The sequence below is a fragment of the Oncorhynchus masou genome, chromosome 18, assembly GCF_036934945.1.
Source record: "Oncorhynchus masou masou isolate Uvic2021 chromosome 18, UVic_Omas_1.1, whole genome shotgun sequence".
Taxonomy (NCBI): domain Eukaryota; kingdom Metazoa; phylum Chordata; class Actinopteri; order Salmoniformes; family Salmonidae; genus Oncorhynchus; species Oncorhynchus masou.
In genome coordinates this window covers 53618527-53690615 of record NC_088229.1, presented here as the reverse complement: position 1 = coordinate 53690615, position 72089 = coordinate 53618527, and the positions used below count along the sequence as shown (strand labels likewise).

General features: G+C 42.0%; 2 protein-coding genes across 4 annotated transcripts; one reads left to right on the top strand and one right to left on the bottom strand.

Moving 5' to 3' along the window:
• Window positions 1-44720: 44720 nt before the first annotated feature.
• On the top strand, window positions 44721-61371 carry ifnphi4 (interferon phi 4). Of its 3 annotated transcripts, none has more exons than XM_064923677.1 (6): window positions 44721-45173; window positions 59177-59240; window positions 59406-59480; window positions 59669-59815; window positions 60236-60313; window positions 61158-61371. In XM_064923677.1, the coding sequence occupies exons 2-6, from the start codon at window positions 59181-59183 to the stop codon at window positions 61254-61256; spliced, it is 459 nt and encodes a 152-aa protein (XP_064779749.1). In that variant the 5' UTR covers window positions 44721-45173; window positions 59177-59180; the 3' UTR covers window positions 61257-61371. The 3 variants fall into 3 exon arrangements, with proteins under 3 accessions (XP_064779749.1, XP_064779750.1, XP_064779747.1); XM_064923678.1 differs by lacking the exon at window positions 44721-45173 and adding an exon at window positions 58811-58986; XM_064923675.1 differs by lacking the exon at window positions 44721-45173 and having other exon boundaries at window positions 58811-59240.
• Window positions 61372-61951: 580 nt separating this feature from the next.
• cd79b (CD79b molecule, immunoglobulin-associated beta) lies at window positions 61952-66722 on the bottom strand. Its single transcript, XM_064923679.1, has 5 exons — window positions 66558-66722; window positions 65488-65796; window positions 64958-65076; window positions 64586-64639; window positions 61952-62560 (listed from the first exon to the last, which is right to left on the bottom strand). The coding sequence occupies exons 1-5, from the start codon at window positions 66619-66621 to the stop codon at window positions 62462-62464; spliced, it is 645 nt and encodes a 214-aa protein (XP_064779751.1). The 5' UTR covers window positions 66622-66722; the 3' UTR covers window positions 61952-62461.
• Window positions 66723-72089: the final 5367 nt, after the last annotated feature.

Here is a 72089-nt window from a genome sequence, read left to right as displayed (position 1 = left end):
CTAATACTAAAAATACTAAATATAGTATGCATGTATGTACTACAATTTTACAACATAAGGTTGTAAATTATTATTATTAATGCCAATTTAATATTCAATGGTTGATGGAACATGTCTGAAATAAGTACTATGTGAAGATATGTTCAAACAAGTGCAATATAGACAGATATGTAATGTATCTGTACGTCTGTCCTCATATATTATAGAATCATGTAGTTATGGTGTCTTTAAGGCCATCTGTTTAAACAAAATGTGTAGCATGGCATTGTTAAATACTGGTTTCTGATTGGCTTCAAGGGCATTCTATTTCGCTATAACACAGCACGGTAGAATTCAATGGCTATAGTTGATTCTTCTTTTGAAAGCTGCTTTTGAAAGCAAAATTAGAGTTCAAAACATTATTGGCATTTTTAAATTAAATTTTCATAACAGCAATCTCGGACTGATTGGTTTTGTTTGATGAACCAGCAAGTCTGTTTGTTTAGTTACCAAGGCAACTACTGTAAACGTGCTAGCTGCTTCATTATGGAACACCGTTTAGGTCTTTGCGTGTCCAAAAATATACACGTCAAATAACATTATTTGACCCGTAAAATAACACTATTTGACACTTTAAATACGTTTTTAATTTTACATGTCAAATAACACAGTTTAATTGTAGAATGTTGTGATGGACCGCAACTTCTGAGGTAGCTAGCTAGCACCAATATAACCTGCCTGTCATCATCTAAAATAACCCTAATTTATAAAACAGTTCTTATTTGATTAATGTTCGGACCCATCGATGTGAAGATAGCCACAATAAGGATTAGCCACAATAGTGGACTTTGCCTTCAAAATAAAAGTATGTAATTGACAGCGATGCAAATGAATACAAATAGTAGAATTATGCCATAATTGAATAGATCATGCTAAACGAGGATGGAATGTTATATAAAATCAACAAAAGACAATAATTTGTTAATTCAACAAAAAATCTGTTGAAATCACACTGTATGTATTAGACTTTAGAATTGCATTGGAGGCCTGCTGCGCTCTATCTGCCAGGTCGCAGTTGCAAATGAGCTAGCCTACCTGGTTAAATAAAGGTGAAATAAAAAATCAAATAAATAAATGCTTATTTCACTGTACAGCCTTACCTATGGATTGTGGATCAATGACATGGGTTATTAGACTACTCAGTGACACCCAGAGAACATTAGCGTCATAACTCTTATTGTGGGACTCTGAAACAACTGTGAATTGAGCCAAATGTATTGTCAACGTATGTGTATTGAACACTATTCCAGAGGAAAAACAATACAACCTGGATGTTTTGGAGTCTGATACTCCATGTCATTGAGCCCGAATCCTTAGGTAAAGCATGTACAGTGCAATATGAATGTCAATGCACACAATAGGCTGACTGGGAAGGTGATTTCACACAGTCACTGTCCGGCGATGAGCTACAACGCTAATGTTTGCGTAAACTCTTCACAGTTGTGTTTTGTGGGTTTCACCTAGTAGACTGATACCCCATTTCATTGCTTCACATTATCTAGTCAAAATATGGCATGATTCAACCTTCTGCATTACTTTCAAAGAGGTGCTTTTATTTGGAAGGCAAACTGCAAATTCCAAAAAACATTGTGCCTAATCCTTATTGTGGCTAGCTTCACAACACATAAGCTTTGTCCGGTCTAGCCTCATGAAGGTAGCTGACTGCTTATAACGTTAGCTTTGGGTAACACGGTTTAGTAGCTGGCTAGCTATTTATTTTCATGAACTGAAGTTCAGTTTCAATAGGTGAACAACAAGTGGCTACCTAGCTAATACTTACTGACAAGGATTCCTAAAACACTGCTAAGATTTATGAACATGACTGCAGCTTCTACAGGTCATTGTTTTCAGGCTGGTTGTATTGGTGCTGGCTAGCTACCCCAGATGTTTCGGTCCAACACAACATTCTACAATTAAACTGTTATTTGACATGTCAAATTAAAAGCTTATTTGACAAAGTATTAGTATGGAAGTCCAAGAGTTTCAAATAATTTTACCCGGAACAAGTCTTAACACTTGCAATTATTTTTCACTTGCTTGTTTCAAGTGTCACTTGATTTTGTACACGTGATTTATTAACCTGTCCAGTGTGTGTTGACAGGTGATTTGTTATGGGCATTTTTACACGCGTTCATTACACCTGTTCAGCCTATTGGGAAAGGAATGGCGTTTTTGTAGTTGTTTTTGGATAATTTGCCAAAAACAACTTATTTGGTAGCTAACGTCACATTTTGAGATTTTTCAAGCATTTATGTATTGAAAAAAAGCCCATAAAGGCTTCATAGTTCAGAAAGGTATTTTTTCTTTTCAATTAGCTATCCATAATTTTTCTTTGAAGTATCAAGCTAAGTATCAAGTATATATATATATATATATATATATATATATATATATACATAAAAATGACTCTTTCCATCCACCAAATCTAATTTTATTAGTCACACGCGCCGAATACAACAGGTAGACCTTACAGAGCAATGCTTACTTACGAGCCCCTAACCAACAATGCAGTTAAAAAAAATACAGATAAGAATAAGAGAAAAGTAACAAGAAATTAAAGAACAGCAGTAAAATAACAATAGCGAGACTATATACAGGGGGGTACCAATACAGAGTCAATGTGTGGGGGCACCGGTTAGTTGAGGTAGTATGTACATGTAGGTTGCATAGATGACAACAGAGAGTAGCAGTGGTGTAAAGAGGGGATGAGAGGAGCACTGCAAATAGTCTGGGTAGCCATTTGACTAGATGTTCAGGAGTGTTATGGCTTGGGGGTAGAAGCATACAAAGACGAGCGAGGAGGAGAAATGCCTGCTTTGGATAAGCAAGGAAGAACAATAACAACTAGCTTTATCAGATAAACATGTTCAGGAAAAGCAGGGAGAGAGGAAGCTGGTAGTAGTAACATTATTATTTGAATCCTCACATGCGCATCTATCGGTGTTATAATTAAGCAATAAGGCACCTCAGGGGTTTGTGGTATATGGACAATATACCACGGCTTAGGGCTGTTCTTCTGCACGACGCAACATAGAATAGCCGTGGTATATTGACAATATACCACAAACCCCCGAGGTGCCTTCTTGCTATTAAAAACGGGTTGCCAATGTAATTACAACAGCAAACCAATAATATTGACTGTCTTGGACCTAGACTTGGCGCTCCGGTACCGCTTGCCGTGTGGTAGCAGAGAGAACAGTCTATGACTACGGTGGCTGGAGTCTTTGACAATTTTTAGGGCTTTCCTCTGACACCGCCTGGTATAGAGGTCCTAGATGGCAGGAAGCTTGGCCCCAGTGATGTACTGGGCTGTTCGCACTGCCCTCTGTAGTACCTTGCGGTCAGAGGCCGAGCAGTTGCCATACCAGGCAGTGATGCAACCAGTCAGCATGCTCTCGATGGTGCAGCTGTATAACTTTTTGAGGATCCATACCAAATCTTTTCAGTCTCATGAGGGGGAATAGATTTTGTCATGCCCTCTTTACGACTGTCTTGGTGTGCTTGGACCATGTTAGTTTGTTGGTGATGTGGACACCAAGGAACTTGAAGCTCTCAACCTGCTCCACTGCAGCCCCTTCGATGAGAATGGGGGCTTGCTCGGTTCTCTTTTTCCTGTAGTCCACAATCATCTCCTTTGTCTTGAAGAAAATACCATTTGTTTGATGAATAAATTAAAGCAATAGTAGTCACTATACTTACCAAACCACAAAGGCGGAATTAAAATGTTGTCTAAAGAGGAATATATAAACTGTTACAGAGGCAGCGGGGGAAGGACCAGGGTGCACAACATTTTAGATAAATAAGCTTGTGCGTATGGAAAATGTCTGGGATCTTTTATTTCAGCTCACGAAACATGAGACCAACACTTTACATGTTGCATTTTTTTGTTTGTTCAGTGTATATACGTCCATCTGAAAATGTGCAAACTGAGAAATCACCGCTTAAGTTGGTAATCCAATGTTTTGAAAATAGCTGGCTAGCAGTCTGTCTAGTACATAACATGCACATACCTAGTGTTATCTTAAGGTTACCTCTGCACTGTTTCTTTTGTCATTGATAGGTTGTACATTTACCTACTTATTCCCTGACATTGTCCATAGTTCTGATTTCTCATTAATTCGCCATTCCTCCACCTATGTATTCCACATTGCCCACTTCCTCAACAGACAGTAGCAAGAAACTACTAAAAACGGTGCTAATTTCATTCATCAACAACATTTACCCTATCATATTCTAGCTCAAAACTAATGAGACTGTTTCAGCATGTAAAAAGTAACAGTACAAAATAAGTGAGTTTTGACTGAATGGATATTTAATAAACATTTCAAAACAATACATTATACTATAAACCTGCTAAATTACTCACATCCAGCATAAAAAACATTAGAAACAGAATAAACTAAAAATAATTCTGTATTTATTTCAGATGTAACAATTGTCCATGAAGCAAACAATGTATGACTTTGTGAAGGTGTGGTAGAAAGAAGCTGTCTGTTTTCCTCTCCCATCCGTGATGCTCATTCAACATATGTGAACATCAACAGTCATAAACATGTCATTCTGAACAGCAACATCTTCCTAACAAGAATATAGACCCGTTGACAATTCAACAAAATTCAGTATTGTTCATATTGATGATCGGTACAACAGCCAGATTGCAAGCCATGGTATATATCAGACCATATATCACGGGTATGAGTCAATATTACTGGTTTACTGTTGTAATTACATTGGCAACCCGTTTTTAATAGCAAGAAGGCACCTCGGGGGTTTGTGGTATATTGTCAATATACCACGGCTATTCTACGTTGCGTCGTGCAGAAGAACAGCCCTAAGCCGTGGTATATTGTCCATATATAACAAACCCCTGAGGTGCCTTATTGCTTAATTATAACACCAATAGATGCGCATGTGAGGATTCAAATAATAATGTTACTACTACCAGCTTCCTCTCTCCCTGCTTTTCCTGAACATGGTTATCTGATAAAGCTAGTTGTTATTGTTCTTCCTTGCTTATCCAAAGCAGGCATTTCTCCTCCTCGCTCGTCTTCGTATGATTGACAACATGATCATCATGTTGTGGCTGTAACATGGACATTGCATTAGAACAACTAGATACACTCTTAGAAAAAAGGGTTCTTCAGCTGTCCCTGTAATATAACCCTTTTTGGTTCCATGTAGAACCCCCTTTCCACAAAGTCAGGAATATCGATGAAGCGTTAGTCAAGGTGGTTCCTATGGCTCTGTCCCGGAGGGCTGTATGGGCAATCAAATGATTGAAAGGGGATGATTCTTTTCTGTTGCTTCTTCCGAGACCCAGCCAAGGGAACAGACTTGACTGAATCAGCAGGGAAAGAAGACCCTGTTGAGCTTGACTCTAGTCTGGCACTGTGAAGAGACATGAGAGATGTCGTGGGAGGCCTTGACCGCTGGTGAAATACCACTACTCTTATCGTTTTTTTCACTTACCCGGGGAGGCGAGCCCAGGTGCTCGCTCGCTGGGTGCGACTCGCTCAGTCGATAGTGGCAGGTAAAGAGTTTGACTGGGGCGGTACACCTGTCAAACGGTAACGCAGGTGTCCTAAGGCGAATTTAGGGAGGACAGAAACTTCCCGTGGAGCAGAAGGGCAAAAGCTTGCTTGATCTTGATTTTCAGTATGAATACAGACCGTGAAAGCGGGGCATCACGATCCTTCTGAATTTTGAGCTTTTAAGCAGGTGTCAGAAAAGTTACCACAGGGATAACTGGCTTGTGGCGGCCAAGCGTTCATAGCGACGTCGCTTTTTGATCCTTCGATATCGGCTCTTCTTATCATTGTGAAGCAGAAAACCAGCCCAGTCACGAACCAGGATGTCTTACTCCCAGGCAGACTAAATAACTTTTTTGCCCGCTTTGAGGACAATACAGTGCCACTGACACGGCCCGCAACCAAAACATGCGGACTCTCCTTCACTGCAGCCGAGGTGAGTAAAACATTTACACATGTTAACCCTCGCAAGGCTGCAGGCCCAAACGGCATCCCCAGCCGTGCCCTCAGAGCATGCACAGACCAGCTGGCCGGTGTGTTTACGGACATATTCAATCAATCCTTATCCCAGTCTGCTGTTCCCACATGCTTCAAGAGGGCCACCATTGTTCCTGTTCCCAAGAAAGCTAAGGTAACTGAGCTAAACGACTACCGCCCCGTAGCACTCACTTCCATCATCATGAATTGCTTTGAGAGACTAGTCAAGGACCATATCACCTCCACCCTACCTGACACCCTAGACCCACTCCAATTTGCTTACTGCCCAAATAGGTCCACAGACGATGCAATCTCAACCACACTGCACACTGCCCTAACCCATCTGGACAAGAGGAATACCTATGTGAGGATGCTGTTCATCGACTACAGCTCAGCATTTAACACCATAGTACCCTCCAAACTCGTCATCAAGTTCGAGACCCTGGGTCTCGACCCCGCCCTGTGCAACTGGGTACTGGACTTCCTGCAACTGGGTACTGGGCCGCCCCCAGGTGGTGAGGGTAGGTAACAACATCTCCACCCCGCTGATCCTCAACACTGGGGCCCCACAAGGCTGCGTTCTGAGCCCTCTCCTGTACTCCCTGTTCACCCACGACTGCGTGGCCACGCACGCCTCCAACTCAATCATCAAGTTTGCGGACGACACAACAGTGGTAGGCTTGATTACCAACAACGACAAGACGGCCTACAGGGAGGAGGTGAGGGCCCTCGGAGTGTGGTGTCAGGAAAATAACCTCACACTCAACGTCAACAAAACTAAGGAGATGATTGTGGACTTCAGGAAACAGCAGAGGGAACACCCCCCTATCCACATCGATGGGACAGTAGTGGAGAGGCCAGTAAGTTTTAAGTTCCTCGGCGTACACATCACAGACAAACTGAATTGGTCCACCCACACAGACAGCATCGTGAAGAAGGCGCAGCAAACTACCTGCCCTCCAGGACACCTACACCACCTGATGTCACAGGAAGGCCATAAAGATCATCAAGGACAACAACAACATTTACTGTTTTCTTAGTCAGGCAGGAGACCGCCTCCTTATGCAGATAAGCAACCCAGAACTGTGTGAGTGTTTGCTTCAAAAAGCATCTTGCGTCAATCAGTTTATTCCAGTTCAGAATAAAAATTATTACTTGTAACAGCAACAGTTCCAACCTAAAAATTTTGTATTGTATGAAAGAGGCTAAGGTCATCACTGTATATGCGTTTCATGACGACTGAGCTCAATCAGAACTTGTGGCTAGAATGAGTCCATTTCATGACAGCGGTGAGTGATGGCGAGTGGTGATAACAAGTCAGTAGCTTGAACCACAGTGTTATGGGTGTAAGATGGCACAGTGATGCTATCTGTTGGTAATTGTTCATTACTGCAACTCTTGTGGTTTACTGGGGTGCTTGAGATACCCGGATGGGTTGTGATGTACTGAACAAGACTGGTTACTCGCATCAATGCCTCTGTCTCGTCATTTAACATTCAAACATGGTGTCAAAGTTGGACAACTAACCATGCTTTCCGTAAAATAGAGTCACCTGCTCTGGTTTACCAAACAAATGCTTATTTGTGTAAAATTTCACCCGGAATTGGCCTTAGCTAGAGTGAGTTTGCTAGTTCACTTCAGTGTTGTTTGCACCGATTAGACATGGCAGCGAACATTCCCCCTCTCGCAGTTATGAAGCTCAGCGGGGATTGGAGCACGGACTGGGATACGTTTTGAGGTGAATGGGAGGACAATGCGCTAGCAACGGGACTTCTGGAAAAGGAAGATGAGGTAGTGGCTGCCACTTTGAGGACTATAATGGGAACTGAATGCCGACACGCGTTACCTTGCTGAGCTGCTGTTAGGTTCAGGTTGTGTTTGTATAAACACAACCTGAACCAACAGCAGCTCAGCAAGGTAACGCTATAGCTATTCTTGATGCTCTTGAACATTACTTTACACCAGCAAAGAACATCATCTACAAGCGTTATGTTTTTGGTCGTTGCAAACAGGAGGATGGAGAGTCCATTGACAGCTTTGTCACTAGGTTAAGGGAAAAGGCAGCTACATGTGACTATGGTGCTTTAAGAGATGAACTGATCAGAGATAAGATTGTGCTTGGCATAACTGATGAGGGCACCCGCAGACGTTTGCTGAGAGAACGTGTCCTGATGCTGATCTTGGCAGTGGAGACATGCCGTGCAGCAGAGCTTACTGATATACGGATAAGGTCCATGGAGATAGAAAGGCAACATACGGACAATGTCAATGCTACATTCAGGCAGCCAGTAAAGAAATTCCCCTTTGCCACAGCTAATGCTAATACTACAGTCAACTCTGCAGTAGACAACCCCAATACATTCCGATATTGTGGCATTTCTCATGGGCGAGGAAAAGAACACTGCCCAGCCTATGGAAAAATATGCAAATCCTGTGGTACAGCTAATCACTTCGCAAGGGTCTGCATGAAAAGCAAGAGAAAGGAGGGTAAAGTGCACTCCTTGGAAACAAACACAGATGAAGGGAATGGCAGCACAGAGGATGTACATGCTAGCTAGTGCATAGGGGCAGTGAGGGCAAAAGGACAAAAGTGGTTTGTCACTCTGCTACTTAATGATAAACCACAGCAATGCCAGCTAGATTCAGGTGCCACATGCAACGTTATGAGCCTTAAAGACAAAAGGAGGCTCGCGCCCAGAGACAAACTCACACAGAGTAGCACCAAGCTGAAACTGTATTCAGGCCAGTTCATGACCTCTTTAGGCCTGTTTGTGACAGAGTGTGTTTTACGTGGCCAGAAATACACCCTTGAGTTTGAAATAGTTGAGGCCAGTCAACAGCCATTAATGTCAGGTTCTACATGCGAGCGCCTTGGGCTCATTAACTTCACCATCCCAGCTGATCTTAACATTATAGACAAAGTCCAGGCTGGGCCCCTGAGCAAGGAGACACTCCTAAGCAAGTACCATGATGTCTTCAACGCACCGGTCGGGTTAGTTCCCGGGGAAGTCACTGAGTTGGACACAGCCATCCAGCCTGTCCAGTGTACACCCCGCAATGTACCAGTGGCCATGAAAGCAGCTACGAAGGCTCATCTTGACAAATACGAAGCAGATGGCCACATTATATCCGTCACCGAGCCTACAGACTGGATAAGTAATATGAAAGGAAGATGAAGAGGTGGTTGAAGCTCCCGTTTGGTGTCTCCGTGGCTCCAGAGGTGTATCAGCGGAAACAGCATGAGCTGTTGATGGGACTCATAGCAGATGACATCCTCATAGTGGGCTGTGGGGACAGTGATGAGGAGGCAGAATGTGACCATGACGCCAAGCTGCTGGCCCTGATGGTCAGATGCAGACAGGTCGAGCTAAGGCTAAGCATAAAAAAAGCTTCAGTTTAAAGTGCCAGAGGTCCGCTTTCATGGGCACATCTTGTCCTCCACCGGATTGAAGGCGGATCCTGAAAAAGTGAAGGCTGTCTTGGAAATTCCCCACCCATCTGACGTGAAGGGAGTGTAGTGCTTCGTCGGATTCATCACCTACCTGGCCAAATTCCTACCGCGGCTCTCTGAAGTGTGTGAGCCACTGAGGAGGCTCATGGACAAGGACACCATATGGCATTGGCTCCCAAAACATGACGCAGCGGTGAGGGAAATAAAACAATTGGTCACCCAGACACCTGTACTGCGATACTACAATGTGTCAAAACCTGTCACGATTCAGAGTGACTCAAGCCAGTATGAACTTGGCTGTTGCCTCATGCAGGAGGGCAGGCCTGTGGCATTCGCCTCTAGGGCACTCACCCCAACAGAGCAGAACTATGCCCAGATAGAGAAGGAGTGCCTCTGCATTGTGTTTGCATGCCAACACTTCCACCACTACCTGTACGGGCGTGACAATATTACCGCAGAGGCAGATCACAAGCCCCTTATTGCTATATTCAGCAAGCCTCTCCTGAATGCCCCAAAACGACTGCAGAGCATGCTACTGGCCCTACAAAATTACAACCTCAAGGTGGTGTATAAGCCAGGGCCAGAGATGTATGTGAGTGACACGCTCAGCAGGGCTACTGCATCAGGCACTCACACACGCTCCATGCATGAACAACACACAGTGTGCAGCTTACAAACAGAGCAAGTGGATGTTGAACATATCAACCAGGCTGACTACCTCAATGTTACTGACCAGCGCCTTATACAAATCAGACAGCACACAGACAGGGACGGGCAACTCAAGGCATTGAGGTCTGTGATTCTGATGGGCTGGCCCGACTGCAGGGAAGAAACTGCTTTAGCCGTCAGAGAATATTGGCCAGTCAAAGAGGAGCTCAGTGTTCAAAACGGAGTAATATTCAAGAGTCAGAGAGTCGTTATTCCCCGGTCTCTGCGCCCTGAGATGTTGGCACGCGTGCACTCAAGTCACATAGGAGGTGAGGCCTGTTACAGACAAGCACGTGACACACTGTATTGGCCAGGAATGCAGAGTGAAATCAAAGACTATGTCAGTAAATTCACAATCTGCAATGAATATGCCATTGAGCAACAGAGAGAGACGATGATGTCCCACGAGCTACCGATGTGCCCCTGGCAGATAGTAAGTCTAGATCTCTTCCAGCACAGTGCCAAAGACTTTTCAAAGACTTTCTGCTGTAGTCGATCATTACTCAGACTTTTGGGAGATCGACCTCCTCCCTGACCTCTCAGCAGAGACAACGATCAAACGCTGCAAGGCTCAGTTTGCCCGCTATGGCCAGCCAATTCTCCGGAGTGGAGTTCCGAAAATTTGCAGCAGGATGGGAATTCGAGCATGTCACTTCATCACCACGACACCCAAAAGCTAATGGGAAGGCGGAGTCCGCAGTAAAAATCGCAAAGAACCTCTGCAAAAAGGCTCTGCGAGAGGGCAAAGATGCCTGGAACGCAATCCTGCAGTGGCACAATACCCCGACAGAAGGCATGGATAGCAGCCCGGCACGGTGCCTCATGGCACGGTGCTTAAAAGCAGCTCTGCCAGTAGCCAGCACTCTGACAGACGTGCTGGTGGAGCTACGTCACAGAAGACAGGTCTCCAAGTTCATCTACGACAAATCAGCAAAAGACTTACCTGAGCTCAGGGTGGGTGAAACGGTGCGAATGAAGCCACTACCAGGGGACCGGACAGGCCTCTGGAGACTCGGATCCTGTGTACAGAAAGTGGCACCACGCTCTTACTTGGTCGAAGTGAATGGATCACTGTACCGTCGTAACAGGGTTGACCTTCGGATTGCTGAGCCAGCACCTACTCAGAACCCTGATGGCCAAAGGGGTCGCATGACATAAGACAGAACCCCAGCAAGTCACATGGGGCCTGAGGCACTGGGTGAAGAGCCAGGGATCACAGGTTGGCCGCTCCCTCGCCCATCAATTCTCCCCTTAGACATTCAGGTGACACGCCTGTGCGGGAACCCGCAGTCCTCGCAGATAAGCCCCCTGTCTTTTCACGCTGCGGGCATCTGTCCCAGCCACCAAAAATACTTAATCTGTAGGTTTCCCATCAGAGATAAAAGACAGAGATAAAGGTGAAGAGAATATCAAAATGTGTTGTTGTTACCTGAGAAAAAAATGAAAAAAAAAACTAAACTGTTCATGTTGGAAATTGTTGCTAGGTTTGTTTTGTTAGTGAATTGACACCTCCTGTCCTATTTTATTAAATGGAAGATGTTATGGGTGTAAGATGGCACAGTGACGCCATCTGTTAGTAAATGTTCATTACTGCATCTCGTGTTTTACCGGGGTGATTGAGATACCCGGATGGGTTGTGATGTACTGAACAAGACTGGTTACTCGCATCAATGCCTCTGTCTCGTCATTTAACATTCAAACACACAGCGTGTGGGTCCCGGAATGATCTTCAAGAAAACTGCAGGAATAAAATGCAGAAAACCGCGAAGCACACGGCATCTCCCTCAGCTGCCAAACTGAGCAGAGAGCGCTGCTAAGCAGAGAGCGCACTTGCACAAATCAATTCCAGTAATGAATGATTTACATCGAGACCCATACCTATACTTTAAGAAACGCTGCTCTATTGTCTAGATTCTGCCGGGATCTAGCCCGTTCTCCTAAAACATTAGCTAATGGCCAACTTGAGCAAATACATCTCAGCTTGCTAACTAGCATAGTCAACCAATTACACAACAAATATACACAAAGTAAACAATTATTTTCTAAACTAATGTTAGTCTCAACCAAATGACAAGGCACAGTGACGCCATCTGTTGGTAAATGTTCATTACTGCACCTCTTGTGTTTTACCGGGGTGCTTGAGACACCCGGATGGGTTGTGATGTACTGAACAAGACTGGTTACTCGCATCAATGCCTCTGTCTCGTAATTTAACATTCAAACACACAGCGTGTGGGTCCCGGAATGATCTTCAAGAAAACAGCAGGAATAAAATGCAGAAAACCGCGAAGCACACGGCATCTCCCTCAGCTGCCAAACTGAGCAGAGAGCGCTGAGCACTGCTAAGCAGAGAGCGCTGCTAAGCAGAGATCGCACTTGCACAAATCAATTCCAGTAATGAATGATTTTCGTCGAGACCCATACCTATACTTTAAGAAACACTGCTCTATTGTCTAGATTCTGCCGGGATCTAGCCCGTTCTCCGAAAACATTAGCTAATGGCCAACTTGAGCAAATACATCTCAGCTTGCTAACTAGCATAGTCAACCAATTACACAACAAATATACACAAAGTAAACAATTATTTTCTAAACTAAATGTTAGTCTCAACCAAATGACAAGTACAAATAACTATTGCTCTGTTCCACAACGTAACAGCCATTAGTTACAGGCTAGACAGAAGACTATTGCTAGCTATCTAACTAGCCATGTTATTTCAATGAAAATAAGATAGCTAGCCAGCGTCAGCTTTGTAGTTGTAACGCTATGTGGGAAAAGTCATTTTTAATTTCTTCCTCACCAACGCCTGGCTGTGGCGTTTACATTCTGTAAATGTAACTGACTAATCTTAACAATTCTATCCATTTTTAGAAACATCTCCCTTCCTGAGTAAGCGATTAATCGCAACAGGTGGACATTGAGATGGGAGGAGCTACAATGTGGTACTTTCAGACGCATGAAAAGTACCTGTTTCTGTGTAGTGGCACCAATTCATGCGCCTGAAAGTACAATATTCAAACGTTCTAATCACCTGTAAATGTAAACAACGCGTGTAAAAATGCCCATACAAGCGTTCAAACCAAGACGACTTGAAACTCGTGGACTTCTGCTAGCGCGTCATGGAACACACCATATACCCTTGTTGATTATCCCTTACGTAATATGAAGCAAAATATGGAGATTGCTGTGCATATAACAAACAATTTATGTGGCTGTTGTAACAGTAGGCTATTGCAAACATAAGCACGACAAAAACAGCTTATTTTGCAATTTCATGTTCTTTTTTCACGAGGGGAGTTACAGTATAGTGCTTCCAGAAAGTAGTCACACCCCTTGACTTTTTCCACATTTTGTTGCGTTGTAGCCTGAATTTCAAATGTATTAAATATATTTTTTAATGGTATTGGCCTACACACAATACCCCCATAATGTCAAAGTGGAATTATGTTCTTTGTAATTTTTACAATTTAAATAAAAAGGAAAAGCTGAAATGTCTTGAGTTAATAAGTATTCAACCACTTTGTTATGGCAAGCCTAAATAAGTTCAAGAGTAAAAATTTGTATGGCACTCACTCTTTGTGCAATAATAGTGTACAGCATGAATTTTTAATGACTACCTTATCTCTCTGTACCCCACATATACAATTATCTGTAAGGTCCCTCAGTTGAGCAGGGAATTTCAAACCCACAAAAACCAGGGACATTTTCCAAGCCTCAAAAAGAAGAGCACCTATTGGTAGATGGGTAAAAAAAACTATGACTATCCCTTTAAGCATGGTGAAATTATTAATTCAATTTTGGATGGTGTATCAATACACCTTGTCATAGGGTTGACAAAACGAGTACGGTAAACCAGCCAACATGTGAGCCCCACCTGGGTTTGTCCCTGAATATTTTTTTTATGGGCTGTAAGTGTGAAATCTGGTGTTATTAGTCACACACAAGGTTAGTCACACACAAGCGAACCCATGTTGGCGACAATGGGCCCTGAATACATGTGTTGTAAGTGGGCTATCTGGTGTGAATCTGGTCAGGGACTGTCTATGTGAACCAGTACTATACTGAAATTGATTACGGCATTGTTGGGAAAAGAGCTGGCAAGAAAGGTATTTCGCTGTACGTTACATAAAAATGTGAAACTTGAAACTTGAGTTGGTCATACCAACTGGGTAACAAACGGGAAAAGCCATGTGTGCTATAACATGGATCCCAAATAGGCCCTGACATGTTTTTTCATGGGCTGTAAGTGGGCAATGTGTATTTTTTCAGTGATTCGACCGGTAAGAGGAACTGCCTAAATGTAATGTTTTTCATGATGTTAGCTAGTTAGCTAATCCCTTTTGGTATTTTCTGCTGTAGCCTGGCTGCGGACTCGTTATAGCTAACGTTAGCTAGCTAGCTAATGTTTGGCATCATTGCTAGTAAGCAAGGATATGCATATTTAGTTATTATTCTTAATTTTTTAAACCTTTATTGAATGAAGAACTTCAACAACCCGGTCAACATTCCGCTTCGCTCCACAGGTAGTATCACATTTTCATTTCACTTTATTACAGTACAACGGTTTGATTTGTTTGATCGTAGCTAGCTAGCTACATAGCCGTCTTTGTATCTAAGACAATTGTGTAGTCTAGAGCGATTTTCTAGGTTAGCTAGCCAGCTATTGTCGTTCTTTTAACGTAACGTAACGTAATCAACACTGCTAGCTAGCCAGCTAGCCTCCGATTAGCAGCACTGTAGAAACTATTACACTCGACGGAACGACTTGATTAGTGTAGTGTCAACAACGCAGCCACTGCCAGCTAGCCTACAAAGTCAACAACGCAGCCACTGCCAGCTAGCCTACTCCAGCAGTACTGTATCGTTTCAACCATTTTAGTCAATAAGATTCTTGCTACGTAAGCTTAACTTTCTGAACATTCGAGACGTGTAGTCCACTTGTCATTCCAATCTCCTTTGCATTAGCGTAGCCTCTTCTGTACCCTGTCAACTATGTGTCTATCTATCCCTGTTCTCTCCTCTCTGCACAGACCATACAAACGCTCCACACCGCGTGGCCGCGGCCACCCTAATCTGGTGGTCCCAGCGCGCACGACCCACGTGGAGTTCCAGGTCTCCGGTAGCCTCTGGAACTGCCGATCTGCGGCCAACAAGGCAGAGTTCATCTCAGCCTATGCCTCCCTCCAGTCCCTCGACTTCTTGGCACTGACGGAAACATGGATCACCACAGATAACACTGCTACTCCTACTGCTCTCTCTTCGTCCGCCCACGTGTTCTCGCACACCCCGAGAGCTTCTGGTCAGCGGGGTGGTGGCACCGGGATCCTCATCTCTCCCAAGTGGTCATTCTCTCTTTCTCCCCTTACCCATCTGTCTATCGCCTCCTTTGAATTCCATGCTGTCACAGTTACCAGCCCTTTCAAGCTTAACATCCTTATCATTTATCGCCCTCCAGGTTCCCTCGGAGAGTTCATCAATGAGCTTGATGCCTTGATAAGCTCCTTTCCTGAGGACGGCTCACCTCTCACAGTCCTGGGCGACTTTAACCTCCCCACGTCTACCTTTGACTCATTCCTCTCTGCCTCCTTCTTTCCACTCCTCTCCTCTTTTGACCTCACCCTCTCACCTTCCCCCTACTCACAAGGCAGGCAATACGCTCGACCTCATCTTTACTAGATGCTGTTCTTCCACTAACCTCATTGCAACTCCCCTCCAAGTCTCCGACCACTACCTTGTATCCTTTTCCCTCTCGCTCTCATCCAACACTTCCCACACTGCCCCTACTCGGATGGTATCGCGCCGTCCCAACCTTCGCTCTCTCTCCCCCGCTACTCTCTCCTCTTCCATCCTATCATCTCTTCCCTCTGCTCATACCTTCTCCAACCTATCTCCTGATTCTGCCTCCTCAACCCTCCTCTCTTCCCTTTCTGCATCCTTTGACTCTCTATGTCCCCTATCCTCCAGGCCGGCTCGGTCCTCCCCTCCCGCTCCGTGGCTCGACGACTCATTGCGAGCTCACAGAACAGGGCTCCGGGCAGCCGAGCGGAAATGGAGGAAAACTCGCCTCCCTGCGGACCTGGCATCCTTTCACTCCCTCCTCTCTACATTTTCCTCCTCTGTCTCTGCTGCTAAAGCCACTTTCTACCACTCTAAATTCCAAGCATCTGCCTCTAACCCTAGGAAGCTCTTTGCCACCTTCTCCTCCCTCCTGAATCCTCCTCCCCCCCCTCCTCCCTCTCTGCAGATGACTTCGTCAACCATTTTGAAAAGAAGGTCGACGACATCCGATCCTCGTTTGCTAAGTCAAACGACACCGCTGGTTCTGCTCACACTGCCCTACCCTGTGCTCTGACCTCTTTCTCCCTCTCTCTCCAGATGAAATCTCACTTCTTGTGACGGCCGGCCACCCAACAACCTGCCCGCTTGACCCTATCCCCTCCTCTCTTCTCCAGACCATTTCCGGAGACCTTCTCCCTTACCTCACCTCGCTCATCAACTCATCCCTGACCGCTGGCTACGTCCCTTCCGTCTTCAAGAGAGCGAGAGTTGCACCCCTTCTGAAAAAACCTACACTCGATCCCTCCGATGTCAACAACTACAGACCAGTATCCCTTCTTTCTTTTCTCTCCAAAACTCTTGAACGTGCTGTCCTTGGCCAGCTCTCCCGCTATCTCTCTCAGAATGACCTTCTTGATCCTAATCAGTCAGGTTTCAAGACTAGTCATTCAACTGAGACTGCTCTTCTCTGTATCACGGAGGCGCTCCGCACTGCTAAAGCTAACTCTCTCTCCTCTGCTCTCATCCTTCTAGACCTATCGGCTGCCTTCGATACTGTGAACCATCAGATCCTCCTCTCCACCCTCTCCGAGTTGGGCATCTCTGGCGCGGCCCACGCTTGGATTGCGTCCTACCTGACAGGTCGCTCCTACCAGGTGGCGTGGCGAGAATCTGTCTCCTCGCCACGCGCTCTCACCACTGGCGTCCCCCAGGGCTCTGTTCTAGGCCCTCTCCTATTCTCGCTATACACCAAGTCACTTGGCTCTGTCATAACCTCACATGGTCTCTCCTATCATTGCTATGCAGACGACACACAATTAATCTTCTCCTTTCCCCCTTCTGATGACCAGGTGGCGAATCGCATCTCTGCATGTCTGGCAGACATATCAGTGTGGATGACGGATCACCACCTCAAGCTGAACCTCGGCAAGACGGAGCTGCTCTTCCTCCCGGGGAAGGACTGCCCGTTCCATGATCTCGCCATCACGGTTGACAACTCCATTGTGTCCTCCTCCCAGAGCGCTAAGAACCTTGGCGTGATCCTGGACAACACCCTGTCGTTCTCAACTAACATCAAGGCGGTGGCCCGTTCCTGTAGGTTCATGCTCTACAACATCCGCAGAGTACGACCCTGCCTCACACAGGAAGCGGCGCAGGTCCTAATCCAGGCACTTGTCATCTCCCGTCTGGATTACTGCAACTCGCTGTTGGCTGGGCTCCCTGCCTGTGCCATTAAACCCCTACAACTCATCCAGAACGCCGCAGCCCGTCTGGTGTTCAACCTTCCCAAGTTCTCTCACGTCACCCCGCTCCTCCGCTCTCTCCACTGGCTTCCAGTTGAAGCTCGCATCCGCTACAAGACCATGGTGCTTGCCTACGGAGCTGTGAGGGGAACGGGACCGCAGTACCTCCAGGCTCTGATCAGGCCCTACACCCAAACAAGGGCACTGCGTTCATCCACCTCTGGCCTGCTCGCCTCCCTACCACTGAGGAAGTACAGTTCCCGCTCAGCCTAGTCAAAACTGTTCGCTGCTCTGGCCCCCAATGGTGGAACAAACTCCCTCACGACGCCAGGACAGCGGAGTCAATCACCACCTTCCGGAGACACCTGAAACCCCACCTCTTCAAGGAATACCTAGGATAGGATAAAGTAATCCTTCTCACCCCCCTTAAATGATTTAGATGCACTATTGTAAAGTGGCTCTACCACTGGTTGTCAGAAGGTGAATTCACCAATTTGTAAGTCGCTCTGGATAAGAGCATCTGCTAAATGACTTAAATGTAATGTAAATGAATGAGGCAAGTCAGTTAACACCTCTCTAGGGTACGTGGGATGGTACCGTACCACCTGACCAACATCCAGTGAAAGTGCAGGGCGCCAAATTCAAACAACAGAAATCTCATAATTAAAATTCCTCAAACATACAAGTATTATACACCATTTTAATGATAAACTTCTTGGTAATCCAGCCACAGTGTCTGATTTCAAAAAGGCTTTACGGCAAAAGCACACCATGCGATTATGTTAGGTCAGCGCCTAGCCACAGAAAACCATACAGCCATTTTCCAAAGAAGGAGAGGTGTCACAAAAGACAGAAATAGCGTTAAAATTAATCACTAACCTTTGATTATCTTCACCGGATGGCACTCCCAGGTCTCCATGTTAGACAATAAATGTTTGTTTTGTTCGATAACGTTCATCTTTATGTCCAAATACCTACTTTTTGTTCACGCGTTTAGTCCGGTAATCCAAATGCACAAGGCGCGGGCACTAAGTCCAGACGAAAAGTCAAAAAAGTTCCATTACAGTTTGTAGAAACATGTCAAGCGATGTATAGAATCAATCTTTAGCATGTTTTTACCATAAATCTTCAATAATATTCCAACCGGACAATTCCTTTGTCATTAGAAATGAAAGGGAACGGAGCTCGCGCTCCTGGCCGCGCGCGATGAACAACTCAAGGCTTTCAGCCAGACCCTAGTTCAAACAGCTCTTATTCGCTCCCCTTTCACAATAGAAGCCTGAAGCAACATTCTAAAGACAGTTGACATCTAGTGGAAGCCCTAGGAAGTGCAATCGGACCCCATTTACACTGTATATTGGATAGGCAATCACTTGAAAAACTACAAACCTCAGATTTCCCACTTCCTGGTTGGATTTTTCTCAGGTTTTCGCCTGCCATATGAGTTCTGTTATACTCACAGACATCATTCAAGCAGTTTTAGGAACTTCAGACTGTTTTCTATCCAAAATGCATATCCTAGACTCTGGGCCTGAGTAGCAGGCAGTTTACTCTGGGCACGCTTTTCATCCAGACAAATTCTTATTTTCAATGACTGCCTAGGAACAGTGGGTTAACTGCCTTGTTCTTGGTACCATTTCAAAGGAAACACTTTGAAGTTTGTGGAAATGTGCAATATAGGACAATATAACACATTAGAAAATTCAAAAGATAATTCAAAGAAAAAATCAACCAATTTTTTTGTACCATCATCTTTGAAATGCAAGAGAAAGGCCACAATGTGTTATTCCAGCCCAGGTGCAGTTTAGATTTTGGCCACTAGATGGCAGCAGTGTATGTGCAAAGTTTTAGACTGATCCAATGAACCATTGTATTTCTGTTCAAAATGTTGTATCAAAACTGCCAAAATGTGCCTAATTTGTTTATTAATAACTTTTCATGTTCAAAACTGTGCACTCTCCTCAAACAATAGCATGGCATTCTTTCACTGTAATAGCTACTGTAAATTGGACAATGCAGTTAGATTAACAAGAATTTAATCTTTCCGACAATATTAGATATGTCTATGTCCTGGGAAATATTCGTGTTACTTACAACCTCATGCTAATCGCAGTAGCCTACATTAGCTCAACTGTCCCGCAGGGGACCCACCAATTCTGAAGAAGCAAGCTACTTTGCTCAAAAAGGCTCTTTGTTGTCAAGTTAGCTGCATCACTAACAAACTAGGCCATGCAGATAGCAGACAATTCCGTGCCACTTGCGGAAACTATTTGGCACTGCTGGCTTTGCCTCGACAGTGGCCAGTCCTATGTGGGCCAAATCAAAATCAAATCAAATTTTATTGGTCACACAGACATGGGTAGCAGATGTTAATACAAGTGTAGTGAAATGTTTGCGCTTCTTGTTCCAACAGTGCAGTAATATCTAACAAGTAATCTAGCAATTCTCCAATAACTACCTAACACAACTCTAAAGGGCCGGTAGCATATCCTAGTGGTTAGAGTGTTGGACTAGTAACCAAAAGGTTGCAAGATCAAATCCATGAGCTCACAAGGTACAAATCTGTTGTTCTGCCCCTGAACAAGGCAGTTAACCCACTGTTCCTAGGCTGTCATTGAAAATAAGAATTTGTTCTTAACTGACTTGCCTAGATAAATAAAGGTAAAAACAAAATAGAAAGTGGTGAATGAGAATATGTACGTATATGGTTGAGTGATGGCTGAGTGGCATAGGCAAGGTGCAGAAGGTGATATGTTTAATGTAATATATGAAAACATTATTAAAGTGACTAGTGATCCATTTATTAAAGTGTCAAGTGATTGGGTCTCAATGTAGGCAGCAGCCTCTCTGAGTTAGTAGTGATGGCTGTTTAGCAGTCTGATGGCCTTGAGATAGAAGCTGCTTTTCCATCTCTCGGTCCCAGCTTTGATGCACCTGCACTGACCTCGCCTTCTGGATGATAGCAATGTGAACAGGCAGTGGCTCGGGTGGTTGTTGCCCTCGATGATCTTTTTGGCCTTCCTGTGACATCTGGTGCTGTAGGTGTCATGGAGGACAGGTAGTTTTCCGCCGGTGATGTGTTGTGCAGACCTCACTACCCTCTGGAGAGCCTTGCGGATGAGGGCGGTTCAGTTGCCGTACCAGGTGGTGATACAGCCCGACAGGATGACACATTTCTTCAGCCTCCTGAGGTTGAAGAGGCGCTGTTGCACCTTCTTCACCACACTGTCTGTGTGGGTGGACCATTTAAGTTTGTCTGTGATGTGTACGCCCAAGAACTTAAAACTTTCCACCTTCTCCACTGTTGTCCCTTCAATGTGGATAGGGGGGTGTTCCCTCTGCTGTTTCCTGAAGTCCACGATCATCTCCTTTGTTTTGTTGACATTGAGTGAGAGGTTGATCCACAGATGATGCAATCTCTATTGCACTCCACACTGCTCTTTCCCACCTGGACTAAAGGAACACCTACAGTTGAAGTCGGAAGTTTACATGCACCTTTGCCAAATTAATTTAAAATTAGTTTTTCACAATTCCTGACATTTAATCTTAGTAACAATTCCCTGTTTTAGGTCACCACTTTATTTTAAGGATGTGAAATGTCAGAATAATAGATGAGAGAATTAGTTATTTCAGCTTTTATTTCTTTCATCACATTCCCAGTGGGTCAGAAGTTTACATGCACTCAATTTGTATTTGGTAGCATTGCCTTTAAATTGTTTAACTTGGGTCAAACTTTTCGGGTATCCTTCCACAAGCTTCACACAATAAGTTGGGTGAATTTTGGCCCATTCCTCCTGACAGAGCTGGTGTAACTGAGTCAGGTTTGTAGGCCTCATTGCTCGCACACGCTTTTTCAGTTCTGCCCACAAATTTTCTATGAGATTGAGATCAGGGCTTTGTGATGGCCACTCCAATACCTTGACTTTGTTGTCCTTAAAACTTCTTATGGCTGCAGGGGCAGTATTGAGTAGCTTGGATGAAAGGTGGCCAGAGTAAACGGCCTGCTCTTCAGTCCCAGTTGCTAATATATGCATATTATTATTATTATTATTGGACAGAAAACACTCTGAAGTTTCTAAAACTGTTTGAATGATGTCTGTGAGTATAACAGAACTCATATGGCAGGCAAAAACCTGAGAGGAAATCCAGACAGGAAGTGGGAAATCTGAGGTTGGTCGATTTTCAACCCAGCCCCTATCGAATACACAGTAGGATATTGGTTATGTTGCACTTCCTAAGGCTTTCACTAGATATGAACCGTCTTTAGAAACTTGTTTGAGGATTGTACTGTGAAGTGGGGGCTCATAAGGCCTGTTTGAGCCAGGTGTCTGGCAGATTGCCACAGGCTCTGAGGCGCGGTCACGAGAGAGTTAGCTTTTGTTCCATTGCTTTTCTACAGACATAGGAATTCTCCGGTTGGAATATTATTGAAGTTATATGTTAAAAACATCCTAAAGATTGATTACATACATCGTTTGACATGTTACTACGGACAGTAATGGAACATTTTTACATTTCGTCTGCAACTAGGGAACGCGCTTCATGACTTTGGATTTGTTCACCAAACGTGCTAACAAAGGTAGCTCTTTGGACATAAATGATGGACATTATCAAACTAAATCAAACATTTAATGTGGAACTGGGATTCCTGGGAGTGCATTCTGATGAAGATCATCAAAGGTAAGTGAATATTTATGTTATTTATGACTAATGTTGACTACCCAATATGGCGGATATCTTTTTGGCTGCTTTGTTGTCTGAAAGCTGCACTCAGATTATCGCAGGGTATGCTTTTTCCGTAAAGCTTTTTTGAAATCTGACACAGCGGTTGCATTAAGGGGAAGTGTATATATATTTCCATGTCTAACAATTGTATTTTCATCGACATTTATAATGAGTATTTCTGTAAAATTATGTGTCTTTCTGCAATATCACCAGATGTTTTTGGAACTAAGTGAACATAACGCGCCAATGTATACTGAGATTTTTTTATATAAATATGCACTTTATCGAACAAAACATATATGTATTGTGTAACATGTAGTCCTGTGAGTGTCATCTGATGAAGATCATCAAAGGTTAGTGATTATTTTATCTCTATTTGTGCTCTTTGACTGGAAAAATGGCAGAATGTTTCTGTGACTTGGAGGTGACCGAACATATAATTGTTTGTGGTGCTTTCGCTGTAAGGCCTATTTGAAATCAGACACATTGGTGGGATTAACAACAATATTACTTTTAAAATGGTATAAAATACATTTATGCTTGAGTAATTTTAATTATGAAATTTCTGCTGTTTGAATTTGGCGCTCTGCACTTTCACTGGCTGTTGTCATATCAATCCTGTTAACGGGATTGCAGCCCAAAGAAGATTTTATCCTTTTTGGGATAGGGGGCAGCATTTTCACTTTTGGATGAATAGCTTGCCCAGAGTGAACTGCCTCCTACTCTGTCCCAGATGCTAATATATGCATATTATTAGTATTATATAGAAAACAATCTGAAGTTTCTAAACACTTCCGGCGCCGACAGAGATGGCCGCCTCACATCGCGTTCCTAGGAAACTATGCAGTTTTTTGTTTTTTTTTACGTGTTATTTCTTACATTAGTACCCCAGGTCATCTTAGGTTCGAGAAGAACTACTGTATATAAGATCAGCGTCAACTCACCATCAGTACGACCAAGAATATGTTTTTCGCGACGCGGATCCTGTGTTCTGCCTTACAAACAGGACAACGGAATGGATCGCATGCAGCGACTCAAAAAAACGACTCCGAAAAGAGGGAAACGAGGCGGTCTTCTGGTCAGACTACGGAGACGGGCACATCGTGCCCCACTTCCTAGCATTCTTCTTGCCAATGTCCAGTCTCTTGACAACAAGGTTGATGAAATCCGAGCAAGGGTAGCATTCCAGAGGGACATCAGAGACTGTAACGTTCTGTGCTTCACGGAAACATGGCTCACTGGAGAGACGCTATACGAAGCGGTGCAGCCAACGGGTTTCTCCACGCATCGCGCCGACAGAAACAAACACGTTTCTGGTAAGAAGAGGGGTGGGGGTGTATGCCTTATGGCTAACGAGGCATGGTGCGATGAAAGAAACATACAGGAACTCAAATCCTTCTGTTCACCTGATTTAGAATTCCTCACAATCAAATGTCGACCGCATTATCTTCCAAGAGAATTCTCTTCGATTATAATCACAGCCGTATATATCCCCCCCCAAGCAGACACATCGATGGCTCTGAACAAACTTTATTTAACTCTTTGCAAACTGGAAACCATTTATCCGGAGGCTGCATTCATCGTTGTTGGGGATTTTAACAAGGCTAATCTGAAAACAAGACTCCCTAAATTTTATCAGCATATTGATTGCGCAACCAGGGGTGGAAAAACCTTGGATCACTGTTACTCTAAATTCCGCGACGCATATAAGGCCCTGCCCCGCCCCCCTTTCGGAAAAGCTGACCACGACTCCATTTTGCTGATGCCTGCCTACAGACAAAAACTAAAAAAAGAAGCTCCCACGCTGAGGTCTGTCCAACGCTGGTCCGACCAAGCTGACTCCACACTCCAAGACTGCTTCCATCACGTGGACTGGGACATGTTTCGTATTGCGTCAGATAACAACATTGACGAATACGCTGATTCGGTGTGCGAGTTCATTAGAACGTGCGTTGAAGATGTCGTTCCCATAGCAACGATTAAAACATTCCCTAACCAGAAACCGTGGATTGATGGCAGCATTCGCGTGAAACTGAAAACGCGAACCACTGCTTTCAATTCAGGGCAAGGTGTCTGGTAACATGACTGAATACAAACAGTGCAGCTATTCCCTCCGTAAGGCTATCAAACAAGCTAAGCGTCAGTACAGAGACAAAGTAGAATCTCAATTCAACGGCTCAGACACAAGAGGCATGTGGCAGGGTCTACAGTCAATCACGGACTACAGGAAGAAATCCAGCCCAGTCACGGACCAGGATGTCTTGCTCCCAGGCAGACTAAATAACTTTTTTGCCCGCTTTGAGGACAATACAGTGCCACTGACACGGCCTGCAACGGAAACATGCGGTCTCTCCTTCACTGCAGCCGAGGTGAGTAAAACATTTAAATGTGTTAACCCTCGCAAGGCTGCAGGCCCAGACGGCATCCCCAGCCGCGCCCTCAGAGCATGCGAAGACCAGCTGGCTGGTGTGTTTACGGACATATTCAATCAATCCCTATACCAGTCTGCTGTTCCCACATGCTTCAAGAGGGCCACCATTGTTCCTGTTCCCAAGAAAGCTAAGGTAACTGAGCTAAACGACTACCGCCCCGTAGCACTCACTTCCGTCATCATGAAGTGCTTTGAGAGACTAGTAAAGGACCATATCACCTCCACCCTACCTGACACCCTAGACCCACTCCAATTTGCTTACCACCCAAATAGGTCCACAGACGATGCAATCTCAACCACACTGCACACTGCCCTAACCCATCTGGACAAGAGGAATACCTATGTGAGAATGCTGTTCATCGACTACAGCTCGGCATTCAACACCATAGTACCCTCCAAGCTCGTCATCAAGCTCGAGACCCTGGGTCTCGACCCCGTCCTGTGCAACTGGGTACTGGACTTCCTGACGGGCCGCCCCCAGGTGGTGAGGGTAGGTAACAACATCTCCTCCCCTCTGATGCTCAACACTGGGGCCCCACAAGGGTGCGTTCTGAGCCCTCTCCTGTACTCCCTGTTCACCCACGACTGCGTGGCCACGCACGCCTCCAACTCAATCATCAAGTTTGCGGACGACACAACAGTGGTAGGCTTGATTACCAACAACAACGAGACGGCCTACAGGGAGGAGGTGAGGGCCCTTGGAGTGTGGTGTCAGGAAAATAACCTCACACTCAACGTCAACAAAACTAAGGAGATGATTGTGGACTTCAGGAAACAGCAGAGGGAACACCCCCCTATCCACATTGATGGAACAGTAGTGGAGAGAGTAGCACGTTTTAAGTTCCTCGGCATACACATCACAGACAAACTGAATTGGTCCACTCACACAGACAGCATCGTGAAGAAGGCGCAGCAGTGCCTCTTCAACCTCAGGAGGCTGAAGAAATTCGGCTTGTCACCAAAAGCACTCACAAACTTCTACAGATGCACAATCGAGAGCATCCTGTCGGGCTGTATCACCGCCTGGTATGGCAACTGCTCCGCCCACAACCGTAAGGCTCTCCAGAGGGTAGTGAGGTCTGCACAACGCATCACCAGGGGCAAACTACCTGCCCTCCAGGACACCTACACCACCCGATGTTACAGGAAGGCCATAAAGATCATCAAGGACATCAACCACCCGAGCCACTGCCTGTTCACCCCGCTATCATCCAGAAGGCGAGGTCAGTACAGGTGCATCAAAGCTGGGACCGAGAGACTGAAAAACAGCTTCTATCTCAAGGCCATCAGACTGTTAAACAGCCACCACTAACATTGAGTGGCTGCTGCCAACACACTGACACTGACTCAACTCCAGCCACTTTAATAATGGGAATTGATGGGAAATGATGTAAATATATCACTAGCCACTTTAAACAATGCTACCTTATATAATGTTACTTACCCTACATTATTCATCTCATATGCATACGTATATACTGTACTCTATATCATCGACTGCATCCTTATGTAATACATGTATCACTAGCCACTTTAACTATGCCACTTTGTTTACATACTCATCTCATATGTATATACTGTACTCGATACCATCTACTGTATCTTGCCTATGCTGCTCTGTACCATCACTCATTCATATATCCTTATGTACATATTCTTTATCCCCTTACACTGTGTATAAGACAGTAGTTTAGGAATTGTTAGTTAGATTACTTGTTGGTTATTACTGCATTGTTGGAACTAGAAGCACAAGCATTTCGCTACACTCGCATTAACATCTGCTAACCATGTGTATGTGACAAATAAAATTTGATTTGATTTGATTTGATTTAAAGCTGTTTGAATGATGTCTGTGTGTATAACAGAACTCATATGGCAGGCGAAAACCTGAGACCAATCCAACCAGGAAGTGGGACATCTGAGGTTTGTATTTTTTTTTCAAAGCTTGGCCTGCCAAATAGACATTGAGATATGGATGAGGTTGCACTTCCTAGTATGTGCATTAAGAAAGCAAAATTAGCAGGTGCAAGTCCTCTTCGTCGCGTGCGCACAGACTGATTTCCAACTCTGGCTCCCAGTAATAAAACTCTACATTTTTCCCCATTTGGGAAGAAACAAGCCTGAAACCTAGAACAAAGACTGTTGACGTCTGGTGGAAGCCATAGGAATTGCAATCTGGGAGCTGGATTTGGATATGACCCTACGTTCATTTGGAAGAGCTTGGGCTCTCTCTCAAAAAACAAATCTGGTTGGTTTTTCTCCTACCATATCTATTGTGTTATACTCTCATACAGTATTTTAACATTTCTACAAACTGTGTTCAAAGTGTTTTCTATCCAATGGTACCAATTATATGCACATCCTGGCTTCTGGGCCTGAGTAACAGGTAGTTTACTTTGGGCACGTCAGTCGGGCAGAAATTCTGAAAAAAGGACCCTAGCCTGAAGAAGTTTTAACAAGAAATTTGTGGAGTGGTTGAAAAACTTGTTTTATTGACTCCAACCTAAGTGTATGTAAACGTCCGACTTCAACTGTATGTGAGAATGCTATGAATTGACTACAGCTCAGCATAGTGCCCTCAAAGCTCATCAATATGCTAAGGACCCTGGGACCTAACACCTCTCTCTACAACTGGATCCCGGACTTCCAGACGGGCCGCCCCCAGGTGGTAAAGGTAGGTAACAACACATCTGCCACGCTGATCCTCAACACAGGGGCCTCTCATGGGTGTGTGCTCAGTCCCTCCTGTACTCCCTGTTCACTCATGACTTCACGGCCAGGCACGACTCCAACACCATCATTAAATTTGCCAATAACACAACAGTGGGAGGCCTGATCACAGACAACAACGAGACAGCTTGTAGGGAGGAGGACAAAGACCTGGCCGTGTGGTGCCAGGACAACAACCTCTCCCTCAACGTGATCAAGACAAAGGAGATGATTGAGGACTACAGGAAAAAGAGGACTGAGCACGCCCCCATTCTCATCGACGGAGTTGCAGTGGAGCAGGTTGAGAGCTTCAAGTTCCTTGGTGGCCACATCACCAACAAACTAACATTGTCCATGCACACCAAGACAGTCGTGAAGCGGGCACGACAAAACCTATTCCCTCTCAGGAGACTGAAAATAATTGTCATGGGTCCTCAGATCCTCAAAAGGTTCTACAGCTGCACCATCGAGAGCATCACTGCCATCACTGACTGGTTGCATCACTGCCTGGTATTGTAACTGCTTGGCCTTTGACCGCAAGGTCCTACAGAGTACATCACTGGGGCCAAGCTTCCTGCCATCTAGGACCTCTATACCAGGCGGTGTCAGAGGAAGGCCCTAAAAATTGTCTCCAGCCACCTTAGTCATAGACTGTTCTCTCTGCTACCGCACGGCAAGCGGTACCGGAGCGCCAAGTCTAGGTCCAAGAGGCTTCGAAATAACTTCTATCCCCAAGCCAAAAGACTCCTGAACATGTAGTCAAATGGCTACCGAGACTATTTGCATTTCCCCCTCCCCTCCCCTCTCCAACCACTGCCATTCTCTGTTGTCATCTATGCCAAGTTACTTGAATAACTCTACCTACATGTACATACTATCTCAACTAAATGGTGCCCCCGCATATTGACTCTGTGCCGGCACCCCTTGTATATATTGTTATTTTTTACTGCTGTTCTTTAATTGCTTGTTACTTTTATCTCTTATCCTTATCTGTATTTTTTTGAAACTGCATTGTTGGTTAGGTGCTCGTAAGTAAGTATTTCACTGTAAGGTGTACCTGTTGTATTCGGCACATGTGACTAATACAATTTGATTTGATTTGTTTTCCTGACACCACACTCCGACTGCCCCCTGTAGACTGTCTCGTCATTGTTGGTGATCAAGCCCACTACTGTTGTCATCTGTAAACTTGATGATTGAATTGGCGGCGTGCAAGAGCACGCAGTTGTGGGTGAACAGGGAGTACAGGAGAGGGCTGAGCACACACACTTGTGGGGCCCCCGTGTTGAGGGTCAGCGAAGTGATGTTGTTTCCTACCTTCACCACCTAGGGGCGTCAGAATGTCCAGGACCCAGTTGCACAGGGCGGGGTTCAGACCCAGGGACTCCAGCTTGATGATGAGCTTGGAGGGTACCATGGTGTTGAATGATGAGCTGTAGTCAGTGAACAGCATTCTTACATAGGTATTCTTTTTGTCCAGATGGGATTGGGCAGTGTGCAGTGCGATGACGATTGCGTCATCTGTGGACCTGTTGGGGCGGTATGCAAACGGCTTGAGATATATTAACATACATTTCATATTCTTTTTTTATTAAATATGCACGAGACAATTTATCCCTCTCATATGTACATATCAATTTCATACTAAATGTTATACTAAATGTATTTTAACTGCCTGTTTGCACATTCTCTGTACCCTTTGATCCATTGTTTTTCACCTTTTAGATTGTGTATTATTTCATCTTTATTTAACTTGGCACGTCAGTTAAGAACACATTCTTAGTTACAATAACGGCCTACCAATTTTGTACTTGCTATTGTATTTTGTACTTGCTGTTGTTGGCCTACATGCAAGAAAGCATTTCATTGTAAGGTACTACTCTAGTCCTTGTGTAACAGGGTTGAAATAGACATCCTAGTTGTAGAGTTTTGTCATAATTTAGCAGTAGTTGTGGAGCCACCTGCTGTATTGGTTGAGTAACTGCATCACCGTGTGTATCTATATGTGTGCGCATGATCACGTGGTATTCAGCCAAAGAATTGTTAAACTTTGATGGAGGTATGTATCGTGATCCATGCTGCACCCAATGTTTCACTTTTAAAATGAGATCTAATGCATGTTAGGCTGTAACCCGTATTGTTTGATAAGCATTATCGATGTTGACACGTTATGTGATAGTGTTACAGAGTTGTGTCTTGTATTTATAATTTTATGGACATTTACAACATTTTCACGTTGCGTTATGCTGAAGGGTAGCTAACGTTCGCCTTGTACTTTGTTAATGAGGCTAGTCACCTCGTGAAGTGTAAGTGTATTTTTATTTTATGCTTCACGGCACTCAGATTGCATGGTGGGTTTACAGTTGTGCTGAAGTTCACACAGTGTTGTGTATGTATTCGCAGGTACGTGCTCCCAAATTATATGTAATAATGATATGTTACTGTACATGTGCTGTGGTGATTTGTTGTGGCTGTCAGAAGGAGTCATTATAAGTTAAGCGCTCTGTAGCCATGTTATAAATGCAATAATGTATCAAATGTATGTTATAAATAGACCTTTCACTTTTCAAAAAGTATTGGAGTTGCAGCCAGAGTTGTTCAACTTTTATGGAGATTGCTTGGTGGGTTTGTAGTTGTAATGAAGTTTACACAGTGTTGTGTATGTATTTGCAGAATAAACCGTGAAAGAGAACAGCACTGTGTTCTTTGTCGATGAGATATATAAAAGCCGTTACTTGCATTTGATAATAAACGTACTTGACTGACAATGGATTGCAATTAACCCCCTTTTTTGCTGCTATACAAAGTCTAACCTATTTAATGGTTTCATGGTTCTTTAGAACCTAAGGAAAGAGTTCTTTATATAGCCATACAGGTTCCATTCATAACCTTAAGCATGGCTTTAATATACATTTTAAAAACATCAAATTGGGTTTAACTACCTTTTAAAGCAAAGAACTTTCAATATTTAAAACGATTCTTTTTTTGGAGTGTACCAAATGTTTTAGTCTGTTAGATTATTCAAAGTGAATACCTCCAACTCTTGGTGCCAACCCCTAGTCATATGATATGAACAACCAATTAAACTGCAAGACCCCTGCTATTTAGAATGGAGACCCCAGGGATCAGTTACCAATTTGCAGCATTGCTAGCTAGCTATAACATGTTAGATTGGTTACATTCAATAGCTAGCTAGCTAACTTCATGAAATCTGTAAGTGACCTATAAATGCAATTTTCGTATATACGGGTTCGCTGTAACAACACGCAGGGTAGAACAGAGAACTAGCCAACACACTAACAGTATCGTCTTTAATACTCTGACAGAAGTAGTTCCTGCTTCCGAGCTGGCCTATCACAGAGTAGAGACTGGGCGTGGTTTAAACTCACTCAGCCTATCGTTGATTGTTGGCTCACAAACTGGTCCCAGCCCCTAGGCGCTTCAGCGGTCAGGCGTTGTAGCTGTGTAGAATATCTATGCGCTCATACTCTCGATAGTTACACCTGGCTCCTGTTATCTAACAAAAGACCATTTGTTCTCTACACTACGTTCTGTATGTGTCCCCCGCAACTCATTGCACAGTTCCTGTTTTTATGTTATTCTGTATTTGTCCATCAAGAGAAAGGCCCATGGCCCTGAAACTGTTAACAATGTCTCAAGTCAGCTATGTTGCATGACACATACAGAATTGTGTACATACAGCACACACAAGACAACAGCAAATAATATTAAATCACATATGATATGGTAACGGGTTATAGTGCATAACACAGAACCCCTGCCCAAGTAAAATGAGCAGGTGTACTAGCTAATAGCTAGCTACTCACTATCTAGTTCTCATTTTTCTTTTAGGTTGTGTAAGTTAACTTAGCTGTCAAGGGGCCACTACTGAGGACGCTAGCTATTAAAAGGTGAGGTCTGTAGTTAGCTAACTATAGCTAGCACAATTTAATAAACGTTTTATGTTTGTAGCTGTCTTAACAGTGCTATGTAAATGTGTGCTTGGATAGTGTTAACTTAACTAGCTAAATAATTCGTTAGCTTGACAAACATTTGCATGTAGCTGACGTTACTGTGTAGACGAGAAGGCGGGAAGAGTCTGCCACTTGCCATTTAAGGTAAAGTCTCCCTCTACTTTGTTGTTAAAAATCGTAGTATCACAAACAACTGTTTTAGTACGGCATGTCATAATGTTGTATGCCATTCCCCTGTTGACCTTCCTGACAGTAAGACCTGCTCCTCTCCATTACCCAACATACAGCCCACAGTAACTTCAATGCTATTTATATTTTAATGTTACCTATACCTTCATAAATACGACCAAATATACAGTACAAGAATGTTTAATTACTGTTAGAATGTTGCTTTTAGCTTGAATCGAGGCCCAGCACGTCTTGTTAACTGTTTAGTGCTGGTACAGAGATCATATAATCAATTAACCATGACAATCAATTAAATGAAAATATTTTGTATTATTCAATATTAATAGATATTCTTACTTGAAAATATAATGTGTTCTGCACAGTTTATGATTTAAAAAAATATCTCAAGCTACTTTTTGAATATTTTCATGCCTCACGGGCGATTGAAGTGTCCCCAGTGTTGCTTGTTAAGCCTTGGTTGGAGGTGCTTTTTTACATTTATTTTTGTATAAATCTATAAGGTTTAGCAACATTATCTCTTCCCACCAAAAAGCAAGAAAGTGTTGGTTACTTTTTGCATTTCCATCTCCTGACCTAGTCAGCCATTATAATTATGCTTTAAAAGTTAGTGGTATTAGCTGAGACATAACCAATATCCAGATCTGTATGGAGTCTTAGTTATCAAAAACTAATATAGTGTTTTTGATATTGGATAAAAAACATACTATTTTTTTCAGCAGCCAATAGGCTATTAAACCTAGGTGAAATCCATATGTTATGGTCACTTTTCTGTGGTTACAGATTGCCTATTTGGGATTGAAAGGTGGCTGTGATGTGAAAGTGTGTGGAGGATCATGGCACACATGACCTTTCAAAGACCATGAACTGGAGGGGAATGCCAACTGCAGCTGTCAACTGCAGCTCAAAGGGATAGTTAATTGTAAGTTAATGTTCTACTGTTGCCAACGTCCTTCATGAATACTAGAAAGCATAGAAAGAAACTTCTAAATAAACCAAATAAACCCCAATTTTCATCGAAAGCTGCAGTGTGGAGAAACCGACTCAACAAACAAAGAAGTGGGGAAAAAAGTGGTGGGTTTTGTTTTTTTCCCTTTGTTTGTGTGACCAACTTGCACCAAATTTCCTGAAGATGTTCAGGAAGATGAACGCTGCTTCAGGTAAGTTACTCAACCTAATGATGAATATAAAAAACATGGCATTTATATGATGAATATAGATTAGGGTCCTAAATACTGAAATTGTCCTTCAACTGCTGTAATTTGATTTCCTAACCTTTTGAATCAGATTGTTACTTGGGCCTGTCTGGACCTACCAAATGTGGGGCTGTAGCTCAAGAAGAGTCACATTGTAGTTTTATCATTGTCAAATCAAATTTTATTAGTCACATGCGCCAAATAAAACAGCTGTGGACCTAACTGCAAGGGTGGGCAACTCCAGTCCTCGAGGGCCTGATTGGTATCACACTTTTTCTCCATCCCTAGCAAACAGATGATGAATCAAATTGCATTCTAAACTGAAGATCATGATGAGGTGATTATTGAAGTCAGGTGTGTTAGCTGGTGCAAAACTGTGATACCAATCAGGCCCTCGAAGACTGGAATTGCCCACCCCTGCCTTACAGTGAAATGCTTACTTATGAGCCCCTAACCAACAGTGCAGTTAAAAAAAAAATAAGGCCAAGAGATTAAAGTAACGAGCAATTAAAAAGCAGCAGTAAAAATATAACAATATATACAAGGGGGTGCCAGTACAGAGTCAATGTTCGGGGGCACCGGTTAGTTGAGGTAGTGTGTACATGTAGGTAGAATTATTAAAGTGACTATGCATAGATGACAACAGAGAGTGGGGGGGGGGGGGGTGCTCCGGCACCGCTTGCCATGCGGTAGCAGAGAGAACAATCTATGACTTCAGGGCTGGAGTCTAAGACAATTGTCCTGGCACCACACGGCCAGTTCTCTGACCTCCTAGGTTGTTTCGTTGTTGTCGGTGATCAGGCCTACCACAAATGCAATGATGGTGCTGGAGTCGTGCCTGGCCGTTCATGAGTGAACAGGGAGTACAGCAGGGGGCTGAGCACGCACCCCTGAGAGGCCCCTGTGTTGAGGATCAGCATGGCAGATGTGTTGTTACCTACCATTACCACCTGGGGGTGGCCCGTCAGGAAGTCCAGGATCCAGTTGCAGATGGAGGTGTTTAGTCCCAGGGTCCTTAGCTTATTGATGAGCTTTGAGGGCACCATGGTGTTGAACACTGAGCTGTAGTCAATGAATAGCATTCTCACATAGGTGTTCCTTTTGCCCAGATGGGAAAGGGCAGTTTGGCGCACAATAGAGATTGTATCATCTGTGGATCTGTTAGGGTGGTATGCATATTGGAATGGGTCTAGGGTTTCTGGGATGATGGTGTTGATGTGAGCCATGACCAGCCTTTCAAAGCACTTCATGGCTAAAGACGCGAGTGCTACGGGTCGGTTGTCATTTAGGCAGATTACCTTCGTGTTCTTTGGCACAGGCACTATAGTGGTCTGCATAAAACATGTTGGTATTACAGAATCGGACAAGGAGAGATTGAAAATGTCAGTGAAGACACTTACTAGTTGGTCAACGCATGCTCGCAGTACACATTCTGGTAATCCATCTGGCCCTGCAACCTTGTGAATGTTGACCTGTCTAAAGGTCTTGCTCACATCGGCTGCGGAGAGCGCGATCACACAGTCTTCCGGTATAGCTGGTGCTCTCATGCATGTTTCAGTGTTATTTGCCTCAAAGCGAGCATAGAAGTAGTTTAGCTCGTCTGGTAGGCTCGTCACTGGGCAGCTCTCGGCTGTACATCCCTTTGTAGTCTGTAATGGTTTGCAAGCCCTGCCACATCCGACGAGCATCAGAGCAGGTGTAGTACGACTCTATTTTAGTCCTGTATTGACGCTTTGCCTGTTTGATGGTTCGTCGGAGGGCATAGCGTGGTTTCTTATAAGCTTCCGGGTTAGAGTCCCACTCCTTGAAAGCGGCAGCTCTAGCCTTTAGCTCGGTGCAAATGTTGCCTGTAATCCATGGCTTCTGGTTGGGGTATATATGCATGGTCACTGTAGGGACGATGTCATCGATGCACTTATTGATGAAGCCAATGACAGATGTGGTGTACTCCTCAATGCCATTGGTGGAATCCCGGAACATATTCGCCTCTGCTAGCAAAACAGTCCTGTAGTTTGTTGTTGGCATACTCTGTCCTAGTTTCAAGCCATGTTTGTAGATAGCTACCGAGGCTAATACAATGAAGCAGAATGACTCTTGACATTTTGGTCAGAATGCTGATGATTTGTTCAGGAATCGGCTTTGGAAATCATTCGCGAGTCACATGCTGTAATATGTTGGGAATTTATTATTTTTAAGGAATCAGTTATGTTTTGAGTGGATCGATTTAAGGATTCAAGTCTTGTGTGTAATTTATGTATTTTTAACATTTTATAATGGTTGTTCATTTCGTAAAACTGAAACTAGAAACTTAGTGTAAGAGGCTAACTGCAGTAAAATATTTAGAATGGTAAATTATTTTGCTAGCTAAATCTGACCAGAAAAGTTCAAATTACATGATCTTGAATTGATTATGAATGGTCAAAAATATGAAGAATAGTCTCTTTAAAAAAAAATAATGATGTATATAATCATAGCCTACTGTAATAAGGTTACTTTATGTCAGGTACAGCCCTTTAAAAATGCTAAAGGGTCCATTTGGCTACAACTACACTTGCAGTTCAATTCTGATCTTTTGCCCAATTATTGGCAAAAAAGCTGATCTGATTGGTCAAAATACCAATTAATAGAAAAAAGCATCAGAATTGGGCTACCTGTGTAAACGAGGCCATATAGATGGATACATGTTGTATCCCACATGGGTTTTTCTATGTCTGGCCTAACAGCAACACTACCTGAGGGGGCTGATTTCCCAATCTACACACAATACCTCATAATGACAAAGCGAAAACAGGTTTTTATACATGTTTGCATGTTTTTTTAAATTTAAAACAAATACCTTATTTACATAAGTATTCAGACCATTTGCAATGAGACTCAAAATTGAGCTCAGGTGCATCCTGTTTCCATTGATCATCCTGTGTGGTAAATTCAATTGATTGGACATGATTTGAAAAGGCAGACACCTGTCTATATAAGGTCCCACAGTTAACCATGCATGTTAGCGCAAAAACCTAGCCATGAGGTCAAAGGAATTGTCCGTAGAGCTCCAAGACAGGATTGTGTCGAGCACAGATCTGGGGAAAGATACCAAAAAATTGCTCCAGCGTTGATGGTCCCCAAGAACACAATGGCCTCCATCATTCTTAAATGGAAGAAGTTTTAACCACAAAGAATCTTCTTAGAGCTGGTGGCCTGGCAAAACTGAGCAATCGGGGGAGAAGGGCGTTGGTCAGGAAGGTGACCAGGAACTTGATGGTCACTGACAGAGCTCCAGAGTTCCTCTGTGAAGGTTGAATAACCTTCCAGAAGTACAACCATCTTTGTAGGACTACAACAATCAGGCATTTATGGTAGAGTGGCCAGACAAAAGCCATTCCTCAGTAAAAGTCACATGACAGCCCACTTAGAGTTTGCCAAAAGGCACCTAAAGGACTCTCAGACCATGATAAACAAGATTTTCTGGTCTGATGAAACCAAGATTGAACTCTTTGGCCAGAATGCCAAGTGTCACATCTGGAGGAAACTTGGCACCATCCCTACGGTGAAGCATGATGGTGGTGGCAGCATCATGCTATGGGGATGTCAGCGGCAGGGGAGTTCAGCGGCAGGGCCTGGGAGACTTGTTGGGATCGAGGGAAAGATGAACAGAGCAAAGTACGGCGAGATTATTGATAACCTACTCCAGAGCTCTCAGGACCTCAGACTGCGGCGAAGGTACACCTTCCAACAGAACAACGACTCTATGCACACAGCCAAGACAATGAAGGAGTGGCTTCGGGACAATTCTCTGAATGTCTTTGAGTGTCCCAGCCAGCCTGCTCTTGAACCTGATCGAACATCTATGAAGAGACCTGAAAATAGCTGTGCAGCAACGCTCCCCATCTAACCTGACATAGCTTGAGAGGATCTGCAGAGAAGAATGGGAGAAACTCCCCAAATACAGGTGTGCCAAGCTTTTCGCATCATACCCAAGAAGACTCGAGGCTGTTATCACTGCCAGAGGTGCTTCAAGAAAGTAAAGGGTCTGAATACTTATGTAAATGTTCTATTTCCATTTAGTTATTTAATGTTTTCAAATATTTTCTTAACCTTCTTTTGTTTCGTCATTATTGGGTATTGCGTGTAGACTGACTTCCAGAATGCACTATTCAGATTTAGAAAACTTAAATGTCCTCAGAGGCAAATAATTTAGCAGCAGTCATAAAACATATACAATTTAAAATAAATAGCAAATGATATTTGCAATCAACTAGGCAGGGTAAGGGCAGTTTGATAGTGCTATGTGCAATTAGTTCAACATTTTGTTAAGTTACAAAATTGCATTCAGAATAAAAGAGTGCTTGACCCTATTTTGTTTACCTTAGGTTGTCTGTACCTGCGGCCAGAGGGAAGGATCTGGATTTCGGATTGGAGTGGATGGCAAGAGTCAACCAATACCAATATAATACCAAAAAATGTGCATGCTAGCAACCAAGTTTTCAAGATAGAGCACTTTCAGTCCAGAGCCAAAGATATAATGATGCAAATTAGCAAAATGATCATTGCATATAATTAGCATCATTACGCTTTTTGCTCTGTACTGCAGTGCTTCCCAATCATTGTCCTGGGGACCCAAAGAAGTGTACTTTTTTGTTTCTGCCCAAACACCCCCACATATTATTTAAATTAAGAAACTCATCAAGCCTTTGAATTGAATAAGGTATGTGAGTACCAGAACAAAATCAAAAATGTGCCCTCCATTGGGACCAGGATTTGGGATCACTGCTGTACTGAAAGTTCTCTGTCTTTGGTCCCAGGATGACAGCCCAATTGAAAACCACATTGTACAGCGTTCTTACTGTAGGTCACACTTCACACCCATTTGGGTAAACACCTGGGTCCCATGCGGGTACTGAAAGTGTGGTAACCCACATGGCCCCCAGGATTTAGCCCAGGTGGGTTAAAAGAAGGCTTAACACTTGGGGCCAATGTCAGATAACCACAAGGAGCCCACACAGTTTTGTCCTTAGTGTCCACACTGGCCCCACATATGGTTGCCATGTTGAGATTTATCTGGGTTCATGTTGGGCTTCACAATTTATGAAGTCCAACATGGCAACCACGTGTGGGGACAACATGTATAATGAGGATTAAACTCATTATTATTATTTTTTTTTACAATCATATTTCCCCCTCACTCACACGTTACTGTCAAGTTCAACACAGCAAAAACAATATATTTGGGCTACACTGCACATTATACACTTTCTGCCTGTGGACATCTGTTCTACAATGTGCCAGCAAAAGTGAGAGAGGGAAAGTGTGTGGTGTTCCTTTCCCCTTTACAGTGGCATCCAGTTTAAGCCAGGCCCAGCTCCAGCTACACTTGATCCCTGAATCCACTTGTTTAACAAGCAACGCCTTATTTTCACCTAATTCTCTCATTCTGAAAATTAACCACATACTGTCGAGGGAAAACATTAGTTTACAGATAATGGTTAGTTCGTTAGCTAGTTAACATTTCACACAGATTGCCAGGGTCCAGTAAGTAACTAACGAGTTATAACTTGAACAGCAAGGAGTTGTATACCAGCTAATACTATAGCCAATTGGTTAGGTTACTAATGTTAGCACATCTGATGTTTTAACATTAGCTAGCTTAACGTTAGCTGTCTGACTTTATTAGCCAGCAAATTTTCACACCATAAACTCAATTATTTGATCAGATGAGTTGACTATTGTGGCTCAAAATTTCAAGGTCTCAGAGCAAGTGTAACTTTTATACCGTTTCCATCCGCACTAGTTAATGGAGAATTCCCAGCTAAGCAAGATACTTCAAACCTGTTGACAATCACAAAACGCATTCAGATGATTAAAAAATATTCTTAGAAAAAACCTAATTAACACTAACTCAAATTTTGAAAATCTTCATCAGATGACAGTTTAATGTGACATGTTACACAGTACATTTAAAATCTTCATCAGATGACAGTTTTTTTTTTGTTTTTTTTGTCAATTATATGCAATTTATATCCATATGCCAGAGACAATCTCCATTTACATTGATGCCATGTTCAAAAAATGCTCAAAATTGTCCGGAGAAATTATAGAAAGCTCCGCCAGATAACAGAAATACACATCATTAACTTTAACTAAATATACATGTTCTACATATAGTTAGAAAGATACACTGCTTCTTAATGCAACCACTGTGTTACATTTATTTTTAACGTTACAGAAATCGCTCGCTAGGCAATAATCTGAGGCGGCGCTCAGACGTAAGCAATATTTCTCCGCTATGTTGGAGTCAACAGAAATACAAAATTACAACATAAATATTCCCTTACCTTTGATGGTCTTCGATCAGAATGTAGTGGAAGGAGTCATACTTACCCAATACATCGTTTGGTTTCAAGTCGTGTGTCTTCGTATTAGCATATGCTAACAGTTTCAGCTGAAATGCATCCAAAATGACTTCTGGTCCTGAACAGTTGCGCATCAAAACTTCAAAATGACATATTATATGTTGACTAAACTGGTCAAACGAAGTGCAGAATCAAGCTTTAGGATGTTGTAAACGTACAAAACAATTCTCAATTCAACCGGACAATCATACTTCTTCTCAGGCAAGCTGGAACAAAGGAAACTCCCTGCCCAAAGCGCGCCCTAACGCACATGTATTTTCTCGTGACAGACACTATTTTGCCTCCCAAAGGGTCAAAGCTCGCGGGATTTGCACAATTAAATGCTCTACTGAATGAAGGCATCTTAGTGGAAGACATAGAAAGTGTTCCCAGATCCATAGCTGGTTGGGAAGGGTGGGGGCGATGACGTAAAGTTGCCCCAACTTTCAGGTTGCCAAAACTAGTTTGGGAGATTGGCTGCCCTGTGAGTTCTGCTATACTTACAGACATAATTCAAACGGTTTTAGAAGCTTTTAGAGTGTTTTCTATCCAATAATAATTATTATATGCATATATTAGCAATTTTGGACAGAATCTTTTTCAGTTTACTATGGGCACGCAATTCATCCAAAGGGGGCAGTATTATGCCTAGTCTTAACAGTGCTAATGCTAATACTTGTTCCTCCACACATTTTCCCTCACATCAAATTTTCCAAATGCCAGTTGTTTTTCAGTTACAGCTCATGAAGTACTCTTCATCACCTTCTCACCTAACGTTACCTCTTCATTATCGTTCAGCGGACGCACTGCTGTAACTGCCTTTCTACTCTATGCGGTCTTTCCATGGTGCGCGCTGATGCTGTAACTAGCAAACTGGTTGTCTCTTCTGTTGCTTGCTGCGCTGCATTCTAATGTTATGTAAACGATTGGCTGGGCCTAGGATACAGCCAGTATCCAAATGCGCATCACTCGTTCACTTACAGCCAGTAGTGATTTTTTTAACCTATTTTTTTTGGACCTATTTTGGACGGCAAATTTCACCGAAAGGTGACTAGTTTGCATCCCTGGTGTCTGGGTGTCCTCAATTTGCAGGGGGCAGACAAGTTTGCTGTCACTCAGTCAGCGGCAGGGTGGTGGTTCGAGCGTTGGACTAGTAACCGGAAGTTTGCAAATCCCAGAGCTGACAAGGTACAAATCTTTCGTTTGGCCCCTGAACAGGCAGTTAACCCACTGTTCCTAGGCCGTCATTGAAAATAAGAATTTGTTCTTAACTGAATTGCCTAGTTAAATAAAAGTAAAAAATTGCAAAGTTCATATTTTTTCCCTTACTCACTTGTTAGATATTATGCACATTGATAGCTTGCTAGTCTAGCAAAATGTCCTTGCCATTTGATTAATCTTAACATGTGTACATGTATACATGTACATGTGTAACATGCTAACCAGTCTGGTTCCAGAGCATTTCATATTATTCTGAAAGTAAATCAAAGATTATTCTGAAATCAAAATCCAAGAGGTTAAAGTTATGGGGAAGGGTTAGCAAAAATATTTAGGGTTAGCAAAAAGTGTTAAGGTTAGGATTAGCAAAGATGCTAAGTAGTTGCAAAGTAACTAAAAAGTAGTAAGTAGTTGAAAATGTGCAAAAGTGATAAGGTTATATGGGTTTATGTTAAGCTTTTTGGTGGACCCCTGTGGGAAAATGTGTGATAACCCATGTCAACCCTAGGTTTTAGCCTTTGTGGTTTAAAGGGTTCATTGTCTCTTCCACGGTACAGTTGCGCTAACGTAGGCTAATGCGATTAGCATGAGGTTGTAAGTGTCAATAACATTTCCCAGGACATAGACATATCTGATATTGGCAAAAGCTTAAATTATTGTTAATCTAACGGCACTATCCAATTTACAGTAGCTATTATAGTGAAAGAATACCATGCTATTGTTTGAGAGTGGACAATTTTGAACATGAAAAGTTACTAATAAATAAATTAGGCACATTTGGGCAGTCCTGATACAACATTTTGAACAAATATGCAATGGTTCTTTGGATCAGTCTAAAACCTTGCACATACACTGCTGCCATCCAGTGGCCAGAATCTAAATTGCACCTAGGCTGGAATAATACATTATGGCCTTTCTCTTGCATTTCAAAGATGATGGTACAAAAAAATGGTTATGTTATGTTCTCCTACATTCCTTTCACATTTCCACAAACTTCAAAGTGTTTCCATTCAAATGGTACCAAGAATATGCATATCATTGCTTCAGGGCCTGAGCTACAGACAGTTAGATTTGGGTATGTCATTTTAGGCAAAAATTGAAAAGGGGGGATCCTTAAGAGTTGAACGTTATTTTTGCACACATGTTGCCTTATGCAATTGTTCAATGTCTATAGTGGCCACTATAATAGAGCAAAAATAGAATACCTGTTTGTTTCATTCTATTTCTAATTGAAGATGTTTTTTTCCCAAGTGCAATATTTATGCATGTGGTCACAAGCGTTCTATTATAAAGGCTGTCATGGCTAACTGTAGTGTTGTAATTGTTTTTTTCAGTTGCAGTTTCAGTGAAGTCTAGGCAACAGATAACATTGGATTGCTTTCTTTAAATGTTTTGCTGGGAGTTAGGTTCACATTAACCACTTAATTTTACACACAGAGATTGATCATGTCAATCGTATTTGTTGTTGTTTAATTAGTTAAATCCTGCATTCCCCAAGCTGCATTTCCCCCAAGGGATTTTTTTTTACAACACATTGCTGAGTACCACTCCATATTTTCAAACATAGTGGTGGCTGCATCATGTTATGGCTATGCTTGTAATCGTTAAAAGGCAATTTAACCCTGGCTCTGGCGTTGTTTACTTCGAACATACAACACACAGTAATCTCAGAACTTCTCTAGGCAAGATTCTTTTTGAAAACATTTGTTTTTCACTCTTTGTCATCATGCCCATATGGTGTTCTGTGCCTGGCTGTGCTAATTACAAACAAGCACAAGCATGAGTTATCTTTCAACTTTCTACTCACCAGAGATTAACATTCACATTTTATTCATTTAGCAGACGCTCTTATTGTGCTCCGCCCTCAACTTCCGGACTGGTCTCCGTGCTGTGTTGATGTTTGTTGCTACTTGGCTATCTGCCAAACTTTGGTTTTACTATTAATACATTCACGAACATCTTCGTTTTTTTTCCTTGCTCAACTTTTTTCATTCAACTTTTTTTTTTTACTCCAGACGCTTCATCCGGACATGATTCTACAGGACCTCCACCAGCCTAAAAAAAGATAATTAGTAACATTAACACTATGCCATCTAATTGCAGTTGATGTACTCATAATATACAGGAAAACTATCGCCTTATGGTGAGGATAGCCATGTTGCAAGCACAGTTTCAGATGCAATCATTAGACAAGGGCAATTTAAGTGTAGGAAAGGATGAAACCGCGTCTGTGCCACCAGTAAGTACAGATAGTAGTGTAAATCCCCCCGTAAGTCCCCACAGCTGGACAATTTTCTAAAGGCTTCTGGAAAGAAATGCTTTATCCAGCGATCCTACACTGTTTACCAGGGTGCAGGGCTACCGACGTAAAGGATAATCGGGAGATGGTGCTGGCTAAGGCTAAAACTGGCGAGTGTAGAGAGCATAGGAATATTGTTATCCACGCTGGCGACGTTAGGGTGAAACAGTCAGAGTCACCAAGCGCAACAGCTTCAGCGTGTAAATCAACTAGAAAGATGTGTCGGCGTCGTAATGGTCTCTGAACCTCTCCCATTTAGGGAGAGTGATGAGCTCTACAGCACAGTCTCACAACTCAATTGCTGGTTGAAAACTGTTTTCTAACCCTCTTAAAAGATAGAATTTGTGGGTGAGTCCCATCTTTCTGGGACACAAACAGGACCAAAAGTTGAGCGAGGAAAAAAACGAAGATGTTGGTGAATGTATTAAGAGTAAAAACCAAAGTTTGGCACAAACAGGACCAAGCCTGGCCTGCTGAGAAGTTACGGACTCATCCTTGCTGGAGGGGTGCTCTCATCTTATCTATGAACATAGACAGGGCTCTAACTCCTCTAGCTCCACAATGAGAGAGGGTGTAGGCCAGGCAGCAGGCTGTTTGTCAGCTCAGCTATCCCCATTGAGACGGTCCGTGCCTCAATCTAGGTTGAATAATAAACATCTGCATTTTGAAAGAGTATTTTTATCATTATTTTATTAACAAAAGCATAAAGATGCTGATAAAGAAATACAGTACTGTACAGTATATGCTTTATCCAACATTTTGCTGTTGCATGAGGTCGCCCACACGTACTTTTATCATTTTGTTAATAAAGCATTTAAAGCATATCGAAGATAGAAAATAGTCATAAAGTTTCCCCAAGTAAAATGCAATTATGCCAGAGCTCCGTTAAATATTTGGGGCATGACATTACTTCTAAGGGTCACGCCCTCTCCAAAGATAGATTAGAGGCAATTAAAGCTTTTCGTAAACCTGTTACCAAGCAGCACATGCTGTCTTTTTTTGGGTGTGGCTGGTTACTGCCGTCTGTGGTTGAAAGACTATGCAGAGATAGTTCAACCGCTGCAGGATTGTATTGATGGGAGAAAGATGCGAAGGGTGCGAGTGAAGTTGTGGTCTGGACGGATGAGGCTGAGATGACATTGGTAAAATGGAGACAAACATGTCTACCCCTTGCTTGGGTTTGCCAGACCATAATAAACCCTTCCATCTCTTTATTTCAGAGACAAGTGTGTTTGTCAGCAGTTTTGCCACAGTATCATGGTGTGGGATATTGACCTGTTGGTTATTATTCTAAACGATTGGATAGTGTGACCAGGGGAATGGTTTCCTGTTTGAGATCGGTAGTGGCCGCTACTAAGACTGTTTTAGAATGTTCTAATATTGTGGCTATGTCTCCCCTAACCTTCGATATCCGATGTTACTCTGAAATGATGTACAATTCTTAACCCTTCTCCCTACAGCAGATGCCGGTGAAGATGACTGACGTAGCTATTGAAATTGACTCTAGACCTAGATTGGACTTACGAGACACCCCGTTACCCAATCCAGGCTGAGAGTTTTGTAGATGGGTCTGCTCAGAGAAATGGAAAGGGGGATCAATTAGTTGGTTCTGCTGTTGTAACTGTTTTGGAAGCTGGAGAGTGCTCGACTCCCTTCACACTTATCAGCCCAGGTGGCAGAACGTTTTGGCCTGACGAGAGCTTGTATTTTGGGAAAGGACAGCTCTGTTAACATCCTCACTGATAGTAGATATGCGTTCAGTGTTTTTGGATGATTTTGGAACATTGTGGAAGAATAGAGGGTTGTTGACCTCGCCTGGAAAACAAATTGCACACAGTAACCTTATTTTGTCTCTCTTACAGCTGCCCCCCCCCCCCATCTGTTTCTATAATCAAGTGTCAAGAACATTCTTCCTCTAACGACATGTTTAAAGCAGACCACCATAGTCCCTGTGCCCAAGAACACTAAGTTAACCTGCCAAAACGACGAAAGACCTGTAGCACTCACGTCTGTAGCCATAAAGTGCTTTGAAAGGCTGGTCATGGCTCACATCTACACCATCATCACAGAAACTCTAGATCCACTCTAGTTTGCATACTGCCCCATCAGATCCACAGATGATGCGATCTCCATTGCACTCCACACTGCCCTTTCCCACCTGGACAAAAGGAACACCTATGTGAGAATGCTATTCTTTGACTACAGCTCAGCATTCAACACCATAATGCCCTCAAAGCTAATCAATAAGCTAAGGACCCTGGGACTAAACATCACCTCCCTCTGCAAATGGATCCTGGACTTCCTGACGGGCCACCCCCAGGTAGTAAGGGTAGGTAACAACGCATCCATCACGCTGATCCTCAACACACTATGAAATAACACATATGGAATCATGTAGTAACCAGAAGTGATAAACAAATCTAAATATATTATATATTTGAGATTCTTCAAAGTAGCCACCCTTTGACAGCTTTGTACACACTTGGTATTCTCTCAACCAGCTTCATGAGGTACCTGGAATGCATTTCAATTAACAGGTGTGCCTTGTTCAGTTAATTTGTGGAATTTCTTTCCATCTTAATGTGTTTGAGCCTATCAGCTGTGACAAGGTAGGGGTGGTATAGCGAAGATAGCCCTATTTGGTAAAAGACCAGTTCCATATTATCGCAAGAACAGCTCAACTATGCAAAGAGAAACGACAGTCCATTACCTTAAGACATGAAGGTCAGTCAATCCAGAAAATTTCAAGAACTTTGAAAGTTTCTTCAATTGCAGTCGCAAAAACCATCAAGGGCTATGATGAAACTGGCTCTCATGAGGACCGCCACAGGAAAGGAAGACCCAGAGTTACCTCTGCTACAGAGGATAAGTTCATTAGAGTTGCCAGTCTCAGAAATTGCAGCCCAAATAAATGCTAATAAATAAAAATAAAGTAAGAGACACATCTCAACATCAACTGCAGATCATCCGTTCACCTACTCTGCGTCTCAAAAAGACAAGCCAGTTGGAACCAAAAATCTCACATTTGACTCATCAGACCAAAGGACTGACTCGCACTGGTGTAATGTCCATTGGTCGTGTTTTTTGGCACAAGCAAGGCTCTTCTTATTTGTGTCCTTTAGTAGTGATTTCTTTGCATGCAAATCGACCATGAAGGACTGATTCACACAGTCTCCTCTGAGCAGTTGATGGTGAGATGTGTCAGTTACTTGAACTCTGAAGCATTTATTTCTGACCGACCGGCTCAAATCGGTGTTAAGTAGCAACATTTGAAATGGTATTTTTTACATTGGATAAAAGTAGAGACTCAGAGTTACAAAATGGTATATCATACACTGCATATTTTAGGAACAATGGGAAAGTAATTCTGCTTTGAAAGTTGCTAAACTTGTAAACTCACTTTTGAGAAAATGGCCTTTGAATGTTTTGGTACCAACTGGAGAGCTCTCCTTTGTTGACACCCATTCAGCATTGTTCACACACTCTTAAAACTTCTTATGGATGAGGGGCAGTATTGAGTAGCTTGGATGAATAAGGTGCCCAGAGTAAACTGCCTGCTACTCAAGCCCAGAAACGAGGATATGCATTATATTAGTAGATTTGGATAGAAAACACTCTGAAGTTTCAAAACTGTTTAAATGATGTCTGTAAGTATAACAGAACTCGTATGGCAGGCAAAAACCAGATAAAAAAAATCTAACCAGGAAGTGGGAAATCTGAGGTTTGTAGGTTTTCAAGTCTTTGCATATCCAATATAGAGTGTCTATGGGGTCATATTGCACTTCCAAAGGCTTCCAATAGATGCCAATAGTCTTTAGAACCTTGTTTCAGGCTTCTACTGTGAAGGGGGAGAGAATAAGAGCTGTTTGAGCTTAGTCATGCTCGCGGCCGTGAGAGCTAGCTGCGTTCCTTTTAATTTCTAACGACAAAGGAATTGTCCGGTTGGAATATTATTGAAGATTTATGATAAACATCCTAAAGATTGATTCTATACATCGTTTGACATGTTTCTACGAATTGTAATGGGACTTTTTGACTTTCGTCTGGCCTGTGCCTTGTGAATTTGGATTTGTGAACTAAACGCACAAACAAGGAGGTGGTTTTTTGGACATAAATGATGGACTTTATCGAACAAAACAAACATTTATTGTGGAACTGAGATTCCTGGGAGTGCATTCTGATGAAGATCATCAAAGGTAAGTGAATATTTATAACGCTATTTCTGACTTACCGACTCCATAACATGGCGGGTATCTGTATGGCTTGTTTTTGTGTCTGAGCGCTGTACTCAGATTATTGCATGGTGTTCTTTTTCCTTAGAGGTTTTTTGAAATCTGACAAAGCGGTTGCATTAAGGAGAAGTATATTTCTAATTCATGTATAACACTTGTATTTTCATCAACATTTATGATGAGTATTTCTGTAAATTGATGTGGCTCTCTGCAATATCACCGGATGTTTTGGAAGCAAAACATTACTGAACATAATGCGCCAATGTAAACTGAGATTTTTGGATATAAATATGAACTTTATCGAACAAAACATACATGTATTGTGTAAAATGAAGTCCTATGAGTGTCATCTGATGAAGCTCATCAAAGGTTAGTGATTCATTTTATCTCTATTTTGTGACTCCTCTCTTTGGCAGGAAAAATGGCTGTTTTTCTGTGACTAGGTGCTGACCAAACATAATCACATGGTATGCTTTCGTCGTGAAGCCTTTTTGAAATTGTACACTGTGGTGGGATTAACAACAAGTGTATCTTTAAAGTGGTGTATAATACTTGTATGTTTGAGGAATTCTAATTATGAGATTTCTGTCGTTTGAATTTGGCGCCCTGCACTTTCACTGGCTGTTATCAAATCGATCCTGTTAACGGGATTTCATCCATAAGAACTTTTAAGCCAGCCCCAACCATCTCTTTAAGGATTCACATGTGAGGTCAGGTGCTAAACAGTGAGTAGTGTAGTAAAGATTAAGACTAAAAGTGGTAAAAGTAGTAGCCTACAATAAGGAAAAATTCCAGGTAAAGTGTCCAGATAAAAATATTTTATAAATATTGGATGACGCTTACCCAGACACACTAAATTTATGGTTCATGTTAAAGAAATGCTATAACCCCTAGCCACATCCAATCAAACTGTATTAGTCACATGCACCAAATACAACAGGTCTATACCTTACAGTGAAATGCTTACTTACAAGCCCCTAACCAACAATGCAGTTTTTTTATGTTTAAAAAAATATGGATAAGAAATATAAGTAACAAGTAATTAAAGAGCAGCATTAAAATAATAATAGCAAGACTATATACCGGGTACTTGTACAGAGTCACAGTGCAGGGGCACCAGTTAGTTGAGGTAATATGTACATGTAGGTAGAGTTAATAAAGTGACTATGCATAGATGATAACAACAGAGAGTAGCAGCGGTGTAAAAGGGGGGAGGGCAAAGCAAATAGTCTAAGTAGCCATTTGATTAGGTGTTCGGGAGTCTTATTGCTTGCAGATAGAAGCTGTTTAGAAGCCTCTTGGACCTAGACTTGAGTCTATGACTAGGGTGGCTAGAGTCTTTGACAATTTTTAGGGCCTTCCTCTGACACTGCCTGTATAGAGAGGTCCTGGATGGCAGGAAGCTTGGCCCCTGTGTTGTACTGGGCCGTTACCACTACCCTCTGTAGTGAGTTGCGGTCGGAGGCCAAGCAGTTGCCATACCAGGCAGTGATGCAACCAGTCAGGATGTTCTCAATGGTGCAGCTGTCAAATGTTTTGAGGATCTGAGGACCCATGCCAAATCTTTTCAGTAGGTTTTTTTCGTGTCCTCTTCACAACTATCTTGGTGTGCTTGGACCATGTTAGTTTGTTGGTGATGTGGACACCACTGCTCCACTGCAGCCCCATCAATGAGAATGGGGGCGTGCTCGGTCCCCTTTTCCTGTAGTCTACAATCATCTCCTTTGTCTTGATGACGTTGAGGGAGAGTTTGTTGTCCTGGCACCACACTGCCAGGTCTTTCACCTCCTCCCTAAAGCCTGTCTCGTCGTTGTCTGTGATCAGGCCTACCACTGTTGTCACCAGCAAATGTAATGATGGTGTTGGAGTTGTGCCTGGCCGTGCAGTCATGAATGAACATGGAGTACAGGAGGGGACTAAGCACGCCACCCTGAGGGGCCCCTGTGTTGAGGATCAGTGTGTCGCATGTGTTGTTACCTACCCTTACCACCTGGGGGCGGCCCGTCAGGATGTCCAGGTTCCAGTTGCAGAGGGAGGTGTTAAGTCCCAGGGTCCTTAGCTTATTGATGAGCTTTGAGGGCACTATGGCGTTGAACACTGAGCTGTAGTCACTGAATAGCATTCTCACATATGTGTTCCTTTTGTCCAGGTGGGAAAGGACAGTGCGGATTGTAATAGAGATTGCATCATCTGTGGATCTGTTGGGGCGGTATGCAAATTAGGGGGTCTAGGGTTTCTGGGATGATCGTGTCACTGGGCAGCTCTCTGCTGTGCTTCCCTTTGTAGTCTTTAATGGTTTGCAGGTCCTGCCACATCCGAGCGTTAGAGCCGGTGTAGTACGATTCGATCTTAGTCCTGTATTGACACTTTGCCTGTTTGATGGTTTGTCGGCGGGCATAGCGGGATTTGTTATCAGTTTTCGGGTTAGAGTCCTGCTCCTTGAAAGCGGCAGCTCTAGCCTTTAGCTCAGTGCGAATGTTGCCTGTAATCCATGGCTTCTGGTTGGGGTATATATGCATGGTCACTGTGGGGACGACGTCATCGATGCACTTATTGATGAAGCCAATGACTGATGTGGTGTACTCCTCAACGCCATCGGTGGAATCCCAGAACATATTCCAGTCTGTGGTAGCAAAACAGTCCTGTAGCTTAGCATCTGCTTCATCTGACCACTTTTGTATTGATCTCGTCACCTGTGCTTCCTGCTTTAATGTAAGCAGGAATCGGGAGGATAGAATTATGGTCAGATTTGCCAAATGGAGGGTGAGGGAGAGCTTTGTTTGTGTCTCTGTGTGTTGAGTAAAGGTGGTCCAGAGTTTTTTTTCCCCCTCTAGTTACACATTTAACATGCCGTTAGAAATTTGGTAAAACCAATTTAAGTTTCCCTGCATTAAAGTCCCCGGCTACCATGAGCGCTGCTTCTGGGTGAGTGTTTTCTTATTGCGGAATACAGTTCATTCCATGCTGTCAATAGTTCCAGCCTCTGTGGTGGTATGTAAACCGCTACGAAGAATATAGATGAAAATTCTCAAGGTAGTGTTTACGGATGAATCAGAATTAGTTAGGTAACATAGATAAATGTTACCTAAGATGTTTTATTTATTTACGTAATATGCTTATGTGAGATACTTGTCATTAGAATGTCTCCTTTTGGACTATATTGTTGGCAGTTGCACTTTTCCCTTCTCAGCTAGGGAAAAGTCACTTGGGGCCCAGAAAGGGGAGAGGTCAGGTTTGAACATTGTCTTCATATGTGAATGTATCTGTTAAACCATGTGAAGGGCTCCACGATGTCTGTACGCCAGTCACCCCCTCCTTTTTCCCATTGGGGGGAGGTGTCTGGAACCATTGTATTACCCATCTGATGTTGCACTTATTCTTTCATAGTATATGACCTAGAGGCTCACTCCCCTCAGTGAGCTTGTCCAGGAGTGGATTGTACTTGAGATGGGAGTATCTAGAGTTGACAATTGATATATGCCATTGGATGAGGTAATGTTTTGGTACTATGAAGATTAGAACCTCGTCTTAGAGACCAAACTGAACGATAATTTATAGCTAATGCTATCTGGCTATGGGATACTCCTCTCTCAAGTAAATGTCTTTCTTTGGGAACTGTTCCTAAGATCTGTGGTTCATCATGTAAGTTGAGGGGGGTGTATCTTGGCTATAAAAGATCTTGTTATTCTCTTATAGGCGCGCTCAGAATTAATTTATAGACACTGAATTGATCTGAGGCAAAGGGCTATGGTGAAGATCATATAATTAAAGATGAAGTTTAAGTATAACTCTGACTGGTGTGTGGTTTGTAAACTCTCCTCATTTAGTAATACAGGAAATTACCACAATAGTAGGTAGTGTGGTCTACAGTTTATAATGAAATACAGTGGCATGCGAAAGTATTCACCCCTTTGGCATTTTTCCTATTTTGTTGCTTCACAACCTGGAATGAAAATTGATTTTGGGGGGGTTTGTTTCATTTGATTTACATAACATGCCTATCACTTTGAAGATGCAAAATATATTTTTGTGTGAAACAAATTAGATTTTTTTTTTAAACTTGAGAGTGCATAACTATTCAACCCCCCCAAAATCAATAATTTGTAAAGCCACCTTTCTCAGCAATTACAGCTGCAAGTCTCTTGGGGTATGTCTCTATAAGCTTGGCACATCTAGCCACTGGGATTTGTGCCCATTTTACAAGGCAAAACTGCTCCATTCCTTCAAGTTTGGTTCCTCTCGTGTACCAAAATATTTAAGTCATACCACAGATTCTCAATTGGATTGACATCTGGACTTTGACTAGGCCAATCCAAGACATTTAAATGTTTCCCCTTAAACCACTCAACTGTTGCTTTCAGCAGTATGCTTAGGGTCATTGTCCTGCTGGAAGGTGAACCTCCGTCCCAGTCGCAAATCTCTGGAAGACTGAAACGGGTTTCCCTCAAGGATTTCCCTGTATATAGCGCCATCAATCATTTCTTCAATTTTGACCGGTTTCCCAGTCCCTGCCGATGAAAACATCCCCACAGAATGATGCTGCCACCACCATGCTTCACTGTGGGGATGATGTTCTCGGGGTGATAAGAGGTGTTGGGTTTGTGCCAGACATAGCGTTTTCCTTGATGGCCAGAAAGCTCAATTTTAGTCTCATCTGACCAGAGTACCACCTTCCATATGTTTGGGGAGTCTCCCACATGCCTTTTGGCGAACACCAAACGTGTTTGCTTATTTTTTTCTTTAAGCAATGGCTTTTTTTCTGGCCACTCTTCCATAAAACCCAACTCTGTGGAGTGTACGGCTTAAAGTGGTCCTATGGACAGATATTCGAATTTCCACTGTGGAGCTTTGCAGCTCCTTCAGGGTTATGTTTGGTCTCTTTGTTGCCTCTGGTGAATGCCCTCCTTTCCTTATCTGTGAGTTTTGGTGCCATATTCTTTCAATTTTTTTAAATAATTTATTTAATGGTGCTCCGTGGGATGTTCAAAGTTGTGGATCTTTTTTTATAACCCAACCCTGATCTGTACTTCTCCACAACTTTGTCCCTGGCCTGTTTGGAGAGCTCCTTGTTCTTCATGGTGCCGCTTGCTGAATGATGTTGCAGACTCTGGGGCCTTTCAGAACAGGTATGTATGTATACTGAGATCATGTGACACTTAGATTGCACACAGGTGGACTTTATTTAAATAATTATGTGACTTCTGAAGGTAATTGGTTGCACCAGATCTTATTTAGGGGCTTCATAGCAAAGGGGGTGAATACACCACTTTTCCATTTTAATTTTATATAATTTAAAACAAGTTTTTTCTTTTCATTTCATTTCACCAATTTTGACTATTTTGTGTATGTCCATTACAAGAAATCCAAATGAAAATCAATTTAAATTACAGGTTGTAATGCAACAAAATAGGAAAAATGCCAGGGGGTGAATACTTTTGCAATGCACTGTACTCTACCTCAGAGTACAGTGCATTGCAAGCTAGAGACGTCCTTAGATATCGTGCACGAGCTGTTATTTACAAAAATACATAATTATTTTCGGCCATAAGAGATAGCAGCAGCAACATTATGTCCAAAATAAGTTTAAAAAATAAGATATTAACAAAAAAAACACAATCAGGTACATCTTGCCAAGTGTAATTAATCTTCTCCTTTCCCCCTTCTGATGACCAGGTGGCGAATCGCATCTCTGCATGTCTGGCAGACATATCAGTGTGGATGACGGATCACCACCTCAAGCTGAACCTCGGCAATACGGAGCTGCTCTTCCTCCCGGGGAAGGACTGCCCGTTCCATGATCTCGCCATCACGGTTGACAACTCCATTGTGTCCTCCTCCCAGTGCGCTAAGAACCTTGGCGTGATCCTGGACAACACCCTGTCGTTCTCAACTAACATCAAGGCGGTGGCCCGTTCCTGTAGGTTCATGCTCTACAACATCCGCAGAGTACGACCCTGCCTCACACAGGAAGCGGCGCAAGTCCTAATCCAGGCACTTGTCATCTCCCGTCTGGATTACTGCAACTCGCTGTTGGCTGGGCTCCCTGCCTGTACCATTAAACCCCTACAACTCATCCAGAACGCCGCAGCCCGTCTGGTGTTCAACCTTCCCAAGTTCTCTCACGTCACCCCGCTCCTCCGCTCTCTCCACTGGCTTCCAGTTGAAGCTCGCATCCGCTACAAGACCATGGTGCTTGCCTACGGAGCTGTGAGGGGAACGGCACCGCAGTAACTCCAGGCTCTGATCAGGCCCTACACCCAAACAAGGGCACTGCGTTCATCCACCTCTGGCCTGCTCGCCTCCCTACCACTGAGGAAGTACAGTTCCCGCTCAGCCCAGTCAAAACTGTTCGCTGCTCTGGCCCCCCAATGGTGGAACAAACTCCCTCACGACGCCAGGACAGCGGAGTCAATCACCACCTTCCGGAGACACCTGAAACCCCGCCTCTTCAAGGAATACCTAGGATAGGATAATGTAATCCTTCTCACCCCCCCCCTTAAATGATTTAGATGCACTATTGTAAAGTGGCTGTTCCACTGGATGTCAGAAGGTGAATTCACCAATTTGTAAGTCGCTCTGGATAAGAGCGTCTGCTAAATGACTTAAATGTAAATGTAATGTAATGTATGTTCTCTACAGAAGGTGTAAACGGTACAGCCAAATTGTTACTTGCAATAGTAGCAATATAAGAAATAGTGTCAATATAAATAAAATAATATACAGTATGTACAAGAACAATATCATTGATATATGAGGTAATATGCATACAATCAGGGGTAAAGTGGCTGAACAGCAGAATAAAAAAAATGGTACATTAGCAGCAACGTATTGGTGTGTGTGTGTTAGGAGAGAGTCATTTGAATAGAGGCGGTGCAGATGACTTTTCCGTCCAAACCACGCATGAACAAGGGAATCTATATTCGGAGAGCATGTGTCTGTCCTGCCCTTGACTTTGGTGCAGGGCATGTGATGTCCATAGCCTCTTCGTCGCAAAACTCCCTGATCTTCTCAAAAACATAAGTTTGTCTAGCTGTGTCCAGTCCAGCTGGTGCTTGTACAGGCAGACCATCTATAGGAGGAAGGATGTCAGCGTTGCGCAGCAGCTGAAACCTGGTCCCGACTGAGTCCAAACGCTCCTTTGCGACAACAACACCAGGCTCCAGAGGATCGAAGCTGTAAAACAGGAAATAACCCCAAAAACTTGACAAGACATTATAACCTTGCACAACATCAATTCACCTCCCAAGAAGAATAATAATATCATACAATGAAGTGCTGGAACTGCCTGAACTGTGGCAGCAGCCTGAAGTAAATCAGGTGTTGTTGCCAGCCATAGCTTTCCACCAGCACAGTACCATCCTCCAGTCCAACCAGCTGTGGGATGTTGACCCTTGTTGTCCTTCACAACACCAGCAATCTCAGACAAGGTGTTTACTCTGGTCTTTCTGAAGCGCTGCTTGATGAGGCCGAAGCACCAGTCGGGGGGCAAACTTGGTGTGGCCTGTGATCAAAAAGTGAAGGTCCAGACTCTGGTGGAGCTTGTGCATAGTCCGCCAGGCACAATACCAGAGAACAAACTTGTTCTTCTTTTGGCCACTGCAGGTTATCACAATTCAGGTCCACACGTGTTTCCCAAACTCCGTAGTTGAAGAAAAGATGCATGTAGCTGGTGACTGTGCTCCTGCATTTGCCTTCATCAATCAAGTAGTTGACTTGTTGTGATATTCCTTCACAGCAGACACCAAACAAGCCACACTTGCGAGGAGTTAAAAAGTAGATGGGACCTGGCTGCATGGGGTCAGAAGGATAGTGCACCTGCAAACAACAAAAGAACAGTAAGATAAGTTAATGAAACGAAAATCGTGATATTTTTAATGCAACATTATCAGGAAAGTTTCACTTACCTACAAGTGTGCAGAGTAGCAGCACCTCATACAGAAACATAATCTTGGAAACTGGAAGTTAAAATGATAACACACAGTCCGATTACACGTACCACGGGAAAATACAGAAATAATGTGTGCTCAATAAAAGTAGTGCCAATCATGTTTGAGGTCAATTAAATAATCAAAACGTGTTGTTTATGGTTCAAATACCAAGTGCTGTCATCGATTCCTTGTAGAGACACCACACTGCTGCTTTTGTCACATGGGATGGCAGCAGCTTTCCACCAAAGTGTTTGTGTCCTGGGTGGCGTCCTGGTATACTATTGCATTATACTCTGCGTAGTTGTTGAAGTTCACCACTCGCTGCAAGTCCTCATGCTTCAGGTGTAACCTGTGCTTACTGGGACAGCTCTCTTTTTGATGGGAGGCATTAGACCATTCTCCTTGTATAATTGTTACAGGAGAGTCAGGCGTGTTCTACTGACGCTGAAAGAAAAATTCCAGATAAAAAATATTTTGCCATTATTATACAATACCGTCAGACACACCTGGCTAACTTGATGGGTCATGTAATCATCTGGCAAAGTTGAATCTTTTGTTTAGACATGCTAGCTAAACAATTGACTATAATCCTAATCCATAGAGTACTAGCAATACAAACTGATTGTCATAGCTAGCTGAAGTTAACCAAAAAGGTTCAGTGTTAGCTAGTTATCTATCTAACATTAGGCTATAACTCACAATGCGAAATCGCATTCTGAGAACATTACTACACACAGATCATATATGTAATGTTAGCTAGTGAGCCAGCCATCTAATGTCAGCTAGCGAGCTAACAGTAAGCTTGCAATGAAAACAACTTTCTGACAAATTTAGAAACGTATAATATCTGAAACTAGCTAGATTCTTATCCATATACATGGATGAATGCTTCATGGCAGACTGCAGCCCCTTTCATTAAATAAGACGTCCTGCGTTTCCGTTTAGTTTGAACAGCTTGCTTGGCCCGTTGTTGTGTCAAGTCACTCTGGTTCACACTGACCGTGTGCAATGCCATAAGGATCTTCTTAAACTTTAGCCCCCACCCAAACTCTGACTATTTTACTCACCCTAGCAGAGCTGTTTAGGCTGTTTTCATGTTATCCAGAGTGTTGGTATTATCAACTGTGCTCCTATAACAATTTAATTATGCTTTTTTTGCTGACGTTTACTGACACCAGCCATATTCAACCGGTGTTAGTAAATTCATCCTTTATTCTGCGCTCTGGCACACTCAGACGAGACTGTTCTGAAACATCTGTTGCAGTGACATTCTATTGAAATGGATACTTGCATAGTGGAGTCTTTTGTTATGTTTTACTACGCAATACACAAAAAAGCTACGTTAGACAGGATTACCTACATATACTGACCAGCTCAAATAGACAGAAGCGTGCTGTATGGCAGACCAATCCAAATTCATCTCTCAAACACATTATGAAGGAAAGAAATTCCACAACAGGCACACCTTTTAATTGAAATGCATTCCAGGTGACTACCTCATGAAGCTGGTTGACAGAATGCTTGAGTATGCAAAGCTGTCATCAAGGCAAAGGGTGGCTACTTTGAAGAAAAACAAATTGAAATATATTTTATAAACACTTTTTTGGTTACTACATGATTCCATATGTGTTATTTCATCGTTTTGATGTCTTCACTAAATTTATACAATGTAGAAAATAGTAAAAATATAGACAAACCCTTGAATGAGTAGGTGTGTCCAAACTTTTGACTGGTACTATATTTATATATATTTTTTAATTGCTTGTTTTTGGCATTAGTCTATGTCACATATCAATTTGCCAACAATGTAAAACATGTTTTAGTGAGTTAATAAAGCCACATACAAACATTTCTCGGTTAAGGCAGCTCCAAAATGTTTCAGTCTAGCTCAGTGCTTTCTGTGGTGGAGGGGCAGCTGCGGAATACAGAGAGTGTAGGTGTTGGTAATCTTCTTTAGTTGCGCCGTGATTGGCTCTGTGTTCCGTCACTCATGGGGACACTACGTCACAGCAGAATCTACAGGGAGAGTTAGGCAGTTTAAGCCCCCTTGGGTGTTGACATAGATTTACATTAGAAGTCCCCATCCAAGAAGGCACAAGGTCATTGGCCACAGGTAAAATGATGTCAAATCATGTTATGTCTACCGTAGCTTTGATTGGACTGATGAATGCACTAACTGTAAGTCGCTCTGGATAAGAGCATCTGCAAAATGACTCAAATGAAAATGTAAATGTAGGACAGAGTTCCTGCCTTGTGGTCCAGATACACCCCTATTCTGGAGGACTAATGGCCAGACACTACAGTCTTTATATTGCTGTGTCTGAACCAGTAACTCTGCTTATTGCACTCTAAACTCGAGGACTTGTCATTGTTTCCCAATCCAGAGTCTTTACTTGACCTGCTGATGTCTTGAGACTGATGGAAGAACACCGTTCCCACTCCACTCAACCTCCCAGTAATGTCCAGACAAAGTCTCTCACACAGCACCTGCCGGGCCAAAACAAATCTCTCTGGTTGATTAGCTGTTCTTGCTGTTCAGCAGCCACTTTGTTCAGCCCTCACTGAGGTTTTTGAATACTGTGTTTGAGTCCAAAGTGAGCTGGCAGAAATCAGGAAGAAGAGAAGGTCAAAATTCTAAAGTTGTAAAGGGCAAAGTTGCAGATACCCTATCTTTGCATCAGTGGAGAGAAATTGCAGTTAGCTGGAAACTGTCTTTCCAAATAAAACCAAATTTGCAACCAAAAATTGTTTTGTATGACCTGAAAGGGTTCTGGGACATTTGAGTGGGCCTAATAGATGATTCCAAAGAAACACATTCCAGCCCTCTTTCATTAACCAAAGGCATTTCCAGTTCAATAATAGGGTAGTAGTCTGTCACCTTGATATAATATTTAGACAACAATTAAAAAATATGACGTATTTCTTCTTAATCCCGCGGTGAAGCACTGGGGTTTCGTTTCGATTTAGGCTACTCCCACTCATCACTGTGTCGAAAGTCAGCAGGCTACACAGTATTTCATAATCAGGGCTCTCTCTTATCATGTTATTACAACGTCAGCAAACATATTTTCGATGCAAAGTCCACGTGTAGCCTACAGTAAGACTACAATAACATTTCATCATCAGTGATGTTGTCATGCATTTTCGATCTGCTTCAAATGTTATTCATGATGTCACACAGCCTGAGGCTCAAATCAACGTGTATTTGTCATGTGCGCCGAATTCAACAGGTAAAAAGGTATTAGGTGAACAATGGGTAAGTAAAGAAATAAAACAACAGTAAAAAGACAGTGAATAAAATAAACACACAATGCAAATAGTCCGGGTAACCATTTGATTACCTGTTTGATTACCTGTTCGGGAGTCTTATGGCTTGGGGGTAAAAACTATTGAGAAGCCTTTTTGTCCTAGACTCGGCACTCCGGTACTGCTTGCCATGCGGTAGTAGAGAGAACAGTCTGACTGGTGTAGCTGGTTCTATTAATTGATAACATTATGGGCTTAATATAAATAATATATTTTTGTTCAATGGCAAATATTAAGGTAGCCCAATTTCGATTGCTACTAAATTAAATAAAACAAATAGGCTAGTTAAAATCATATTGAATAGCCTACATTAATATTTACAGAAAATGACTCGAAAAAATACATGTAAACGAAGCCTACAGAAAATTGCAAACAATTGCAATTTATAGCCTCAGCTCAAGCCATGCAAATCGGAGAAAGTGTCTCAAACATGTTTAGATGCGTCCTATTCAACGCTGGCTTGATATGACATGTACAGTGGCCTATTCGATGTGTGTGAATATTGCTAAAAACAATAGATTGACTTTCCAAACACCTGTAAAACATAAACGAATATAAATGTCGTGGTAAATATGTGATCTTAATTGTTTTCCAACCGTCCCAGGTACGGAAAGTGAAACAGGTATTGGCTTCACCCTATTCGTTTTGCAAAACTATAAAGGTCGCATTCCTACAGGTAAGATGGTATACCTAAACATTAGTAACAAGACAGTGACATTTGACATAGCTAAGCCTGTTTTGTATTACAAAGATATACTTTTTTTTGCTCCACGTCTCGTTTTCATTACCAACATGCATAGGCCTACGAAGTATTTGCTTATTTGTTTGTTTCTAACCCTGTGCAATGGTTTCTCGGTGGGCTGCAGATGGATGGATGATCACAAATTCATACAACACAGTGAGACCTTAATGAACGTACTCAATATTATGGTGAGTAGATTCTTATATCTTTGTTATTCTGAACCATTGCTGTAATTGTATCGTGCCAACAGAAATTGAAGCTGAATTCTATGATTTTGAATATTGTACATTAATTATTGAATGTATACATTGAATTTGTATTTATCATGTTTTTTTTTTCTCTCCTAAACATAGGGTGGGGAGTTTACTACAGACAGTGTGGACATACCTTTCCCAGAGGACCTGTACAAGCAAGCTGAATATTTACCAGTAAGTTAGGCAGTCTTGTGAGATAGTAGTGCACAGAGGATGTATGCATTAGCATTGTACTGACATTCCAGAAAAATGAACACCCCAACATTATTGTATGTCCATCATGAACTATTTTGATTGGTAAATATGAATTAATTTAGTACGGATCAGGTTAAAGTCATTTCCTCATGTCTTTCATTTTACAGACTGATGACACAATTTGGTTCATCCTCCAAACCCTTGACAAGATCGCTGAGCTGTTTGATGGAGAACTAGACTCTGTCTGGGATGAGAAGAAAGTGGAGATCTTCCTCAATGTTCTCACCAGTCAGTCTGATGGCCTTCAGTCATGTGTAAGTATAACGTCTTCATATTCTACAGCTGGAATGGGACTTCTCTAGCCTGGTCCAAGATATGTTTGTGCTCTCTTACCAACTCAGTTGGACATTGACAACGATCAAGTTGTCAAAACAGAACTAGGACCATGCATTCTAGACATTTTAATATGAGCACATGTTAATTTGAATGAATGGACTGAGTCTCAGAGAGTTGGAGGAATGCAATATCTATATTGAGAACTCTACTTTTATTCCACAAACAGACTGTAACTATAGTGCAATTCTTTCTCCTCAAATTATTTAAACTACTCACACTTGTGTTATACTTAAATGGGCCTTTGGTTAAATGGTTCATTATTTGTAGGGAAACACAATGCATTGAAAATAACTTATAGGAGATACAAACATTCAGTCATGCTTTTATCATCAATCTAGGTTACGGCCCAGAAAAAAAATAGCAAGAATCTGCAAATGTACTTCAAGAGGCTAAACAACCATGTCCTTAAAAGAATGGTGAGTTTTATTGAAATAATATTTCATATGCGGCCATAATCATCATGGTCACATTGAGCCATTGGATCCCGTTTTACAATAATCTTCTACATACAGTACCAGTAAAACGTTTGGACACACCTACTCATTCAAGGATTTTATTTTATTTTTTAGAATAATAGTGAAGACATCAAAACTATGGAATAACACATATGGAATCATGTAGTAACCAAAAAAGTGTTAAACAAATCAAAATATATGCCAAGAGTGCAAAGCTGTCATCAAGGCAAAGGTTGGCTATTTTGAAGAATCTCAAATATAAAATATATTTTAATATGTTTAACACCTTTTTGGTTACTACATGATTCCATATGTGTTATTTCATGGTTTTAATGTCTTCACTATTATTATACAATGTAGAAAATAGTAAAAAATAAATAAATAAAAACCTTTGAATGAGTAGGGATGTCTAAACTTTTGACTGGTACTGCATGTGTCCAGAACAATATACTGTACATACATTGAAAATGGTAGTTACACTGGAAAGTACAGTGTAAGTACATTGTATTTGTAAATACAAAAATAAATACATGATTCAATTTGGCTAAACCTTCCCTCATCCAATAATTGTTGTTTATTTGACAAATACTTGAAACTGTTCATGGTGTAAACAGATTTAACAATGTGTACCTATCTACCCTGCAGTAACATGTACTTGTTTAATTTAGGGCTCAATTTAATCCTTAATGCTAAAGAGCTGCGCTACAGTGCGATAGAAATTTAAAGGCAATGTTCCCTTCTGTATGATGAGGGTATTCCGATTTTCAACTGCTAATATGTTTGTGGCTTTGTCATCAATCTGCAGGCATACAGTGCTCATGCATGGGAGCTGGTCAGGAAAGAGGTTAGGACACATCTGAGGAGGCTGGTTCTTCTGGGTTCAGCTACAGAAAACAGCATCTAAACTCAGCAACGCAATAATTATCATCACGTATGAGTGACGTCATGTATTTCGCCTGTTTCTTTGTATTTTTTATGATATGTTTATTGATTCCACATGGAAATGTGTTTTTTTTAAATCTGGTTTTAAATCTATTTATTTATTGGGTTATTTATTAACTTTTATTTATTCTGTTGATGATTGCTGGATACATTTTTATACACAAAATTACTGTAGATGTATGCTTTACCTGCTACTTCATTAAATGCATTTTTGACTACATATGGATTTGGCAATCACTGTTTAAAAGTATATGGTATAGTAATAGTTTTCATAACAACAGAGCTTAGGCATTGTGATGTTTTTGAAAAAATGACAGCTCTAGACAAAACAACTTTCTCTCGAGACTAATTGTTTTTTTTGTCTTTAGACATTTAAGGCAAAGTCCACTTTACAATGCTGCCATATCATAGTACAGGCAAGAGTATAACATTATTAGCAATCAGCAATGGGATGGCCTACATATTTATCCAGGCCACATGTCCACTTAACAAAACACCCTCATTGATACAATTTGAAGGGGCGTGATCAGGTTGAGTATTTACAACTGAAACAGGAGAAGCTGAAAAGAGAAAGCCTTTCTATGGACAAGCCTCGTTAAACAAGCATTGCAATAACTAACTTTTGTCGCATTCACCCTATTATATAACAAATCAAAATAGTAGCACCAACTCAAAACTCCTTTTATAGAGACACCAAATCAAGCACAACTGAAAAGAATACATGAACACATTTGAGATAGGTGAAAAGAGAAAAACATGCGATTGGAAAAACATGAATCCACAATCTGTTCCTCTACGTGCATCTTATATAGGAGGTATCGAAAAGAACACGCACACATGTATTCTAAAATGACATTACCCATATGGATGGATCTATTACATGAGGAAATAGTGATCATCTGAACAAATCACTAAACATAAGATACATCCTGTAACACCATGGATGAGACATTGGCCTTTGAGTCCAGGGCCGTATTCATATTGCATCTCAGAGTAGGAGTGCAGATCTTTGATCAGATCCCCCTTGTCTATTCATTTTCATCTGAGGCAAAAACTGATCATAGATCAGCAGTCCTACTCTGAATGCTTAACGAATACAGGGCGGATAGGCATTGAGATGCAGTGGATGACAGGAGAGCTCAGTCCCCATCTCCGCGCCGATGCAGCTCACTCCTGCTTCCAAGCTGCAGCAACCTCTGCTGGCCCAGGCTGAGCATACACTGAGATGTCCTCATACAGATCACCACAATGCTCGATCTCCAAGCCCTGCATGTGTCAAATACAGAAAAATGCCGTGGGGATGGGGGGGAAAAAGGTGGGAAAATGTACTATTTACTACATTACAACTAAACGTATTGTGATGAAATGTAATTTTGTGCACATGCAATGAATACACTCATACAAATAAATTCAAAAGTAGGCTACAGTTTATGTACAATGTGCTGCTTTTACATGAATTCTATTTGTTAATGACAATTTGATGGTTACGCTATTGGTATGTCTTTACTGGTATATCAACAAGTTGATTGTGTAAAGCAAGTTAGAGCAATAGTAGTACCTAAATATTTGCGTACTATTTTAATTAGAAGCAGTGCTTAAGGAAGATGAAGACCCACCGTTAATAGAAAAAAATTCGGGGGGGGGTCAAATGAATGCAGAAAATAAGAAGTGTACGCTGAAATGACGACACACAACATTTTCAACATGCACAAACACACAAAAAGGAAACACCACCGCCGTAGCAAATGCTAAAATGAAAACATTTTGTTATCCACATTATGACAATGATAACAAACAAGCTGTGGTTAAAGAGTCACTGAAGCAGAGAGAGAGAGAGAAGCATGCAGCTGTGAGGAAAAACACAATTTCCTGTTTGTCACTGATAGCCGATCACGTCTAAAGTTAGGCTGGTTCCACTATTGTTGCTAATGTTAACAAAAATATTAGCTTCACAGCTCTTAATGTGGGACTTTGACTGTGGAAAATCACCTCCACTTAGTCTATTGCGCATATTGAACATTCATGATACTCTGTACAGCCTAACCTATGGATTGTGCACCCATGAAATGCCGTATCAACCTACTCAGTGACACAGAAGACAACTTTGTAGAGTTTACACAAATATTAGCATCATAGTTCTTATAGCAGGACATTGACTGGGGGAAATCACCTCCTCATGAATATTCAACAGACATACTAGACTAAGTGGGGAGGGGACTTGTCAAAATCCCGCAATAAGAGCTACAGAATGACAAAAAAAAAACACTACAGAGTTGTCTTCTGTGGGTGTCATTGAATAGGTTGATTACGCCATTTCATGGGTGCACAATCCATAGATAAGTATGTACAGTGTACACGAATACCCACAATGCAATTCTGAAGTTTAATACATTTAGAGTGCGATTTCAACTGGTTTAATTTTATTTAGAACTAACAGGGCTGGAATTAATCTACCGGTAGCCTATGTGCCGTGTATAGGTATCTTATGTTGAATCTATTTTAAGACATAACATAAGGAAATCTTTGTTGGTTATATGCTGACTGTAATTACCCACCAATCTTAATTTGATCACACTGTTGATGCAGGAAACTTGTAGTGTATTGAAGGCTTCTAAAGTTTTTTTAAATGTCAAACTTGATTTGCCCTAACATAAAATGTATCAACCCCTCCCCCCAAAAATTACATTAATAACAATCCACACAGTAACTAACACTTCCCTGCGGAAATGAAATTAGCATAATTAAAACATCCCCATAAAAATCTGTCTGTTAAAACTCGAGATATCAGTTGTTTTGCATGGGCTGCATTTCAATCCCTATTTTTTCCCCGTAGAGCAACATGTGCAGAATGTAAGGTTGTTTGGTGCACACGAATAGGTGTCCTGAACACAGGTTGCACCGCCACTCCAGAATGAGAAATTGTGCGGTAACAGTGGATAATTTCTGGTACTATACGGTAGTTAATAATGGTTATGATACCAAATGGCACTGAGTGGTATAAGTTTTAATGGTTCCCAAAGGAACTCAAATAATTTACAGTGTTACCTTCACATCGTAAAATAGGTGCAACCTGATTTTCAATAGGCCTACATTCCCTAAACAGACATGAATTCAAATGGAATTGACCCAAACTCTGACGTCTTGTCATTTTAATATGAACCAAATTGTTACACTGCAGCCTATTACAGCATACAAGATAGTAGGGAGAACATATAGAGAATTGAGGTGGTTTTAGCTCCATTTCCATCAAAAAACACAGAAGACCCTGTTATCATCATTAGCATACTGTACCTCATAGATGTGATCATGTTCAGGTTCCTCATAAATTGCTTCTTCCTTCTTCAACTGAAAGAAAATTAGAGACAACTGAAAACAATTCTGCATAATAAAAACCAAGTATCAAATTGTACATATTACACCATATATTTTACACATACTGTATCACACACTGTACGCTCTCACCTTTGTGTCAAAATAATGAAACTTTTGAAAAGCTTGAAGATCAGAATGTAAGTAGTCAATGTGAATAAATTATTTCATCTGTTTTGTTGTGTCAGGTACATTCAAACATATTGAAATCACACCAGATAATGCATTAAAATACATCATTTTGTTTTTGCTGAGGTTTTCAGGTAGGTATATTTATTGTGTCATGCGACTCACCAGGGATTGGTGGCGTAGCAGTGGGGCAAGAGCAAACAGTGTTAAGAGTAACGCCTGGAGAAATATCAAACCATCCTTCAGCTTGCTTCTTCTTTCTGCATTTTTACTGTTAGAGGGTCCTTTATACACACACACACACACACACACACACACACACACACACACACACACACACACACACACACACACACACACACACACACACACACACACACACACACACACACACACACACACACACACACACACACACACACACACACAGAGAGAGAGAGATAATTACGAGTTTGTAAATTTGCAATCTATGACCATCTTTAAATCCGAGGATGACAATGATGCGGATGCGGATGATGATGCTAATGCGGATTATATATATATTATTAAATCATAGTAGTTAATAAAGCAATACATATCCTTAAACAGATGCCATCCCATTGACAAAAACGATTCCAAATAGTTTTCAACCAATCATTCTTAACATTTTATGTCACCATCCGAGATTGCATTGGGCTATACTGTAGTCTACTTACTGAGCACTTGTAGCTCTGTCCCTGGCCCCCAGGTGATGTTGTTAATCAGACAAAAGTAAAATCCGGTGTCCTCCGTTTCTACATGTCTGAGTTCGATCGAGGCGTTTTGTAAAATGCTCTTCTGCCTCACAGTGACCCGGTCCCCCTCTATCTTCTTCCCAGTGGTGTTGTATTCTGAGGCCTTGTACCAATCCACCGTGGTAGGCTGGTTTCGGTCCGACACCACACAGAATATGGCCACAGTGCGATTGGTCTTCACCCCATAGAAACGAGGCTTCTGGGTGACCTGTAGGGGGCTGTTTAAAGCCACTGGAGAGACGTATGGGATGAGAGACACAAGGTTTGGTCAGTGAGACAGGTGATGGAAGCGTTGAACTATTTTATAAAACCTACTACTGTTAAATTAACATGATTCATTAGCAAATGTTGTCAGATATTTGTTAAGAGGAAATGGCAATTATCACATAGATAATCAAACACTACTCTTTCATATAATTCCTGTAATCTTTCGTATCTGATTAATTATATAATTTATAAATCTGTAAGCGTGTTAAGACATCAGTATATGAAATTATGTATAAGCCTACCCAAGCTATTTCAAATGACCGTATGCCTGTTTTACAGTAACAGCCTAATAAATATTCTGCTTATTTTACAATGACACAAAACGACGAAGTAAATGTAAAAAAAAAAACATAAATGAATGGCTAATACCAATAATACAATGGATTAAACAATCTTGGATGTAACAAATTGTACATGGATCATAACTAGATGTTTATTACAGATATATTATGAGGTTAATTTGACTTCCTCTTTTACACAGATGGGCAGGAAACAATGCTGGAGACGTGGTCCAATGCAACAACAACACAAAATACTTGCAAAACAAACGTTTATAAATATCCAACATGTAAAATATTTGTAAATATCGATACAAAAGATAACTTCAAGAGCAGCTTAAATGTAATGCTTGGGGTAAAGTAATGACTCTAGTGTTTTATGTCTCATTTTGTCAGCACACATGCTAGGAATCATTCTTAAAACAAGTCAGTGTACCAATGTCTTACCTGAAAGGTTCACAAAGGCGAGCCCACAACATCCAACCAGTAGCCAGCACATGGCGGTCAACATTACTACTGTAGATTGCAAAAGCACAAGTTGTACTAGCCCCAAAATAATCTATGCAGAATAGCACCTTGACTGTAGCGTGGAGAGAGACACCAGCATCAGTGGGTGTGACCACTGTTTGGTTGCGCATGCCCCATTCAAGATAATCAAACAAATGAGAGACAGGATATGATTAAAGGGATAGTTCACCCACATTTCAAAATTGCAATCTTGCTTGACTTACATGTTAGTTTTGAAAATGCCAAAGATAGCGGATGGTAGCAGTGGCGACATAAACAACCCCAAAGAGTGAATTGTATTCATGAAGTGAATTGCACTGAATTGTCTTTGTCTACAGACTGCTTACAAGGTAAGGAAACAAAATGTGAATTTGTCATTTGGTTGAGCTATTCCTTTAAGTTCCAACTACCAAACACAAACTGAAGTCACACACTAACAGGTATAAACCAAGTTCATTAAACTGCCTTTAGAAAACAATTAGTCGACAAACAGTTAACATTTTCCAACAAACATCTTTCCTCTGCAACTTGTGTCCACATAGGGTCTATTCAAATAATGTGTACTCGTGTGATATTTTACATAATCCGCTCAAACATGCTTATCAGAGCCCCTATTTTAAAATGAATACCCCTCCCTTCCATACCTCATGTAACATACCTTATGATAAAGCAATGTGGTGCTGTGTGTTTAGAATGATCTGCTGCAACATGTTGGGCTGGTAACATGTAGGCCAGTGGTTCTCAAACTGGAGGACCCGACCCCCTGAGCCAGTGGTCACAAAAAGGTTATGGGGGATTGAGAGTGTGAAACATCTGCCTCTGATTCCAATGGGCCAAAGGTAGCAAGTTTGAATCCAGCAATAGAAAGTGTTTTTAAAAAAATATATTTTTAAGCCTATCCCAAACCTTAATCCTTACCTTAACCCAGGTAACGACCCCATTTTGAAATCTGCTTCTTGTGACCCTCTACTGTGAGTATGTCATTATAAAAATAATTTGGGGCTATAGCAGTCAATTGCATAACATTCTGCCAGTATTTCTGATTGTCCTCTCAACTTTGATAACATACAGTACTTTTAATGTAGGGCTATGACAGTCAACTGCAAAATAGTCTGACATAATGTCTCTAATGCGTGTACAAAACAATTGGGAACTCGGAAATCTCTAACTTCCGACTTCAGTGGTTCAAGACAACTGGAAACTCAGAAGGAAAACGTGCACCGACTGGGAAAAATAGTTTTGAACGGTCATCCAACTCGGAATTCCAAGTCGGCAACTCGGGCCTCTTTCTAAAGATCCGACTTTCCGACCTGAAGAACACTGAAGACATGGTTTGACCTAGTTTTTTTCCAGAGTTCCCAGTCTTGAAAGCACCATTGTCTCAACAACACAAATTAGATGGGAGTGCTTGATGTATGTCGTGTAGGAGCATTTTCTTGAATCATTCCGATTCAAGCGCCACGATCTAAGGGCACTCTCTGGTTGAATTTTATCTTTTAGATTTCAATCATTTTCATTTCGATTTTTAAGGTTAACCACATTACAATGATTTTGAGATAGAAAGACAATATATTTCTTTTAAAATATGTTTTAATTTTGCAGGGGGAATTGTGGAAATTCTCCAGCAACCATAATTCCCTATCAGGTGACCCCTAGTTTGGGAACCACTGCCTTAACCATTCTGAGTTCATTCTTAACCTTAAGATTTAGAAGTTAATGCCTCTGATTCCAAAGGTTGCAAGTTTGAATCAAGTATTGCTGGATTTGATCTTGCAACCTGGCAGGGGCTGATGGTGTTTAAGGTAAGGGTTAACGTTTGGGATTGGTTTAAAAGAAAAATGTCAAAAACATCTGGATTCAAACTTTTGATTCTTATTTATTATTTGATTCTTCCAGGCAACTTCGAAATTTGATGTTTGAGAAACATGGATGAATGTCTAATACATTTTGTCTGGTTTTGCCTGGAAAAAGCAGATTATATTTATATTATCCACATAAAATACAGTTTAGCAATCTGTTACGGCGCATTTTTGCCAGAACAACCTGGCGATTTCATCAATAATTTTCATATTTCATATTTTCGTGCTTAGTTTGGGTGGCTACTGGCTAGGCGGGTTGGGCTGTTTTTAACCTGGTCTCAGAGCATTTTGTATTATTCTGTAGGTAAACGCGAGATATTGTGCATTGACATGATTGGTTGACGGTAGGTGGAGGCGGAAGGTCCTGTATAAACACAAACGTACTTCCTTGACAACTTCCTTCACAATAGCTCCACTCTGCTACGCTAAGCGCTTGAAGTATGAAAGCCCTGATGTCTGCAGAGTCTGCATCTCAGTAAATGCTGTATGGCCACTTCAGAGGTTGGATTGACCATGCAGAGCCATTACGGCTGAGCCTACAGGTAGGCAGTATGATCCTGCTTGCTCTGGTCTCCAGAGAAGTGACATGATATCCCTAGTTGATATTGGCTGCTAATATGAATAACTTCCAGCCCAAAATGCAGGTGTACAACTCAGTGTATTTCTGTATCTTTCGTTTTGAAAATACGTCACTGTTTATGGCTGTAATGACAGGCTACATTTGTGCACCGATTGTGCGCACATGCATGAACCACTGATGTAGACCAAGCTGAGTGATGCTGGAGATAGATTGCTGTAAAATGTGTTGTAAATGAATGAGTAATTATCCATACCGTGATTTATATTTGAAAGTTGCATTAAATATTTTCACAGCACATCATTTGTTTGTGAATCATTACTCATTTATCTACAATACAATATCTCCATAATGATTCCTTTGCTCGTGTTAGTCACTGCCACAATTCTCAGGGGAAATTCAGGATCATTTTTGCTTTTTTGGGAGAAAGTGTATTGAGGCTTTTATGAAATCCACTTTTAAAAAAGTGCTTTGATGCACCAATAGTCCTTTTGGGCGGGGGTGATGCAGTCGCTGAAGTGTCTTACATGGTTCCCTGTTTTTTACTTAAAAAAATGTATGTCAGTGCTCAGATAAGAACCAGGCTGATGCCTGCAAATGCTACATCAATCATGCTCCATGGTATGTACCACATGGTTTTCCATGGCTGGGCAGCCACACACAAGCCTAAGATCACCATGCGCAATGCCAAGCATCGGCTGCGGCGATGTAAAACTCGCCGCCATTGGACTCTGGAGCATTGGAAATGCGTTTTCTGGAGTAATGAATCGCGCTTCGCCATCTGGCAGTCTGACGGACAAATCTGGGTTTGGCGGATGCCAGGAGAATGCTACCTGCCCGAATGCATAGTGCCACCAACTGTAAAGTTTGGTGGATGAGGAATAATTGTCTGGGGATGTTTTTCATGGTTCGGGCTATGCCCCTTAGTTCCAGTGAAGGGAAATCTTATTGCTACATTCTAGATGATTCTGTGCTTCCAACTTTGTGGCAACAATTTGGGGAAGGCACTTCTCTGTTTCAGCATGACAATGCCCCCATGCACAAAGTGAGGCCCATACAGAAATGGTTTGTCGAGATCGGTGTGGAAGAACTTGACTGGCCTGCAAAGAGCCCTAACCTCAACCCCATCGGTATGAATTTGAATGCAGACTGCGAGCCAGGCCTAATCACCCAACATCAGTGCCCGACCTCACTAATACTCTTCTAGCTGAATGGAAGCAAGTCCCTGCAGGAATGTTCCAGCATCTGGCCGAAATCCTTTCAAGGAGAGTGGAGGATGTTATAGCAGCAAAGGGGAGACCAACTCCTTATTAATGCCCATGATTTTCGCCAGAAATGTTCGACGAGCAGGTGTCCACACACTTTTGGTCATGTAGTGTGTATATCGTGCATTTAGAAAGTATTCAGACCCCTTCACTTTTTCCAAATTGTTTACATTACAGAGGGAAAAAACAAGTTAATCAATTTTAGGATAAGGCTGTAACAAAATGTGGAAAAAGTCAAGGGTTCTGAAAACTTTCTGAATGCACTGTGTATATATACAGTACCAGTGAAAAGTTTGGACACAACTACTCATTCAAGGGTTTTTCTTTATTTTTTACTATTTTCTACATTGTAGAATAAGTATGAAATAACACATATGGAATCATGTAGTAACAAAAAAGGGTTAAACGTATCAAAATATATTTCAGATTTGAGATTCTTCAAAGTAACCACTCTTTGCCTTGATGACAGCATTGCACACTATTGACATTCTCTCAGCCAGCTTCATTAGGTATTCCTCTGGAATGGATTTCAATTAACAGGCGTGCCTTGTTAAAAGTTTGTGGAATTCCCGCAAAACACCAGTCTCAACGTCAACAGTGAAGAGGCAACTCCGGGATGCTGGCCTTCTAGGCAGAGTTGAAAAGAAAACGCCATATCTCAGACTGGCCAATAAAAAGAAAAGATTAAGATGGGCAAAAGAACACAGACACTGGACAGAAGAATTCTGCCTAGAAGGCCAGGATCACCGAGTCGTCTCTTCACTGTTGATGTTGATACTGGTGTTTTGAAGGTACTACAGTATTTAATGAAGCTGCCAGTTGAGGACTTGTGAGACGTCTGTTTCTCAAACTAGACACTCTAATATACTTGTCCTCTTGCTCAGTTGTGTACTGGGAACTCCCACTCCTCTTTCTATTCTGGTAGAGCCAGCTTGCACTGTTCTGTGAAGGGAGTAGTACACAGCATTGTATGAGATCTTCAGTTTCTTGGCAATCATAAAACCCTTGAATGAGTAGTTGTATCCAAACTTTTGACTGGTACTAATATATATATATATATATATATATATATATATATATATATATATATATATATATATACATATATACATACATACAGACACACACACATATACACACACATACACATACATACACACACACACACACACACACACACACACACACACACACACACACACATATACAGTGCCTTGCGAAAGTATTCGGCCCCCTTGAACTTCGCAACCTTTTGCCACATTTCAGGCTTCAAACATAAAGATATAAAACTGTATTTTTTTTTATGAAGAATCAACAACAAGTGGGACACAATCATGAAGTGGAACGACATTTATTGTATATTTCAAACTTTTTTAACAAATCAAAAACGGAAAAATTGGGCGTGCAAAATTATTCAGCCCATTTACTTTCAGTGCAGCAAACTCTCTCCAGAAGTTCAGTGAGGATCTCTGAATGATCCAATATTGTCTTAAATGACTAATGATGATAAATACAATCCACCTGTGTGTAATCAAGTCTCCGTATAAATGCACCTGCACTGTGATAGTCTCAGAGGTCCGTTAAAAGCGCAGAGAGCATCATGAAGAACAAGGAACACACCAGGCAGGTCCGAGATACTGTTGTGAAAAAGTTTAAAGCCGGATTTGGATACAAAAAGATTTCCCAAGCTTTAAACATCCCAAGGAGCACTGTGCAAGCGATAATATTGAAATGGAAGGAGTATCAAGAAATCTACCAAGACCTGGCCGTC

What these genes read in the sequence shown, in the direction of transcription:
- ifnphi4 (XM_064923675.1), top strand. Translation starts at nt 58,992, where the DNA reads ATGGTATACCTAAACATTAGTAACAAGACAGTGACATTTGACATAGCT. An exon ending in AGCAAGCTGAATATTTACCA is followed by an intron (nt 59,481 to 59,668) that starts GTAAGTTAGGCA and finishes TTCATTTTACAG; the next exon opens with ACTGATGACACAATTTGGTT. An exon ending in ACCATGTCCTTAAAAGAATG is followed by an intron (nt 60,314 to 61,157) that starts GTGAGTTTTATT and finishes ATCAATCTGCAG; the next exon opens with GCATACAGTGCTCATGCATG.
- cd79b (XM_064923679.1), bottom strand. Translation starts at nt 66,621, where the DNA reads ATGTTGACCGCCATGTGCTGGCTACTGGTTGGATGTTGTGGGCTCGCC. An exon ending in CGCCTTTGTGAACCTTTCAG is followed by an intron (nt 65,797 to 66,557) that starts GTAAGACATTGG and finishes ACGTCTCTCCAG; the next exon opens with TGGCTTTAAACAGCCCCCTA. An exon ending in AACATGATCACATCTATGAG is followed by an intron (nt 62,561 to 64,585) that starts GTACAGTATGCT and finishes TGACACATGCAG; the next exon opens with GGCTTGGAGATCGAGCATTG.